Source organism: Helianthus annuus, chromosome 2 (genome assembly GCF_002127325.2).
Source record: "Helianthus annuus cultivar XRQ/B chromosome 2, HanXRQr2.0-SUNRISE, whole genome shotgun sequence".
NCBI classification, from domain to species: domain Eukaryota; kingdom Viridiplantae; phylum Streptophyta; class Magnoliopsida; order Asterales; family Asteraceae; genus Helianthus; species Helianthus annuus.
The window spans coordinates 162876382-162946782 of record NC_035434.2 but is presented as its reverse complement, the minus strand read 5'-3'; the positions used below and the strand labels follow the sequence as shown (position 1 = coordinate 162946782).

Sequence of the window (70401 nt, the reverse complement as noted above, 5' to 3'; positions counted from 1 at the left end):
ACACACACCCCATCAGGTTATGCCACGTCAACTCCCCTCTTAAACTCCCCTCACACCCTCAATTTGATGGCGGCACTACCCTTCTAGGGTACTTGTTTTTTTATTCAAAATAAATAAATAAATAAAGAAAGAAAAATAATTGATTGGTTGTTACAAGCTATGGGCCCACCATCTCCTCTCTTCTTGTGCGGTGACTCCTCCCCCAACCCCCTCCCCGATTTGGGTCCCCGCAGGGATGCCGGCGGTGTTCCCGCTCGGGGAATGGGGTCACCGATCCGCCCCCGCTGGTGCCCCGCTCACCCTAATATACTGGATATCCATGTTTTCCGCTACAATTGCATGACATTTATCAATTTAAGAACCATATCTTGATGATTTAACCCAACTATGGTTTTCCGGGTTTTGGGCCTTACATGGCACTTCAAACATCCACAAACACCCATTTCTCTTCCAAGGTTACACCATTTTCAAACATCATTTTAAGTATTTAAATAATATTATTAGTGGCGAATCCAAAAATTTTTTTAATGGAGTGTGGAATATTTTTAAAGATTTTAGGCACTTATAATGACAAAAAATTCGGTTTATATCGGGCCGTATTGGGTCGGTTCGGGTCGGGTCATGTAAAACAAAAGATTTTCAAGGTAAAATTTATATAATCATAAAAACACATCAAACGTCGTTACAAACATATTTAAAATGTCACCCAATGGGTTTTTATCTTTTAAAATCTATACAAACATCATTTAGAGCTACTTTTCTAAGCAAACATTTCTCTATATAACATATACAACTAATTTTTAACACTAAACACTTAAACAATCATCATCAGACTTCATAATTTTTAATTTTAAAATCAAGCCCTAGTTTTAATTGCTGATTCCTTGTAACTAACCATTTAAACACACCAAACTTTAACTAAAACAACAAAATCAACCAACTAAAGTTTCAAAAAACAACAAAACAACTAAAATATCAAACATTTTTAACAATTTTATTTCTTCTAAAAATCCAAATAAAACAAGAAAACAACAAAATAATCGAACCATACCCAGAAAGAGTGATGAAGATGTTGTTTTCGTGAGTTGGTGGCCATAATTTACTAATCTTCGGCGGAATCCGAAGTTGTTGATGCTGCCTGATGAAGACCTATTGTGCGCTGTTGTTGGTGTCATGGGCCTGGGATCACAAAACAAAGAGAGGGACGAGAGAAGGGGAAATGACAGTGGGTTGGGTTATTATATTTTAGTTCAAATTATATTATTAGTTGGGTTGGGCTTGAGTTATGGAGTGTTTATTAGGCTAAGGGTATGTTTGGCAAAACTAGCTGGTGGCTGGTAGCTGAAAGCTGGAAGCTGGTAGCTGTAGCTGGTAGCTAATAGCTGTAGCTTTTTAGATATATTTGGTGTTTGGTAGAGTAGCTGGAGCTTTTAATAAAATGTATAAAATTACCAAAATGGACATAACTAAAAATTTAGAAAGTTGGTGCATTAAAAAGTTTCTTATTTTGAGAGGTTAAAATAGTCATTTTTCCCTAAAAGCTTGTAGCTCCTTCTAAACGCTATTAGTAGTAGCGTTCAACCAAAAGCTTCAAGTTTCTAACCTAAAAGCTTAAAGCTACTTCAAACAAACAAAACTTTTTATTAAGTAGGAGCTTTTTCTTAAAAGATTAAAGCTAGAAGCTCCTAAAAGCTTCTAAAAGCTCCTAAAAGCTCCATGCCAAACATACCCTAAAGGTTAAGAGAAAGTTAATTGGGTTAAGTAAAAGTTATTTAGGTTGTATTTAAAAAAAAAAAATTCATGGGTGCGGTCGAGATTTTCTAAGGGGTGCGGACAAAAATTTTCAAGAGGTGCTGTCGAGATTTTAACAAAAAATTAGCACTTAATCTTTGTTTTTTTAAAGGATATGCCCGCCCACCTTGGCCATAAGGTGGGTACGCCTCGGAATATTATATAGTTATATACGTGTTTGTCTTGTTTGAAATTCCAGACAAAACCCGTTAAAAAATCAGATAGCATTTACATCGTGGTGTCCGGATTGTTTGCTACCATCTTAGCTGTCTGACATAATTAAGATGCTGCGATGCATATGCTCTAAAGGTTGTTGGGTACTTTTGGAGGGGAAGTTGATAACAAGAAATAGTGGATAACGAGGGATTAAACTAACAAATATTATACAAGTTAATTGTATTGTATTTGGTAAAAGACCAACATATACAACAAAGATATCTTCAAACAAAAGAGTCCGGACGAATTAGTATTACCCATGTTAATTATATATAACCCTTTAATATTTTAATGGATTAGAATCAAATACAAATGCTTCTTAAAATAAGAAGTGTACAAACGCTCCTTAAAAATAAACTCATTACACACACAAAAAAAAACCCACCTACTACCACCCAAAAACCTAACCCCACCCTCACCCACCTCACAAAAAAAAAAAAAAAAAAAAAAAAAAAAAATTCCCGAGGGGAGGGGGGTGTGGTTTACGTTTTTGGGTGGTGGTGGGGTGGGGATTAGGTTTTTTTAGGTTTTTGGGGGTGAGGGTGGAGGGGTGTGGTGGGGGTTAGGTTTGAGGTATTTTTTTTTTTGAGTTAATTGCCAAAATCGTCCCTGATGTTTGGGCAGATTTGTCATTTTCGTCCAAAATGACACTTTTGTACCAAATTGCCCCTAACGTTTGTAAGTTTTTGTCATTTTCATCCAAACCACTAACTTAGTTTATTTTTTCTGTTGAGTTGAGGATATTTGGATGAAACTAGCAAATATAAAACCATAGGGACGATTTTGGCAATTTACTCGAACTCTTTTAAATTTCTTTTATTTAATTAATTTTATTGCATATATAATAAAAAGAATATACATGCATATTTTATATGAAAATAATAATAGCTTTGTCACATAATTCTTATAAATTTTCATTCAACCACTAACTACGTTAATTTTTCTATTTAGGCGAAGGATGTTTATAAACTAAGACAGAAATTAATTTCTAATTTTTTATATAGATCAATTTATAAAAATAAAATCTACTTAAACCTCTAAATTTTATAAAACTAAAATGCTGGTGACCTTATTGAAAAAGGTCAAATAAAAAAAATCTTATCATATGTACCAATTTTGTAATTCATCTTTACTCTTTTAAATTCACTCCTAAAGAAAAACAGAAGCCAGTGCCCCCCACCCCCTCTATCAAACAACGTGTTACCAAACCTTAAAATTACCTACTGAAGGGGTATGGTCCCAAAAGGCCGCGCAATTCTTCCTCCAGATCACGCGCTGGACCATACTCCTTAATCAACTACATTCTGATCTCAACCTCGCGCGGGTAGAGCAATACTAGACAGCGTCGCGCGGGGTCTAAAGAGACCAAATCAACAACTTAGCATCCTGAAGTCAAGCCTCCAAGCGCTTGCGCAGGCCAATACCATGCGCAGCAACACTCACGCAAGGATGTGGCGTAAAGGCATCTTAAAAGTACAAAAGGTACAAATGGCAGACCAAAAGAGCCAATTCGCATCCTCCAGGCCCTGCTCAATCGTGCTCCACGATCATCCGACGTGCAGGGGACAAAAAGTACCCAAAGATACCTGCCCCACGACCCCCACTAGTACCATGTAATATTCACCGCTCCATTATCTTTACTCACAGCGAAAGACAGACGCAACAAGCATGGCCAACAACTCTCCCGCACCCGGGCGACAGGTAAGCCTAAAACTCAATCTTTACTTTCGAGCACTCCTAACAAGTCTAGTACTCCTACCACGCTCGCGCGCGGAGCAGCACTAGACTGGGGGACTTGATGGGGTACGGTAAACCCGACCCGAGCGGTCGGACTTCCCGTTACTTATTGCTTTTATATTAATTATTTATTATTGTTGCTACTAACCCAACCGCGAGGCCCAACGCGTTGTAGTTTACACTACTTTGGGTCGGGGCTTGTAGAGATAACCCCTAACTGGGCCTGGCCCATTGAGGTTAGGGGAGGCCCATATCCCCCTATATAAAGAGGTCTTCACCTCTTGATTAGGGCATGGCATATGGAGCCGCCACACTTTGGTTACTGGAAACAGGGGATTCTTTCCCCTACCAGTCATCTCTACAGCTCCACTTTCTTCCCTTCTCCATTGCAGATCTAGGTTCAAGAGGAAGAACAAGGTGTGATTCTTCACCCTCATGTAGAGCGCGGTCAAGTCATCCCGGCGGTGAACCCGTGTTTCTTCATTGGCGCCCACCGAGTATATGCTATACATTTGTTGATCACATCTTGTTCTATCCTCAGATCTTCAGATCTGTGTTCTTAGAGTCACACACCCGATCTTGTTCTTCACATGTTTTTACGAAATCTGTTCCCAGATCTGTTCGATGGGGGCTCAAAAGAAGGTTTGTGGATAAAAGGATTAGTGGTCCCTGCAGTTCATAAGCTTTTTACTTACAGGACCCATATGGGCTTTCTATCTTCAACAGCCAGATGAGCTTCTATCCAAGTTCGATGAGCAAATTTTGGAAAAAAAAAAGAGCCTTCAAATCTGGTACACAATATTTTTACTATTATAATAATAATGAAAAGAAGACACAATCGTTTCACAATCTTGTGTCCACATTATGAGGTGTCCATGCTACATTACATGAAGCAAAACTCACAAACACATTTTTCAAAAACAAAAAAAGAAAAAAAAAAGGGAAAAGAAAAGAGGAATATGCTTCTTTACAGCTGTAAACAACTAGAGAAATGTCTGACATGTAGGGTACACATTTTTGTCTTCATACGGAAAATGAGAGCATCATCTCTCTCTTCTCCATTACAAAGCATGAGCATCACATTTTTGTCCTTACCCTAAAAACACCTCTAAAGCAACCATATTTTCATGAATGGTTTTGGTTGAGTATCAGAATTATTTTACATACAATCCGTAGCTGCGCGAATAAGCCAAGCCTGCAGGTCCCGCTCCACCGCCGCACGAGTGCACTCCGTCTGCCGGACACAACTCGCCGTTGCGCGAGTGCACCCCGTGCTGCCGGTCCCACTCCGTCGTTGCGCGAGTGCATTCTGTCTGCCGGACACAACCCACCGCCGCGCGAGTACACCCCCACTAGCGGGTCACGCTCTGTCGCCGCGCTGGTTAGCTCCGCCGCGGACACGCTACTCACCCTGCGCATGGTAAACAAGCTCAACTGACATGCCTTACACACCGCGCGCGGTAAACAAGCTCCGCCACGGAGACGCTACTCACCCCGCGCACGCTGAACAAGCGCCACCAACACGCCTGGCACCTCGCGCGCAGTGAGCATGCTCCGCCATCTCATGCGCTGCAGACATGCTATCAACCCATGTTCTGGGAGAGGGTCTTACAAACTATTTACGTACTTCACTCATAATTTTAACGTGTACATAGAAGATTTTTATAAAACATTATCTTCAGTTTATTTATATATATTCAATTTTGATATTGACAATCTTTTTTAAGTCGTCAGCCATGACCTCAACTCCTGCGCGACCTATTAGCGCATGGGCTTAGTTCACCATAACGTACTCCGCGTGCAACCACCGGAGTGTTTGACCATCGCCGCGCAGCCTATTTCGAGGTTGGTATGTCGCATGTGGAAGTTGATAATTGCAAAGGAAGATTACAGCTTTAAGACTACTAACTACCTTATTCGAATGAGACAGATGATTACTTTTCATATTTGAAACCTTTTTGCCTACACAATTTCATATTTTTCAAGTTTGGTCCTTGACCTTTGAGTTAACTGCAACTTTCGGTTGACCCTATAGTGTTTAACACAACATCCACATTCCACAGTAGCCATGCTTGTGTTTTAAAAGCTATGCATGTCACTTAGAACCACACTTTTCTAGTGAACTAATTGACTTTTGGCACTAGATTTTTTTTTTTTTTTTAAATTGAATAAAGTATACATTACATCACGGATTTTTTTTTAAGCCACATACTTATAAGTGGGTTTAAAAAAAAAAGAGGCATGAACACAAGACTTCATCGCATATCACACATGCGTACGACCGTCATGATCAAGCAACCATGAGACTTACGTATCATGTACGAGATACTCTATATAGTTGTCATATTCGTTGCTAAACGGCATATACCTTTTAGTGCATTACGACTAGCATTATTTAACACGCCTTACTTCCTCCTTAAAAGGGGTGATTAAGAAAACCGTCGCGCACAACCGACAAACAACAACTCCTGCGTGGCAGCATCTCCGACGCACGAATCAGCTCTACCATTCGTTTGTGGGGGTTTAAAAGGGATAATTTGAACTTGTCTTTATTTAGCCCACATGTTTGCCTTTTAATATAAATCTTGCACCATAACTTCCAATTTATGGCTCAAACACATTATTACAAGCTACAACAGTTAGTGTACGACTTTCAAATATGCATTTGGGCACATATCATTTTAGCTAATATGAGGACAAGGTTCATACGTACTTTACTCTGAACACTTCAATCACTTAGCAAGGCATTGTTACACGCTTACCCCGATAAAACAAACCGGCTAATGTCTAGCAAGGGAAATTATTCAACAACACGGTTAGTAGTTCATCACCTTAACAACTACTAATCTTGCGATATTTGCGACGCATACTAGTATCATTGCTTAGTATTATTATTCAAGTTTAATGTTACTAATATTTTATTTAATAGCAATAAATTGAGAGACTAACATGGTGCAACACCATTTCGGGGGTCAAAATTGCTTTCACATTTTGCGAAATACGGATGCACGGAACAAACACCTCCTAAGGATGAAGTTTTGGTATAACGTTTTCCACATCACTCTTTATTGCAATTTACCATGTCAACTTATTTGCAGGATAAGCATTACATTCAATCGGTGAAACGCAGCGAGCGATCCTCACGCACACCGATGAGCACGTAAGTCGCCGGCTGGCGCATGCTCTTTTACTTATGAGCACGTAAGTTGCCGGCTGGCGCATGCTCTTTTACTTATGAGCACGTAAGTCGCCGGCTGGCGCATGCTCCATTACTTATGAGCACGTAAGTCGCCGGCTGGCGCATGCTCTTTTACTTATGAGCACGTAAGTCGCCGGCTGGCGCATGCTCCATTACTTATGAGCACGTAAGTCGCCGGCTGGCGCATGCTCTTTTACTTATGAGCACGTAAGTCGCCGGCTGGCGCATGCTCTTTTACTTATGAGCACGTAAGTCGCCGGCTGGCGCATGCTCCATTACTTATGAGCACGTAAGTCGCCGGCTGGCGCATGCTCTTTTACTTATGAGCACGTAAGTCGCCGGCTGGCGCATGCTCCATTACTTATGAGCACGTAAGTCGCCGGCTGGCGCATGCTCTTTTACTTATGAGCACGTAAGTCGCCGGCTGGCGCATGCTCCATTACTTATGAGCACGTAAGTCGCCGGCTGGCGCATGCTCTTTTACTTATGAGCACGTAAGTCGCCGGCTGGCGCATGCCCCTTTACATTGAGCACGTTAGTCGCCTCGCGCGCATACTCCTTTACTTACGAGCGTGTGTGTCGTCCGCACGCGCATGCTTAGCCATATATGAAAACGCTTACAAAACGTAAACTGTGCTACAAATGCACGCACCACTTTGGGTATACGCGAAAACGCGTTGGCTGAAATAAAGTTTCGTTTACTCTTTACAATCTTCAAGACAAGCCACGTCTCCTTGCTTCATGCCACATGGTTGTTATGTCACCCCAGAGTATTAACGCAGGCTCGGGTCTCCACTTCATTATTTATAACACAACTTTATGCCAATTCTCATTCGCGATAACCTGTTCAAAGTGGGTTAACACGTGCAACTATTGTAGACAGCAGTTTACAAAAGATTCAAACTCTATAAATATATACGCTTCACGGCTTAAGACACGCGCGCACCTTGCGCTAACCAACAGAAGTCACCCCATAGGGTGATTATTTTACAATAGCCACACGACTGTGTGCGCACCGCTAAAGCTGGGCCACACTCACCTGACAAAGGCAAACCGTCAGTCACAACATAATGATCGCCGTGTCAGCAGCCAACTCAAGGGTCACCATCAACGACAGTTGCACCAACCTGTCAGAATTTAAAATTCGAGAAATTTCTCGCCTAAATTTGCAGCGAAACTGCAAGTTGAAGCTAGCAAGGGTTGCGCCGCATGATTCAACAACCAATGATCATGCGCGCCAACTCTCAAAAGCGACAGGTATCAATTAACAAGCCTGGTAGCCGCGCCGTAGTAATCGACAAACACTTACACGCGCGCCGGCTACCATGACCGAACAAATGCTTTAAAGACCAACACATTTTCTTTTTTTCTGAGTCCAGAGCTCCAACCATTTACTTCACGCATGGAAGCAGCACTGGACTGGGGGGACTTGAAGGGGTATGGTCCCAAAAGGCCGCGCAATTCTTCCTCCAGATCACGCGCTGGACCATACTCCTTAATCAACTACATTCTGATCTCAACCTCGCGCGGGTAGAGCAATACTAGACAGCGTCGCGCGGGGTCTAAAGAGACCAAATCAACAACTTAGCATCCTGAAGTCAAGCCTCCAAGCGCTTGCGCAGGCCAATACCATGCGCAGCAACACTCACGCAAGGATGTGGCGTAAAGGCATCTTAAAAGTACAAAGGGTACAAATGGCAGACCAAAAGAGCCAATCCGCATCCTCCAGGCCCTGCTCAATCGTGCTCCACGATCATCCGACGTGCAGGGGACAAAAAGTACCCAAAGATACCTGCCCCACGACCCCCACTAGTACCATGTAATATTCACCGCTCCATTATCTTTACTCACAGCGAAAGACAGACGCAACAAGCATGGCCAACAACTCTCCCGCACCCGGGCGACAGGTAAGCCTAAAACTCAATCTTTACTTTCGAGCACTCCTAACAAGTCTAGTACTCCTACCACGCTCGCGCGCGGAGCAGCACTAGACTGGGGGACTTGATGGGGTACGGTAAACCCGACCCGAGCGGTCGGACTTCCCGTTACTTATTGCTTTTATATTAATTATTTATTATTGTTGCTACTAACCCAACCGCGAGGCCCAACGCGTTGTAGTTTACACTACTTTGGGTCGGGGCTTGTAGAGATAACCCCTAACTGGGCCTGGCCCATTGAGGTTAGGGGAGGCCCATATCCCCCTATATAAAGAGGTCTTCACCTCTTGATTAGGGCATGGCATATGGAGCCGCCACACTTTGGTTACTGGAAACAGGGGATTCTTTCCCCTACCAGTCATCTCTACAGCTCCACTTTCTTCCCTTCTCCATTGCAGATCTAGGTTCAAGAGGAAGAACAAGGTGTGATTCTTCACCCTCATGTAGAGCGCGGTCAAGTCATCCCGGCGGTGAACCCGTGTTTCTTCACCTACCAAATTATAATTATAATGCTATGAACCAAAAGTTTCTTTACTCAAGCCACTCAGAATAAGTATTAGTTAGTTACCCTCGTAATCTTAATTAAATAAATATTTTATTTCTACCAACATGTTTCCTAGGTGCTCAACACATATAAAAAATATGTAACATTTTACAATTTTTTTCTATCTCTACAACTGAAAAATACTAAAAGTTATAATCGATTGTTATGTGTTGCACATCAATGACGTTTTTGTTTTATAAAACCGATTTATATAAAGAAGCTGTAAATTAATTTCTGTTTTAATTTATAAAATTTAAAACAACCTTCACCTTAACAGAAAAAATAAACCGAGTTAGTGATTTGAATGAAAATTTATAAAAATTATGTGACAAAACTATTAATTTTTTTTTTCTGAAAAACTCCATGTATATTCTTTTTTATTATATATGTAACAAAAAATAATTAAATAAAAGAAATTAAAAAGGGTTTGAGTAAATTGCCAAAATCGTCCCTGTGGTTTTATATTTGCCAGTTTCATCCAAATATCATCAACTTAACAGAAAAATAAACTAAGTTAGTGGTTTGGATGAAAATGGCAAAAAGTTACAAACGTTAGGGGCAATTTGGTACAAAAGTGTCATTTTGGACGAAAATGGCAAACGTGCCGAAACCTCAGGGACGATTTTGGCAATTAACTCTTTTTTTTTTTTTTGCGGAGTGGGGGGTTTTGGTTTTTGGGTGGTGGTGGGGTGGGGTGGGGTGGGGGTGGGTGTTTAGGTTTTGGTGGTGGTGTAGTGGGTTTAGGTTTTAGGTTATTGGACACTTGTCACTCTATAAAGCCTTCTTACACTTCTTACTAGGGGTGTGCATGGGTCGGTTTTGACCAAAAACCATAACCATAGCCACGATGTCGGTTATTGGATAACCACAACGATAACCGATCGGTTATGGTGGTTATGGTTATTTGGTTTTGATGGTTGTGGCGGGTCGGTTATGGGTGGTTAACCGTGTATTTAGCTTAGCTAAAAATAGCTTTTTTTTTAACATGGAATAAATTGTTATTTCATATTTGTATATATTAGTATATTACATAGTACTAACGAATACATATAATCTATAATATTAATACCAATTTTTATCGAATATTCAAATAAAGTGATATGATACATTCCATAAATTCAAATAAACATTCAAACAAAACCACAAAATGATATGATAAAAATCTTCAGTCAAAAACATCTGATATTAAAAATAAGGTGGAAAGTCCTAAATCCTACAAAGATTTATTACATGTCGGTTCGGTTTGGTTATGGTGGGTATGAAAAAAATGATAACCATAACCAACACGCTACTTTCGGTTTTCAAAAAAATCATTAACCGACCCACCGGTATTTTATTTAGTTCGGTTTTGTCGGTTAATTCGGTTATGGTTCGGTTAATTCGGTTTTTTGCACACCCTACTTCTTACAATTAGGAGTCTTTGTATAATAACTTAACCCATATTTTAATATATCAGAAAGCAATGGCATTTCAAATGAAGAGGGTCAGTTTTTATTAAAAAAAAACTAAACACTATCCACTTGAGTAAAGACTCATTAAATTAGACCGCTTTACTAGGGATAAAAACTGATGTGCACAAATGCAACATATAAATTACATCAATTGTGGCATAAAATTAACCATTTTTTAGTACTAATGTTGGAAAAAGTGTGCTTTTGTCTTCCTTTTGCATTTTCAGGATTAAATGAGCTCAAATGATCAAAAGAAGCAAAAAGACAGTCAAATCTAACATAAATACAAGAAAAGGAACAAACGTGGCATGCCCGACCTCCCGACAGCATCTTCCCAAAGCAAAACAAGAAGACAGAAGACTGAACACGCCCCGTGCCCAGTGAGCACGGGGGCGTGCCCAAGTGTCAGCAGAAAAGACAAAGTGGTAGAAGCTTCTATTGCCCACCACGGGGACGTGCTCAGCGGACACGGGGGCGTGGTCAACTGTTGCAGACGCATTTAATGAAATTGCGAATTGCAATTAATGAAGAGAGAGAGTCGGATGGACACGGGGCCGTGCCCGAGCTTCTATTCAGCCTATAAATAGGAGTGCTTGGAGCTCTTGCAACTCATCCCTTGGCACACCACCTCTCTCACACTTCACCCACCACTCACCACCATCACAACACCATCATCCATCATCCACCACCATCATCCATTGTCCATCATAGAGTGTGTGAGTCGTCTCGGGATCCAAGATTGATCGTAAGAGTTCTTGACAATCAAAGGCCATGTTTGCCTAAGTCTCTTACATCACTTGGTGAAGACAAGTGTTTAGTGTAATACTTTTTATTTTTAATCTATTGCACTTTTTAATTGGTTTTGTATTAATGACTTTAATTACTAGTTTCTTATGTTGAAGGTGGTTCTTCCTTATCGTTTGTCCGTGGTGTCTTGGCTTTGTTTTACTGTCTATATAAAATAAAAGATTTTCACCATTCATATCTCCACGGTCTATATGGAGGTATGTTGGCTACCTGGTCGGGGGTTAAGGGAACGGTTTGATAAGAGTCTTGCCATTGTTCAGTGTATAAATCCTGCAAAGGACCTGGGTCAAATTTAGTAGGACCTCATTCAATACCCAACGGTATTGGATGGCGGGGGTCCAAACTCTTTGATCCCCTCATAAGTTAAACTACTATTAAAACTTTAACCCGGCTACTTAGGACTGTATCCCTGCTGACTCAGACTACTTAGCCGAGGGTAACGTCACCTTCAAAAGAGGGGCCTACCACATTATGCATTAATAACTTAATTAATTATCTTTTAATAATCCGACCCTTTAGGATTGTATCCTTGCTGACTCAAACTACTAGGTTGAGGGTAACGTCACCTTCAAAAGAGGGGCCTACTACAATAACTAAGATAATCTCTTAAACAAGTGCAAAAGTGCGAAAATAATCAAAGGTTACACTACACACGAGTCGGATCCAAGTGATTCATCTTGTCTGTCTGTTTTTATTTTTATTTTATTTTTCAGCATTTTAGTTAGTTTTAGTTTTCTAGTTTAAAAATCTTTTTCTAACATTTTGATTTGATTAGACGTTGAGGATAAACTGGTACTAAAAACTCTTGTGTCCTTGGACGACCTCGGTATCTTACCAACACTATACTACGTCCACGATGGGTGCACTTGCCCATATGTGTGTTTAGTGTTAGTGAATATCGTGTTTATAAATTTAAAACTTGGCTAAAAAGTGTAAAAATGGCTTAAAATATATACCTAAAACATATACACACTGACACGCATCAAAAACCAAACCCGAATTTGACTGTAAACCCAAAATCTAAAACATATATATCAGAAAGCATGGACATTTCAAATGAAGAGGGTTAGTTTTTATTTAAAAAAAAAAAACTAAACACTATCCACTTGAATAAAGACTCATTAAATTAGACTACTTTACTTGGGATGAAAACCAAACTCGAATTTGAGTGTAAACCCAAAATCTAAAACATAGGACAAGTATCCGGGAATAAGACCGGTATTGCAATAGTTTGGGAGTATAGGACGTATATTGTATTAGGTAATACCTAAACCAATTAGTTGATCACTCGAAACATACATTCCCGTTTTATTTTTCTTTTCTTAATTTGTTCTTAGGTTATAAAATAATCTACTAATTCACTAACTTTTAGTTTTTATTTTTCTAAATTTCTTAAGTAGAAAAATCATATAGAAACTAAAATAGTAAGAAATGTATTTAGAAAATTCAACGGATAATTTAAACAAACTAACATGTATAATCAACTAGTATTAAGCACTCACACGTTGCGGCGGGGCCAACACCAATGCGACACTACTGTCAGCGACCACCAACATTAAAGTTGCGGTGTGTTGATGCGAAGAAACTAAACCAAAACGTAAAACATATAAAAAATAACTAAGTCGATTTAGAACCTGCGCTTTAGGATGAACCTGTCAAACGGGAAAAAAATAAACGATGTAGAAACGTTTAACCAGAAACGCACGTTGCACTTTGTTAACTCGCTAATTTAGAACGGAACGTAAAATGAAAATTTTGCGAAAAAAGAAAAGCATAGAGGACCAAATTGAAAGTAAAAATGTTATGAGGTTAAATTGCAAAAAGATGAAAAGTTTTGGGGTTAAAAGTAAAAAAGTGTAATAGTTTTGGGTTAAAAGTAAAGATGAAAAGTTTTGAGGTTAAACTAAAAAAATTCAAATAGTTTTGGATTAAAAGTAATGGATCAAATAGTTTTCGGAGTTAAATTCTTGGTTGGTCCCTGTGGTTTGCAAAAATATCATACTTGGTCCTAGTGGTTTACTAATTACACGCTTGGTCCTAAAAGTTGTCAAAAAATGAACTCGGTTGGTCCCTTGACCTAACCTCTGTTAAATTTCTCAGTTAACTATGTGTGAAATGACTTTTGGGACCACGCGTGTAATTAGTAAACCACTAGGACCAAGTATGAAATATTTGCAAACTACAGGGACCAACCAAGCACTTAACTCTAGTTTTCGGATAAAAGTAAAAAAAAATAATTTAAAAAAAAACCCCATAAAGCATAAGCTAAAACACCTTTAGGCCATGTTTAGTCATAAAGCCCCTTGTAGGGCGTTATGCGACAAATGGCGGATTGTGTAAGAGAGGGGCTTTATATAACTTGAGTGTGTAGTGGGGTTGTATATGTATGAGCTTATATATATATATATATATATATATATATATATATATACATATATATATATGTATGTATGTATATATATATATAGGGTAAGGTTCATGCGAGAACCACCCTTATTGTGAGAACCGCGAGAACCAATGTGAACACAAAATAAAATCTAAAAAAAATAAAAAAAGCACTCAAATTTTTTTTTTATTTTTTTAATATTTTTTAAGCAAAAATCGGTATATTTAGTTACCACAAAAAAAACCCTTTTTTTTCGAGTAATAGTTATCCATGCACATGTGCATATGTATCATTACTTCAACAAATTCCGTAATACGTTATTAGTTATAGACAATTGCACTTTAATTTACAATACCATCTGTAATACACTACTTTTTACATTACCAATATTCAAAATGCACATGTGCATCATTAGGTATAAACATGAAATAACATGTTTTGGTACAAAAAGTTTGTGATTTTGAATGGAGAAGTAGGCCCATATACATGTTTTTTGGTTAGTTATATCTAGTCGTTGATGGTTTGGCTATAGTTGTTACTTTATGATGTAATATGATGATTGGATGGTATAAATGGTGTTGATATACATGTAATAAAGTGAAAATATTGGTAATGGTATTGTATTATTGATGGTAGGAGGTAATGATATTGTATTATGGATGTTAGGAGATAATAATAGTGTATTATGGATGGAATGATAGATGAAAGGGAAAGTGTATTCAAAGTAGTGTAACAAAACAACTTTACTGACTTTTTTTTAAATATTAATTTTTAAATTTTTATTTAACTCATATTTTTTAAAAGTTTTCATATATTGTTTATAAAGACACTTTCTCAAATAGTATTTTGATTATATTTTTTTATTGTACATCTTTACAAATAAATAATAACATTTTTTCTTATAAAAAATAATAAAAAAAGTTTTGAACTTTCTTTTTGAAAAAAAGTCTATATTATGTTTTTTCTTCGTCTAGTTTGTATTTTTAAGGTCTTACTTTTATATTTTTTAATAATGACGTGTTTATAAAATAATTAACATTTTTTATTTATCAAAAAGTAAAAAAAAAATTCCTTTAAAATAGCGTTTACAGCCCATCTATGTAAGTGAACAAATAAACAATACATACTAAAATTATTTTATCAAACTATAAATTAACAATCTATATAAATTCAAATTTAATTAGTGTAAAGAATATGTTATAAATTAACAATCTATATAAATTCAAATTTAATTAGTGTAAAGAATATATTATAAACAAGTTAAAACCAGTTTAAGACTTGGATCGAAGTGAACACTTTTCTAAAGCAAAACAAATGGATAGGGTTGATTCACAAATATTTTTCTCTTCTTCATTTAAAAAATATATCAAACTGGTTGATTTCAAAAATATATGTGGATTTTTTTGTAATCAAAAGTAGGTCATTTGAAACCAAAAGTCACGTAAAAGCATAAACTTAATTACGAATAATCATCGGTTTTCGACCACGCATCAGATACCCACTTCAAGTAGTTCCAAAATAAAAAAACATTTTAAAATATTTAAAATAATAAATATAAGACATTTAAAATACAAGCTTGACGATGAAAAAAAATATAATGTTGATGACTTTTTTCAAAAATAAAATTCAAAACTTTTTTATTATTGTTTTTATACGAAAAACGTTATTAGTAATTTGTAAAGATGTTCAATAAAAGAAAACATAATCAAAATACTATTTGAGAAAGTGTAAGAGATATCTGAAAACCTTTTAAAAAATATGGTTTTTTAAATAAACATAAAAATAAACATTTTTTTAAAAAAACGTCTATAATATATTTTTACACTTTTGAATTTGTTTTGTAACAAAAAAGAATACTTTAAAAAATATGACTTGTTTAGGGGGTAAATATGACAAGTTTAAATGTGATTTTATGGAAAGGGGGTATAAAAAGTAACAAGTGGGGGTACGTTTAGTAGCCCCCTAGTGTAAATGAAAGTGTAATTGACTAATATTTGTAATGAATTACGGAATTTGTCAAACAAATGGTACATATGCACATGTGCATGGATAACTGTTACTCGATTTTTTTTTATTTTTTTCTTAACAAAATATAGCGATTTTTCCAAAAAAAATAATAAAAAAAATTTTTTGGGTGTTTTTTAGATTTTTTTAGGAATTACTGTTTGTGTTCACACTAGTTCTCGCGGTTCTCGCAATAAAGGGTGGTTCCTAACGGATCATTCTCCTATATATATATATATATGTATATATATGTATATGTGTGTGAGTGGGGAATGAACGATCACGCCGTAAAATGCATCGCGAGAGGGAAAAAATTACTCCATAGCGCCCGCCGTAATGGTGTTGGCGTTGCTATGAGGGCGCTATGCCCTATTTTACCTTGTGATGACACCCCACTACCAAACTACGAAGAGTCTTATGCCAAAACATGTTAAAAACTATAGTATTAGGTAATGCTTACCCAATGCCCAACGGATAATCAATAGACAAATGCTCCACACGTATAAAACACGGGTTACAATCAAGTATGGAACTTAGGTTACTTGTAGTTAATTATCTCAGTGTTATCCATATCCCTGTGTGTGCTGTTCTTTCGCATTATACTCGTACTATTCTTCCAGTCCACTAGAAAAATACATAAAAAACCAAAAAAAGTCCACTAGAAAAATACATAAAAAAACCAAAAAAAAAAGTGAGTAGAAATGCCGGCCCTCAATATATAATTAGGGAAAACAATGAAATAATCAGGGAATCTTTTAGAAACAAAATAAATAATTAGGGAAAACAATGAAATAATCAGGGAATCTTTTAGAAACAAAATATGTACAATAAATTTGGCACAATGCATGTAAGCTTTTTCATGTATAAATTCAGCCTAAGATGTGCATTTAATCAAAACCATCAATAAAAAAAAATGTTCGGAACCTTATCAGAAGAGGCAGAAGTAAAGGTGCCGGCAAGCAAAGCTTGGGCTCTCTTTGGCACTCTCGAGCTCGCAAAGCTTGTCGACGGGAAAATCTTTGAAGCGGTTGACGTTATTGAAGGTGACGGTGGAGCCGGTACCATTCTCAAGCTTACCTTCAAGCCTGGTATGTCTCATCATATACAAAAATATATAAATTTTAGCCAAATAAATGAAAAATAAGATGGTATATATGGTTTTACATGTTCAGGGTTAGGATTCTCGTATTGCAAAGAGAAGTTCACAAAGGTCGATCATGCAAGTATGGTTAAAGAAAGCCAAGTAGTGGAAGGTGGGATTCTTGATATCGGATTAAACTTATATCGGATGAGGGTTGAGATCAAAGAGAACCCAAAAGATGGGTTGGGCTCAACATGTGTTATGAAACTAACAATCGAATATGACATTAAGGAAGAGTTTGCTGCCAATGCTTCTCTTGTCACCACCGAGCCTCTACTTGCCATCATGAGCGTTGCAAACGAGCATCTTTTGAAATCTAATTAGCACGGGAAATGTTTATTATCATATTATTATTATGATAGTGTTATTAATTATTATTAAGAATAAACTTGTATTACCGAATTGAAAAATAAGTTGTATTAATCTTTGTTGAGATTAACTAATAGAAACTCTTTTTGAAACTAACTACTAGTATAGTTAACAACTCTCAACAACTCAAACTTGGGAGACCTCAGAGTTATTTATGGAATCCAAACATATAAAACAAAGATATCTTCAAAGAAAAGAGTTGAGGCGAATTAGAATAGTGTGATTAATTGTGAGTTGTTTTTTAATTGGTTTGTTTAAAAAGTCTTATACGAGTAACATGTTTATACTGAATGTTAAATATATTTAAAATCCTTTAATATAATAGAAAGCAATGTCATTATAATGAAGAGGCTTAAGTTTTGTTAAAAAAAGAGTAAATTGTCATTTTAGTCCCTGAAATTTGGTCTAAATTGCAATTTTAGTCCAAATAGTTTTTTTCTCCTATGTGTCTTTTACTTTTCTATTTTCTTGCCATTTTGATCAAATTGACTGAGTCAGTCTAAAAATCTGGTTATAAACAGGGGTATTTTTGGCATAACTGTTGTGTAGTGATAATCAAGGGTAGTTTACCACATTATTTATAAATCTCATAATAATTTAATGCCAAAAATACCCCTGGTTATAATCTTATTTTTAGACTAAGTTAGGCAATGTGATCAAAATGACAAAAAAAAAAAAAAAAAAAGTCAGGGACTTAGAGGAGAAAAAAACTATTTGGACTAAAATAACAATTTAGACAAAAATCCAGGAACTAAAATAGCAATTTACTCTTAAAAAAAATAAGAAACATTGTTCACTTTAATAAAGACTCATTAGACTACATCACATCTATTATATAACATTTTTAAGAATAGGAATTCTTCCTAAGGATGAAAACCAAACTCGAATTTGACACTAAACTCGAAATCTGAGAAATATGAGACGGGTATTCGGGAATGGGATCGGACGCGTTAGTTTAGTAGTGTAGGACGGATAATCTATTAGGTGATATGTTGACCTGATTAGTTGATTACCTAAAACATACATTCCCGATTTATTTTTCTTTATTTAATTTGTTCTTGGGTAACTAAATAATCTACTAATTCACTACTTTTTAGTGTTTACATTTTTTAATGCCTTAAGTAATAAAACTATATGAAAATTAAAATAGTAAGAAATGTATTTAGAAAACCTAACGAATAATTTAAACAAACTAACGAGTATAACCAATGTTTACCCAATGCTAAACGAATAATCAACTGAGAAATACTGGACATATGTAAAAACACATATTACAATCAGGTATATAAAACCAAGATTATTAATACTTATCTAAGTGTAACAGTGTTATCCATATCCCTGTATGTTTTATTCGCATTGAACTCGTACTATTCTCCAAGTCCACTAGAAAAATACATGAAAAATAAAATAAAAGGCCGGCCCTCAATAAATAATTAGGGAAAATATAATGAAATAATCTGGGAATCTCTTAGAGCGTGTTTGGGATTTGCTTATTCAACTCCAAATAAAAACAAAATACGTACAATAAATTTGGCACATTACATGAAACTTTTTTTTTCATGTATAAAATCAGCCTAAGATGTGCATTCAATCAAAACCATCAATAAAAAAAATGTTCGGAACCTTATCAGAAGAGGCAGAAGTGAAGGTGCCGGCAAGCAAAGCTTGGGCTCTCTTTAGCTCTCTTGAGCTTGGAAACCTTCCCATCGGAAAAATCTTTGAAGGAATTGACATCGTTGAAGGTGATGGAGGGCCGGGTACCATTCTTAAGCTTACCTTCAAGCCCGGTACGTCTCATCATTCACAAATAGAGCTGCAAACGAACCGAACGAACACGGACAGGACCTTGTTCGTGTTCATTTGTTAAGAATTGTATGTGTTCACGAACTATTCATGAACACTTACCGAACGAGATTTTATGTTCGTGTTGGTTTGTTAAGGAAATGAATTTGTTCGTGTCCGTTTGTGTTTGTTTGTTAATTTTAGGCAATGAACGGAAACGAACGTTGATGAACACAAATGAACACAAACTAATGTTCATGAACACAAATGGAAATAAACGAACACCAACAAGCGTTCATGAACATGATATATAATACACTCACACTTATTAAATATTTAATTTATCGGAATTTTGAAATATTTAGATAAAATATACAAAACAAAAAAACACTAATGAACTATTGAACACAATTGAACGTGTTACCAAACGTCCACAAACATAAATGAACGAACACGGCATCTGTTCATGTTCGTTCATTTAACTAAACGAACGAAATTTCTTGATTGTGTTCGTTTGTTTAATAAACAAACAAACAGACTTCCCACCGAACGGTTCACAAATTGTTCGCCGAATGTTTGGTTCGTTTGCAGCCCTATTCACAAAAGATAAATTTTAGCGAAATAAAAGAAAAATAAGATGGTATATATGGTTTTACATGTTTAGGGTTAGGATTCTCATATTGCAAAGAGAAGTTCACAAAGGTTGATCATGCAAATATGGTTAAAGAAAGCCAAGTAGTTGAAGGAGGGATTCTTGATTTCGGATTAAATTTATATCGGATAAGGGTTGAGATCAAAGAGAACCCAAAAGACGGGTCGGGCTCAACAAGTGTTATGAAACTAACAATCGAATATGACATTAAGGAAGACTTTGCTGCTAATGCTTCTTTTATCACCACCGAGCCACTCCTTGCCATCATGAACGTTGCAAAGGAGCATCTTTTGAAATCTAATTAACACGGGAAATGTTTATTATCATATTATTATTATGATAGTGTTATTAATAAGAATAAACTCGTATTACTTTTATGTACTTTTCTGAACACTTTTTTTTTTTGGTCTTGAATTGCTAATAATTTCCACAGAAGGATACACTTAATTGAATAACACCATGAGTCTCGCTAGAAGGAGAGGTTGTGGATTCTTCTTGTAACCACCATCCAGCGTGAGAATAAGTATTTTTTTTTTGAGAGAGTGATTCCTAATTGAGAGTAGTGAGTATGGAATGATGTCACCTTGATGAAGTGTAGCATTAATAAACGGAATGGTGGGAGATGATTTGGGAGAGATGCCACTATCATAATATCTATTTGGACCCCCACTCTGTTGACCGTTAGCGGTGACAGAGGAGGGTGCGCGTCCGCGGTCTGCTATTGGCCACATGTCGCTTCCAGGATGTCCTTCTGGTCTCTTCTGTGTTAACCACTAATGGAGGTTGAGAGGAGTGTGAGTCTGCAGGACGTGATTGGTTGGATGTCGCTATCGAATGTACTTCTTGTCTCCCCTGGGATAATCGCTAGTGGAGATCCATAGTACAATGGCTCGAAGGACATCGTTGGCCACACGTCGCTTTCATAATCTCCTTTTTTATCCTCAGTGATGGCGCATCCGACGTGACAGGTGGGCCCCGTGGATGATTTGTCTTGGTCAGTTGTCCGGGCTGTGGTTTGAGTTTGGGCCTTCCCCGGACCTGCGGGAGATCCGGGCCCATCTCTCTTCACATACATAAGAGTATTAAATAACTATAACATGTGAAGAGTAGTGGCAGCCAAATAACTTTGGTTTGGTGTTGAGACTATAAGCTATAAGCTTCCTTCAAAAGGTATCTATACCAAGCAATGAGTTCAAGAAAGGTGCCAGCCAAAACCCAAAAACCCTTTGTTGGATAAACTGGTAGAAAAATAACTCTTTTTGAAATTAACCACTAGTATATTTATGATGGAAGCATGCTTAACAACTCTCAAGAACTCAAACTGCCCCAACTAATTAGAGTTATTAGAATTTAACATTTAATAGGTGTTTTCAGTTAACTAATTCAAAAATGATGATCATCTCTCTTTTGGAAGCTAGTTCATGGCCATGAGTGAAAAAAAATAGACCAGGTGCTAAGTGTAAAATGAAATTTTGCAAAACCTAAACAGAAGAAGACATCCATGCATGTCTAAAAAAAGGCATCACCAATTCACAATGACAAAATGGGAGAAACTCATTTCCTAATCTGTTCAAGCTACAAGTTTCACCCGTGCAGTGTCGCGGGGAAAATGTGGTTATAATAATATTGTTTGATCGGGTATCGGTTCGTTAGTGGTACAACCCAAAAGGATATCGACAGATCTTTTACATTGATCGACAACCACAAAAAGGTATAGCGATACCTGTTTCGACGATACCACTACCTGGTATTGGTTTAGTTTGTAGCGGTACTCATCAAAAACCATATTAAAGAATACCGATACTGATACTACATGTACAAGTACCGATGTTGTTTAATTGATATCGGTTAGGTTTGTTACCACACTAGTATTCGGTGTAGTTACTATACCAGAAAAATATTTTAGTTCGGATATAACTCCGTTTTCAATAAAGTTTATACAAGAACGTTGAGAAACAAATATAATCATTAAATGGACTATTGGTGTATATTATATATACAATAACGTAGGGGTGTACATGGGTTGGTTTTTATTCAAAACCATAACCATAACGAAAATATCGGTTAAAGAGATAAAAAAAACTCTTTGCTTAGGTCTATTAGCTAATTGGCCATAAAATGATTAAAATCAAGTTAAAGATTTACTTGTTTAGGTCTATTAGCTAATGGGCCATAAATAAAATGATTCATATCAAGTTACAGATTTACTTCTTTAGGTCGATTTGCGAATGGGCCATACAATGATTAAAATCATGTTATAGATTTACTTGAAAGGTCTATAGCTAATGGGCCACTTAAGTCTTGGACAAGTTTTGGTTTAATATCCCACTAACACCTGCATAAACCTTATATCAACAACAAATCCACATAAAAGTTTGACCAAATTTTGTTACCTTTTTATTCTCTAGCATATTGTGAATCAAACATGCATTGTTGCTTGAAAGTTTCTATTTCAAGCTTTTTCAAGAACTTAGATGTTTATTCTTGTAAGAAGTATATGTGCAATGCAATCCTTAGGACTCATGTTATCATATTTAATCTACGGTTACAAAGTCCTTACAAGTTACAATGTTTAGCTTTTTTGCATTTTGCCATATTCTCTTGGCATAAAACATGTTTTATATAGCATTTTGAAGAAATTCGAATACACGCGTGTGTGTATTATATGGTTAAGTTATGTCAAACACTAAAATCATAATCGAACCATAATTTTTAGTTAATCGGTTATGGCTTAACCGAATTGTTGATTAACTGTTCGGTTCGATTAAGTAACTGTTCGTGTGTGGCAGCGTTTTTTACAAGGGACTCAAGAAGCAAAAAAAGACTTTAGGGACTCAAGATGCCTCCGGCTAGGACGATCAAGAACGCAAATTGCATTTAACTCTTGTCATAAAATATTTTTTACTATTATTTTATTTAAATAAGAGATTTTATTATTGACTTATTTTGCAAACAGTTATATAAAATAGATCCAAGGAAGTGTGTGAGCGAGAGAATTGGGGGACAATGAAGACTCTAGCGGCACCTTCATCTCTACGATGCTAAATTCCATCAATAACCTCACGTAACGTATCGCACTCGATTCTTCATAAATAATAATAATAATAATAATAATAATAATAATAATAATAATAATAATAATAATAATAATAATAATGCCCAAATCACTATCAATCTTCACCTTAGGGATCCAGATAAAAAAGTTTATTTTTTAGACTGAAGTGGCAAAAATGAACTAAAAGGTCGACTACTCGACCGTCGTCAGCCCCTTTGCTCTCCCCAGATGCGCGAAAACCTGACCTCCACCTGCCCGAAGGTGGAATAATCGGTAAAAGTCGAACCGACGCCACCCGTATTCGCTCTTCAGCTGGATGCCGCAGAAAGTAACGAGAAGAGTATGAATTGAACCTATGTCACAAAAAACTCAATTCTTTCTCCAACCACTCCACCACTAACTCATTATCAACTATTATTTTAGATAACATATATTATTTAGGGCTGACAAATTGTGTCTTATCGGGTTTAACAGATCTCTGACGACGCATATAACACAAATATTAAATATGAATACAACTCATTTAACTACTTGATATCTCATGTTTATAACACAGTTTTATGTTACATGTACAAAAAAATGATGGATCATAAACTCATAATTGACCTATATATTAAAAACAGTAAGGAATGAACAGTAATAAAATATATTAAAAACAGAATGGAATTAATAATAATAAAAATAGAACTGAATGAATGGTATCGGGTACCGGTGCCGGTATTGAATTTACCAAACCAGGCGTATTTTCAGTACCGGTTCGGCACCGGTATTTATCGGTTTTAACCCTCAAATACCGGTGCCGTAATAGTACCGACCGGTACCGTACAAGGTATATTCGGTACCGGTACCCACTTTTGGGGATCTCGATTACGGTATTTTCGGTACCGGTTGGTACCGAGCTCATCAAATCCTGTAGCAACATAGCAATGCAAGTAATTGCACCGTTTAGATCACTTTTCATACACACAGTAAGTAAAATGTATTTCATTTGAATGAGGTTTTATATACACAAAAACTTATTTTGCTTTATTTTTTATCCTTTTCTGTAATGAATACATTGTAGCATATAAAATTAACTTGGATATTTAGATTATTGATGAGCAATTGTATCAAATCCTGTAATCAAACCGGTATCGTATCGGTACCAAATTTATTATACCAAATTATTTTCGGTATTGTACCGAGCATTTTCGGTACTGGTACCTAATTTCGATGATTTTCTGGATCGGTACTTTCGTTGCCGTTATCGGTACTAAGCTCATCCATATTTTAACGTGTCAGCACCGTAATAACTGAACTGAAAACAACCGAATTTCCAACGTGTAGGACGTGTGGGTCCTATTATTATATATTAGATTATTTAAAATCGTTTTTTAAGACGGAGTGACTATCCTTTTCACGACATTTTTATTTATGTTTTGAGATTCGGTATCTGCTTGCCGTTACTGACACGAGTTTTGCAGTTATTGGGTCCCCGCCGCAACGCGCGGGCGGAAAATCAACTAGTTTTATTTATTTCTAAAATAGTAAAAAAAAATTCAATAAAAGTGTTTTTTCCCTAATATTATTGTTGACTTTATGTAACAACTAGGTTTGCGACCCGTCGCAATGCGACGGGGATTCCTTAATTATTACTAAGTAAATCTAGGATCCACACGTTATGTTAAATCTGTCAAACGGGGAAAACATAGACGATGTAAAAACGTTCACCCACACACGCACATTGCATCGTGTTAACTCGTAAAATTTATAACGAAACGTAAAAACGTTAAACCAAAGACGCACATTGCGATGTGTTAAGTCACAAAATTTAGAACCAAGCATAAAGCGAAAAATTTGTGGAAAATGAAAACTATAAAGGATCAAAGTTGAAAGTAAAAAAAGTTATGAGAATATATTACAAAAGATAAAAAGTTTTGGGTTAAAAGTAAAAAAACAAATAGTTTTGGGTTAAAAGTAATTTATGAAATACTTTTGGGTGAAAAGTTAAAAAAATAAATGTTTTTTGGAAAACCCCCAAAACCAACGTTACGACAACCATATGCATAACCATTTTTTCTTTGAAACCCCCCCAAAGCACACCCCACGTTGCGGCGGGGCGTAAAACAGTGTGTCAAATAGTACTAATGTCACACAACCGTCATCGACCACCAACATTGACTCGACTTGGAATATGCGTGTTGCGACGAACCTGGCAAACATGGAAAAATAGAGGGAAAAACGTTAAACCACACATGCACGTTGCGTTATATTAACTCAAAAAATTTAGAAATATACGTAAAACGAAAATTTACGAAAGGTGAAAAGTATAAGTGACAAAAGTTGCGAAGTTAAATTGAAAATAATGAAAAGTTTTGTGTTAAAGTTAAAAAACAAATTATGTAGGGTTAAAATTGAAAAAGGTAAAAAACTTTTGGTTAAAAGTAAGAATTCAACTTTTATTTTTTAGAAAACTCCCATAATGTACAAATTGCTATGCACAAAAAACTTGCAAACTTATATATGGAATAATTACACCTATAAATTATTAAAAGAAAATATCCATCAAAGTGTGAGCGAGAGAATTGGGGAAGATGAAGACTCTAGCAGCACCTCTACGATGCTCAATTCCATCAATAACCTCACGTATTCGATTCTTCATCAACAATAATAATGGCCGAATCACCACCACTTGCACAACCAATCGCCACCTCCTTTCTCTCTCCAAATCCTCCTCCACCAATCGCCGCCCCATGGCTTCATCCACTCAATCTCCTTCACAGGTACCTCTTCATACACTTCTTAACTAGCCTTTTAATTTCCTTTTCTCGCTCATTTAGATCATTAATTTGACTTCCACATGATTAATTCAACTACCTATATAACTAAATCTCATACTGTGTGATAGATACGTATGTTATACTATAGCTCTCGTTTGTTTCTACAGGAATAAATGTGTTCGCCAACTGTTCATGAACACTAACTGAAGTAGATTTTCTCTTCGTGCTAGTTCATTTAGGAAATCTAACTAGATATTCTGTTCGTGTTAATTCATTAAGGAAATGAATGTGTTCCTTTTCTTTTGTGTTTGTTGGTCCAGTACAGTCGCTTTACTATAAAAAATACGACTGTTAAATTATTTAACAGTTTATATTAAATTTTGAACACAAACAAATTAACACAATCAGGCGTTAATGAACAAACACAAACAAGTATATATATTAAATTTTGAATAAAAGACGGTGGTCCTCGAGAAGACAACGTTGACTATGTAGGTGGCATGGTTGTAAAACAAGGTTTCCAAGGCCGAGTACTCCCCGAGTAGTCGCTACAAGGAAGGTTGCCGAGACGACTTTCTTCAACTCCGACTAATTACTCGGAATCGATCAAATGCGGTCAACATCGGCCAAAATCGGATCTAGTAGGTCAACTCGTGCCGAGTTTGACTTAAAATAAAATAAAATAAAACATAATTTATATGCCTATCATATTAAAGAATGAATATCAATTTCACGTATTTTGTTATAAATCTTAGTAAATTTATGTTATTTGACATATATTTAATTTCCGAAAACTAATTTCTTTATAATTTGGCATGTCCGAGTACTCCCCATGTACTCTCCGCCTAGGCCGAGTACTCTCAACTCCCTGGTCGACCGACTAGGGAGCGCCTAGCGACTTTTGCAACCATGGTAGGTGGCGATGAGAAACTTCTCAAGGCTGAAATTTGAGAATGTTGTGAACCCTAAATTGTTACAAGGCATGTAATGTATATAAGAAGAATCCCATATTAGTTAAGAAAACTATGAAACCCAAATGAATGGACCTCCTTTTACCACGTGTTACACTTTTTGCAGACGTGTTACGTGTAACCCCCCAGAGACAGCCACATGTTACGTGTAACAGCTTTTGCAGACTTTCAACGTTTTCTGAAAAAAACAAAAAGTGTAACACGACCAATTTCAACTTTGTAACTCACATGGATTTTCTTTCTATCCCCCCCCCCCCCCCTATATATATTATATGTTGTTGGTGGGAATTTTGATGTATTTAAATAAGATATAAAAATTAAAAACTCTGATGAACTATCAAACACAAACGAACACGTTACTGAACGCTCACGAATATAAAGAATTAACGCGGTCTCTATTTATGTTCGTTCATTTAGCTAAAAGAACGAATTTTTTTGTTCGTGTGCGTTCATTTATTAAACAAATGAACACAAATGAACTTCCCACCGAACAATTCATGAGCTGTTCGCTGAACGTTCAGTTCGTTTGCAGCCCTGTAGCCCTGTAACTGAATATATAAGGCTCTAATAGAAAGTTGTTTCAGTTTTAATCTCCTTTAGCTAAGTTTGTGGATATGATTAAGAAGTGCACCTTTTATACCTAAATACAAGGTTGGAGAACTCGCTAGTCGCTAGCGGGTCGGTGAGGTAGGGACTAGCGACTACTCGGGATTACTCGGGATTAATCGGATCGGATTTTTTATGTATAACTTTAAGTTTTTATACATATATACATATATTTTTATATGTAATTTTTTTAAGTGGACAAGTTTTGACCGGAATCTGGGAGGTTTTGGCCGGAATATGTGTTTTTTTCCGATTTTTTCCTATTTTTTCCGATTTTTTTTGTTTTTTCCCGATTTTTTCCGATTTTTCCCGACCGACTAGTCGCGATTAGGGCCGACTAGGCCGACTAGCGATTTTTTTACTGACTAGCTGAAAATTACTCAGTTGATGGGCGACTAGCGACTAGTCAGCGATTAATCGCCGACTAGTCGCGATTTTTGCAACCATGCCTAAATATGATTGTATATGTTCGCTTTTAATAGAGTGCTTCATTTGAGGATGCTGCTACTGATGTGTTTCAAATCATTAAAGATCATCAGGTACTCCTATGACACAATGTACCGCGTGTACGAGTTTTGTTTGTATCAATTCATTGAAATACATACAAATACGTATGTCTGCGTGTTTGAAATAATGACATGTGTTCTATTTGTTACTGTAGGAGAAGGCTGCTAGACTGCCGCCCGTCGAAGAAGTCAAAACTATCCTTCATTACGGCGTTCGTGGCATTCTTTCCACTTTTTCTCAGGTTGTTTACAGTTTCCGTTATTAGTCATAAACGTCGCATAACTTATAGAATAGGGTCTTTTGCATACTTATGACATTTGAGTTCACTTTGCAGAAGTATGATGGTTACCCGTCAGGATCAATGGTTGACTTTGCATGCGACGCCTCCGGATCTCCCATATTAGCAGTCAGCAGTTTGGCAGTTCATACCAAGGTTTTCAAGCACGAGTTTGTATCGTCATATAAACGTTTAACCAAGAGATGTTATCTTATAGAGTAAAATGCGATTTCGTCCTTCAGGTTTGGCCGGTTTTGCGACTTTCGTCCAAAGGTTTGTTTATCTCCATCCGGATCCAAAAGGTTTGAAATCTTGCCATTTTCATCCGGCTCGTTAACTCCATCCATTTTTCTCAGTTAAGTCAGGGGTGTTTTCGTTTTTTATGTTAACTTAAAGGGCAGTTTGGTCCTTTTCACTTTGTGTACAAGCATTTAGCATAATGTATAGATATTCAAAATACCCTTACTAAATAAAAAAGACGAAAATACCCCTAACTTAACGGAGAAAAATGGAGGGAATTAACGATCCGGATGAAAATGGCATGATTTCAAACCTTTTGGATCCAGATGCGAAAAAACAAACTTTTTAGACGAAAGTCGCAAAACTGGCCAAACCTCAGGGACGAAAAGCGCACTTTACTCTATCTTATAAGATACTTCAGCTTAATATTCTCCCTTTATAGGACCTTCTTGCTAATTCTAAATGCTCATTGCTTCTGGCAAAAGACCCGGAGGATAGAACCGATTTGGTCATAACTGTACATGGTGATGCGGTCCCTGTAAGCAAGCTTAGTTTTTGTTATATTTTCTTTGACTCACATATTATAATGGTCAATGATTCATGTGTTTTGATCATTTTCAAAAGGTTCCTATGGAGGATAGAGATGCTATACGTACTGCATATTTGGCTAGACATCCTGAGGCATTCTGGGTAAAATATTTAATAATTTGATGGCGGTTATAACCCATTTACTTGTAACGGGGTTGATTCTCTTTATGTTTTATCTCTAGAAGACCTGTAAAATATTAAAAGAGTAAATTGTCATTTTCGTCCCTGAGGCTTGGTCACTTTTGCGACTTTCATCCAAAGGTTTGCTTTTCCGCATCTGGGTCCTCGTAGTTTTAAAATCTTGACATTTTCGTCTCAGAGGTTTGGCAATTTATTGCAACTTGAGGTTTGGCCCTTGAGGGACGAAAATGAGAAGATTTTAAAACCACGAGGACCCAGATGCTAAAAAAACAAACCTTTGGATGAAAGTTGCAAAAATGGCCAAACCTCATGGACGAAAATGACAATTTACACAAGGAATGATAAATGGCAAAGTTATCTTACCGAGTTGAAACATAATGTTTTTTTTTTTTTAATTTTTTATATTTGTTTGTAGTTGGTTGATTACGAACATGTATCTTTATAATGATGCAATTCTTTAAAAGAAAAACACTACGGTTTATAATTTATTATTTAATTATTTCTATGTGACATTTATAATGATGCCAAAGGGTTGGTTATGGTGAAGGTTGACTTTGGTGACTTCCAATTTCTTCGCATTGAGCCAAAGGTTGTGCGATTCGTCTCTGGTGTTGCTACTGCTTTGTTAGGGTCAGGAGGTTGGTCTATTTAAAATTCACCGTTCATTTTTTTTCATATCAATAGGGATATGTTTCATCTGAGAGTGTGTGTTTTGCAGCAACTTATCGTCAACGAGCAAACGAGCTGTTTCTAATTGCTAAACGTTAAATGTTTCCAATTTTTTGCCCTAGTTTCTAATTAAAACAATTTATGATTTTTATATACTTACTCTTGAATTGTCATTTTTTTTCTCGTTAGAGTTCACGAAGGAGGAGTTTGCAGCAGCAAAGGTGGATCCGATCTATCAATTCTCCAAGCCTGTAACGGTATGACTCCACTATTGATGTCTTAATTTTCTTTATTTTTTATACTAGTTTCATTTGCGTTTAATTAACGTATTATGTAACACTGTAGTCTCACATGAATAAAGACCACCAAGAAGATACAAAACTCATGGTTCAAGGCTCCACGTCAGTTCCGGTAAGGCATTATCTTGACTTTCCGTCTTTACTAAAAGGAAAACCGAAGTGTATCTTATTACCGTCGTTTGCTTTTACTGTTTTACAGGTGGACTTTGCATATATGGTGGATCTTGATAGCCTTGGGTTCAATGTAAAGGTGATGTTGATTATTTTCGTTCACATGGAATTCAGTCAAGTAGTCAATTTAAACTTAAGAAAAAATCACGTGAGTTCGGTAGATGCTAATTGTGATTCTTAACGTTTTCGTTTACGTTTTTATTTCAGGCTGGCTATCAAGGGACAAACTTTAAGCTTCGGATTCCGTTCCCTAAGCGCGCAGAAAATAGAAAGTGAGTAAAGGGGGCCAGATGGGCGGGTCGGGTAACATGTTGCCAATGGGTTTTTTCCGCTCTAAAACTTGTAAATAATTAACAAACTTGATATGATTATAACAATATAATAAAAATTACTAACCTAAATCTTTGGAAACGGTTCAAGAGGTTGTTTCCTTTAAAAATATAAGAGTTAATTACTGTTTTCGTCCCTGTGGTTTGTCAAAAATCACTATTTCAGTCCATTAGTTTAAAAATTGCGATTTCAGTCCCTGTGGTTTCACTTTCGTAATCATTTCAGTCCACCTCGTAACCATTTCAGTCCCTGTACTTAACAGAATAATGGATTGAAATGGTTACGAAAGTGAAACCACAGGGACTGAAATCGCAATTTTTAAACTAATGGACTGAAATAGTGATTTTTGACAAACCACACGGACGAAAACAGTAATTAACTCAAAATATAAAATTTGAACAACTTCTAACCAGTTATTCCTTTTCACTGTATGTCTAAATTTTTTAATCTGGTCCATTAAGATCAAACACAAAACGGGTCGAAATTGTCACCGCTAAAATTGAGTCTCAAAATTTGTTCTGACATGTGGCGTTTCATGTTGTTATCCAACTTTTGTAGGGACGTGAAGACACTTATAGTTGAAATGCTTCAAGCTGCCAAGTCTCGAGTTAATTAACGAGTTTCGACTAGAAGACACGTTTCTTAAACCATATGCGTCAAGTTAAACGTTAATCCACTAATACATCATGTTCATTTGTCACTTGCAATGTTCATCTTATGATCTCGTTTGATATGATTATGGGTCCATAGATGCATGAATATAGGACCTATAATGTACATATTACAGAAAATGATTCAAAATCGTTGGTGTCTTTTATTATCGTGTCAATTAAGATCCGTGTCATCCTTTTTAGATTTGTCCTCTGGGAAATAAAAGGTGTATATTTAGTTAAATTTGGTTGTTTGCTAACCTTTACCTGAATGTATAGCTGTCGGTTTGGGTTTTGTTTTATCTCAAATAGGCAAGTGAAACAGGCCAAACGGGCTGAAAATCAAGCGTTGATCCGACCTGGCCTGGGTGGTGATATAAAATGTTTTTTTTAACCCAGACCGTATGACAAGACTTGTTGTGTAACGGGCTGGCTCGGATTTATTATAAGCATCTTTAATGAACTGATTCGATAGTGGTTGTGAAAGTTGCAGGATCATAGGAAGGATCAGAAACTGTCTTTTCTTGGAATATGTGAATGCGTACGAGCTAATGAATGCGATTGTGAATGTGTAACAGACGAGTAGAGAAATTGCACTTGAAAAACATTTATGTTGCTGTCGTACACCTTTGAGCCTGTCTACTCCCTTTAATAAAAAATAAATAAATAATTAAACGAATGGAAAATTTTGTCATTGACTTTACAGATTAGAAAATGTAATCTTATCACTTTGATATACAAATTCTAGTGAAAATGTTTGGAAATGGGTTTGGAATGATGGATTTCACATTACACAACGTTCACAGCACAAGAAGACAAGAAAAAACAATTCGGGCGATCCAAGGTTTAGGTCGCTGGATCAACGTTGGATTGGCTTGTGAGCTATTTCCTTGTTTTTAGTGTTGTGTTTATAAATTAAGGCATTTCTCAATCATTTTCACTACCCCTTTCACCTTAAACACTCTCATATACATATCTAATAGTTATTTCTCTAATTCCCTTGATATTAGGAACGGGAAACTTTGTACCGAATACCGGTACCATACCAGTATTGACCGGACATATACAGTACGGTATTCAGTATTGAATTTAACTCAGTTTTGGTATGGGTACGGTACCAAATACTGGTACCATACCAGTATTAACTGAACATATACATTACATCTTATCTTGAGATTAGTGAAACGAAAAAATGTGATCACTATCTTGATATATGGAGACGTTGTAGATTAGTGCTACAACTTCCAATCTTTCCATTCTTGTGTTATAATTGTTTAGTGAACACTACCATTAAATTAATGAGAAGTTGTGGTTACGATTATTACATCTTATCTTGAGATTAGTCAAACGAAGAATGTGATCACTATCTTAATATAAGGAGACGTATAAGATGATCACTACCTTTGTCTAGTGAAACGCTTAGTGTATCAATGATCTCTTCCTTTAAAGAGAAACTAGTAAAGCACTTCTCGATAGGAGAATCTAAGAGAGAAAATAGAATGGATTAATTAAAATCTTACTTAACCTCTATAATATAATACTTTTATTAATTTATAGGTTAATGAATTATTAAACGGTCATTGTTTATACATCATACCATCCAATATGATATAATTTGACAATATTTAAAGCAAAAAAGAAATGAAATTCTATTTGAAAATAATAATTAACATAGAAAATAGAGAAAAATGCAATTTACGTCCCTGTGGTATATCTCAAACATCAACTTGAGCCCCTAAAAATAAATTTTTGCATTTTGAGCCCCTGTGGTATTAATTTCATAACAGTATGAGTCCCTGCCGTCAGTCTTCCGTCAGTTTGACCGTTTGCCAGTTGTGAAAAGTCCATAATACCCCCCACCCTTTAATATCTACACTTAAAGCAGACCAGTTTCATGATCATCATCAACAGTCGCTCCCAACTCCCAATATCATCATCATCAACAGCTCTCCTCTCCCAACTCCCCAGATCATCATCATCATCTTCATCGAAGAGATCAACTTCATCTTCATTGAACAGATCAGTTCATCTTCATCATCTTCATCGAACATCGAACGGATCATCTTCATCTTCATCGAACAGATCAGGTTCATCTTCATCCTCATATTGGTCATTCGATGTGTTTATGTGTTTATATTGTGAAAAAACAGAGGGTTGATTCTGGGTTTGATTTTGGGTTGATTTTGGGTTGATTTTGGGTTACATTCGATGAAAAACAGAGGGTAAAAAACAGATTTTGGGTTTGATTTTGGGTTGATTTTGGTTTGATTCTGGGTTTGATTTTGGGTTTGATTTTGAATGTGTTTATATTGTGAAAAAACAGAGGGTTGATTCTGGGTTGATTTTGGGTCACATTCGATGAAAAACAGAGGGTGAAAAACAAAGGGTGAAAAACAGATTTTGGGTTTGATTTTGGGTTGATTCTGGGTTTGAATGTTGGGTTTGATTTTGAATGTGTTTATATTGTAGAAAACAGAGGGTGAAAAACATAGGGTTGATTTTCGGTGAAAAACAGAGGGTTTGATTCGATGATTTGGGTTCCTCATATTAAGAACTGATCGGATCAGTTTCGGATTGAATGTGTTCCTTATTTTGATTTTTGTTTTTTGTTTGATTCGATGATAACAGTTATTTGGGTATTTTGGTTTTGATTTGATGATTTGAATGTGTTATTTGGGGGTTTGAATGTGTTTTTGTTTTGATTCTTGTGGGTTTTGATTCTTGTGGGTTTAGGGTATCCTCATCTGAATGTGTTTTGGTTTTTGATGCTGGTTTGAATGTTTTTGTTGTATCGAATCAGTTTCGGATTGAATGTGTTCCTCGTTTGAATGTGTTTTGGTTTTGATGCTGGTTTGAATGTTTTTGTTGTATCGGATCAGTTTCGGATTGAATGTGTTCCTCGTTTGAATGTGTTCCTCGTTTGAATGTGTTTTGGTTTTGATTCTGGTTTGAATGTTTTTGTTGTATCAGATTAGTTTTGGATTGAATGTGTTCCTCATTTGAATGTGTTTTGTTGTACAGAATGGCTGCGGACGTAAAGATACTATGCAAAACAGCAACTACGAAGGCGAGAACACTTGACAACCTCCTAGAAGATGGCGCGGTGCACATAAGGAAGTGATTGATATGAATGAATACAACCCCAGTGGCAGATACATAATTAGCGAGCTCTGGAATTTCATATCTACTACTTGGGTTATATTCATTCATATGAATGAATATAACCCCAGTGGCAGATATGTAATTAGCGAGCTCTGGAATTACATATCTACCACTTGGGTTATATTCATTCATATGAATGAATATAACCCCAGTGGCAGATATGTAATTAGCGAGCTCTGGAATTTCATATCTGCCACTGGGGTTATATTCATTCATATCTGCTACATTCCGAAGTGCACCCGTCAGTAAAGATCCACAATTGCTTGTGGATCTTTGACGTTTTGTCTCTGTATTGTATGTTTCGGTCTTTTGTTATCGAGTCTGTACGTTACGGTCTTTTGTTGTCGAGAATTTTATTATGAATGAATATAACCCAATTGCTTGTGGATCTTTGATATATATAGGATACATTTAATTATTATATTGCATTTATTTAAAAAGAGTTAATTATTAGATTGCATTTTTTTTAAAAATAAAAGAGTTAATTTAATTTGAATTATTAGATTTCTTAAGAAAAAAGCAAAAAATGAATTTAGGGGCTCAGGTTGATATTTAACTCATACCATAGGGACGCAAAGTGTTATTAATATATGTCAAAAGACGGTCTTACCCCTGCCTCAAACAGTCAAACTGACGGCAGGGACTCAAAGTGTTATGAATTTATAAGGTCAGGGGCTCAAACATCCAAAAATTTAATTTAGGGGCTCAGGTTGATGTTTAGGACATACCACAGGGACGCAAATTGCATTTTTCTCTAGAAAATATACAAAAGTGGTTCAATGTACTTAGTATACCTTTAATGCTTTATTCAAAGTACCAAACCTTTTCGTTCCTCTCAATAAACAATTTTTATGTAAATATGATTTTTATACTATCCTTAAAACTTCCCCTGTAAACTACCCCACTTTCCAACAAAATACAAACCGTTTGTCAAAATCTTCCTTCTTAATATGTCCCATTTTTAATACATCTCCAATTTAAGTTATCCAAACTTGTTTAGACTCACTTTACATATATACGCACCTACACGTTTTCAACTATGTTTGATACCTCAAATTATTTTAGACAACGAACTCCCTTGCAAATTTACCTTGTCGTTCTCCAAAGTTTCGTACTTTTCAAACCGTTTCAAAATTTCCAAGTCTCAATTTTGCCAAAACTTTTTCAAATCTTCCTCTTGAATAAATTTTGGGACGAAATTTTCTAAAGGAGGGGAGACTGTAACGCCCTGCGTTTTCATACTTTCCATATTTAGAAACCATTGCTTGAAATTCTATTTTTTTGGAAATCTTGTATTCCTTGTAATCGTATTTCGTTGTATCGTTGTAAAATCCGAGACTATGACCCTAATGAAATGAATCTTTTATGCATCGTTTATACATGTTTATACATTAATACGTGCACTCGTTTGATACATGGTTCGTAATTCGTATAAACGTAAGCTTAACTCGTAAACAATGATCATGTATTCGTAATCCTTAAATCTTCATACATTTAAACACTTAGTTATTCGATTATAAGATTAAGTTGTATGTTTTTTTTCACTTGATCATACCAAACTATAAACCATACATAGTTGTTACATTTCATGTGTTATACACACCTATGTTTCCATGGGTTTTCCCTGAAAAACCAGAGCCTGGAATGTTGCCAAAATGGCTCCAAAGTGGACTGATTTTTCTGTTCTTATTTCAAACTTTGATAAACTTGTTTAAACTTGAGGAAACTCATCTCAAACCTATGTCCTTATGCTTATAACCACTTCTATGGTTAGTTAGGCTTAAAAACAAAGTTGAGACATTCAAAATCAGAGGTATAAACCTCACAAACTTTCTGTTTTGTTTAAGGGTTTTAACCCACAAGTGATGCTCAAGTTCAAGACTTGATGATTGTGTGATTTAGGATTAGCTTGGGCTAACCTACTTAAATATCCGCACATTGCTTGATGTTTTCTCATAGATTAGTTGTTCATATTCTATTGTTTCTTGTAAGTTCATGACCCTCCTTGTTGTTCATAACAACAAGTGTAGTGGTGAACAATAGAGGTACCTAAATGGAAGCTTTGTTCTTCCTACCTCATGTATCAATTTCATGATACTTAGAGGTGCCTAAATGAAGACTTTAATCTTCTACCTCATGCTTGACCTATATAACTATATGAACATTATATAATACTATTATATTATCCAAATAATCGAACATTTGATGATGAATTAGTGTTCATATGTCAAGGTACTAGGTTATATCATCTTAAACCTTGATAAGTTGTCACGATTCTAATGGAACCTTGTTCCATGAAAACATTTAAACTCCTTGGAGTTTCCTAGTGTCAAGAACAAGTATCATATGTGCTAGATGACTATTTTCATATGCTTACTTTCATGTCCTTAAGCTTCGAATCCCTAAACCATATGTAAACCCCTCTTAAACTCCAAATCGAACATACTCAACACTCTAATCTCAACAACTCCGTCACATTGGATAATCGGAAAGCATATGCAACTTTGTGAGTATACTCGAATTCCCCTCTTTACGTTTACCACTTTTTGGGGTGTAACATGTTTACTTACCAAAACTTACACATGAACATTTTGCTTAAATGCATAAACATTCCTATAACATGCTTGTATACGTGATTGCTTGATACTTTAAACTTGGGTTAATTACATCTTGTGTTAGACTTATCATTAACTTCGTACGAGCCTATCCATGACATATATAGCGCTATAGGATTAACGCACCGCCCGTAGACTTGTGGTTATGTCATGAGCATATTACGTTTCATCATTGGTTTGATATGTTAGACACATGCCGAATTTAAGGTTTATCTTGTATCACTTGCTTGCTATGAGGAATTGTTTAATCATCTTTTTATGCTATGTACCTATCAAAATTGTATACTCGCCATTTCTAATCTGTAAATAATTAACACACCTGATATGATATAAAAAAATTACCAACCTAAATCTTTGGAAACGGTTCAAGAAGTTTTTTTTTACTTTAAAAATATAAAATTTGAACAACTTCTAACCAGTTATTCCTTTTCACTCTATGTCTAAATTTTTTAATCTAGTCCGTTAAGATCAAACACAAAACGGGTCGACATTGTCACCGCTAAAATTGAGTCTCAAAATTTGTTCTGACATGTGGCGTTTCATGTTGTTATCCAACTTTTGTAGGGACGTGAAGACACTTATAGTTGAAATGCTTCAAGCTGCCAAGTCTCGAGTCAATTAACGAGTTTCGACTAGAAGACACGTTTCTTAAACCATATGCATCAAGTTAAACGTTAATCCACTAATACATCATGTTCATTTGTCACTTGCAATGTTCATCTTATGATCTGGTTTGAGATGATTATGGGTCCATAGATGCATGAATATAGGACCTATGATGTACATATTACAAAATGATTCAAAATCGTTGGTGTCTTTTATTATCGTGTCAACTAAGATCCGTGTCATCCTTTTTAGACTTGTCTTGTTGGAAATAAAAGGTGTCTATTTAGTTAAATTTGGTTGTTTGCTAACCTTTACCTGTATGTATAGCTGTCGGTTTGGGTTTTGTTTTATCTCAAATAGGCAAGTGAAACAGGCCAAACGGGCTGAAAATCATGCGTTGATCCAACCTGGCCTGGGCGGTGATAGAAAATGTTTTTTTTAACCCAGACCGTTTGACAAAACTTGTTGTGTAACGGGCTGGCTCGGATTCATTATAAGCATCTTTAATGAACTGATTCGATAGTGGTTATGAAAGTTGCAGGATCATAGGAAGGATCAGAAGCTGTCTTTTCTGGGAATATGTGAATGCGTACGAGCTAATGAATGCGATTTTGAATGTGTAACAGACGAGTAAAGAAATTGAATTCAATAAACATTTATGTTGCTTTCGTACACCTTTGAGCCTGTCTACTCCATTTAATAAAAAATAAGTAAATAACTATACGAATGGAAAATTTTGTCATTGACTTTACAGATTAGAAAAGGTAATCATATCACTTTAATATACAAATTCTAGTGAAAATGTATGGAAATGGGTTTGGAATGATGGATTTCACATTACACAACGTTCACAACACAAGAAGACAAGAAAAAACAATTCGGGCGATCCAAGGTTTAGGTCGCTGGATCAACGTTGGATTGGCTTGTGAGCTATTTCCTTGTTTTTAGTGTTGTGTTTATAAATTGAGGCATTTCTCAATCATTTTCACTACCCCTTTTACCTTAAACACTCTCATATACATATCTAATAGTTATTTCTCTAATTCCTTTGATATAAGGAACGGGAAACTTCGTATCGAATACCGGTACCATACCAGTATTGACCAGACATATACAGTACGGTATTCAGTATTGAACTTAACTCAGTTTTGGTATGGGTACGGTACCAAATACTGACCAGTATTGACTGAACATATACATTACATCTTATCTTATGTTGAGATTAGTGAAACGAAAAATGTGATCACTATCTTGATATTGGGAGACGTTGTAGATTAGTGCTACAACTTCCAATCTTTCCATTCTTGTGTTATAATTGTTTGGTGAACACTACCATTAAATTAATGAGAAGTTGTGGTTACGATTATTACATCTTATCTTGAGATTAGTCAAACGAAGATTGTGATCACTATCTTGATATAAGGAGATGTATAAGATGATTTGTCTAGTGAAACGCTTAGTGTACCAGTGATCTCTTCCTTTAAAGAGAAACTAGTAAAGCACTTCTCGATTGGAGAATTTAGGAGAGAAGATAGAATGGATTAATTAAAAATCTTACTATTCCCCCCCCCCCCCCTACTTAACCTCTATAATATAATACTTTTATTAATTTATAGGTTAATGAATTATTAAAGAGTCATTGTTTATACATCATACCATATATAATTTGACAATATTTAAAGCAAAAAAGAAATGAAATTCCATTTGAAATTAATAATTAACATAGAAAATATACAAAAGTGGTTCAAAAAGCATGACAAGATTATACAGAACATCAATCTGAATCACTCTCCATGCTTCCCATGGCCTTCAATCCTGTTGGTCTCTGCATTCAATTCACAATTAAATCATAAATTATATTTATAAAAAAAAATTTCTTGATTCAAGTACAAGTGAATTCGATCCCACCAACATCAACTCGGACTTAAGCCAATGATAATACAAGTTGAGCTGACTCAAGCTAACAGGCAGCGGCGGATATACCTTAGAACAAGGGGTAGCTAACGCTCCGGCAGTAGCGTAATTCTTTTTAATTTGACGTTTTTTTAATTTTGCTACTCATATATATATATGTGTGTGTGTGTGTGTGTTGAGAATCATGTGCATTAATCCAGAAGTGTGAGAAGTGTATTATAACACTATATAACAAATATAACACTATAGTTTGTATGATAGCATTTCTATGATAGATGTATAGTGTTATATATTGTTACATAGTGTCATATAGTGTAACATAGTGTTAGTGTTATATGGTGTTACATAGTGTTATACGGTGTTTATATGGTGTTATATAGTGTTATATATAGTGTTATAATACAATTCTCACACTTCTGAATTAATGTACACTATCACTACCCTATATATATATTTGAAATCATTGCTCCTATAATTATTTTCTAGATCTGTCACTACAAAGAGGTCAAATTCGAGATGCAAGACACGAGTTATTTGCACCCAACCCTAGGAATAAGCTCTTTCGACAACGTTTGGCCCTTGACTTTGATGGATTACTAGCCAAAATTTTAAAGTTGCTTATTCAAACGGGATAAATTAAAAAGATTAGTCCTTAAGTCCAGTTGAAAATAAAGTTAAATCAGAGAAAATACCTTCTTGGTGTTCTTCTTTTCTCTGACTTCATATCTCTCTTGACACATATCGGACAACCATGCCCCTGGACTCACCAACTGCTCCATCAACCCATGACAATAATAATGGGACAAATTAGTAAAATTACAAAGGATGTAGACATATCAAATTAAAAAAGAAAACCCGGAATATTCTTTTTCCACAAATGGCCAAAATTCCCGACAATTATTAACTACCAACTTGTATCACTTGCAACAAAAGTTTCAATTTATGCTTAGTTGGAAATTTAACAATAATCACGAAGATAATCATTTTTAATTATATTTATATGCATCTCCGTCTCAGACAAAAAATTGCATCAAAATATCTTAAATTATACAAGACTTGAAAGCTTTTGGTGAAAAGTGGATATACAAAAAAAAAAAAAATTTAATGCTCAGAAAAAGAAAACATTTTACCTATAAATAAAAGAAGTAAAAATTGGATAGAGTTTTTTTTTTTTTTTTTTTTTTCTAAAATTAACTTATAAATTTATACTATTGTCATGATTTTGCATTGTTAGATTTATAGATTTAATTAGAAAGTAAGATCCTTTTCCAAAAATGATAATAATTCACACAATAAAATATTCGAAAGTAGCTTGTACCGATTAACAGTTGTAATTTGTGACCAAACATAAACAAATCATGGGGACAAATTTACAAAAAAGGAGATAATGTACCGGAATTGGTCAAACAAAAGCTTCCAAAATCGACGCTAAAGAATATATAAACTATTTATATGAAAGAATATTTTTCCACAAAGAGTTAAAATTTCACATAATTGCGGTCTAACTTGTACCACTTGCATTAAAATAGTAATTTGTGCTAATTTTGTCATATGCCCAAAGATTTTTATAAAACTCAAGGAAAAATATCAAAGATAAATCGTTGATAAAAAAATCATGTGACATAATATACTTTACCTTCGTCACAAATATCTTGAATGTAAAAAAATGATCCATTTTTTTATTAAATAAAGCATATAGCAAAAATCAAGTGGTAAAACTTGTGTTTAATGCTTATAAATATTTACAAAAAATCTATTTTAATATTTTTCTCAAAAAATAAACCCAATTTCACTAATTTTAGGGTAAAAGCTTTTTCAAAAACAGGCTAAAAATCATGTGACATTATATACTTTACCTATCGTCACAAACATCTTGAATGTACAAAATTGATCCATTTTTTTAAATAAAACACACAGCAAAAATCACGTGGCAAAACTTATATTTAACACTTATAAATATGAAGAAAAAAACAATATTTTCATAATTTTCTCATAAAGTAAAACCCATCTTCAGGGTAAAATCTTCTTCAAAAGATCAACAAAATATACATTAATCACTTGTACTTTTTTTTTTTTGTTATTTTTAAATTTAGACATGCAAACGATGCATTATACATTTATACTTGTAAAAAAAGATAAAAACTAAACAAAAAAAATTAAGAAAATAAACCTATTCGAAAAGTAAAATCTTTTTCTTTTCAACAAAATATGTAGAAAAAAAATCACCATAAGAATGCATTAATCACTCGTACATCTTTCATCAAAAGTTGTACCTTTTTTTATACTTGTAAAACACATACTTAAAAATAAGCTATAAGTTAATTCAAACATTTAAAAAGAGCTTATTAAATGATAGAAAATAAGCTATAAATTAATTTAAAATGTAAAAATAAGCCAAAAAATAAAAGTCAGGCCAAACACCCCCTTGAAGTGAGATTAGTGCGTGTTATATGCATATGCATGAACAAATATAAATTGATACATAAATTGATTACTTACAAGTATAGTTCTTTGGATCATCTTAGCCCTCTTCTTAGGCCTATGGGAAGGCTTACAACCTTTCATTGCCATAAAATCTTCTTCTTTCTCCTTACTTGTTAATGTTATATACAATTTTGGCCACACATGCTTACTTTTCCCGCCACTTTCTTCCACCACAAGCCCTCCGCCACCTCCGGCCACCGTACACCCTTTCGCCGTATAAAATCTATCCTCTTTCTCCGATGAGGCTTTCCGGTTACTTTCCGATCTTGAATTCGTCGCTAACTCAGCGTTCCTGCAACATATTTGTGAAATTAAGCATTAAAAGTGTGAATCTTGATCCAAATTCGCGTCTAATTTCGATTCATTTCACCCAATTTTGCCGATTTTGGGGATTTGTTTTTCAATTTTTGTAGGGTTTTGTGTTTCAATCGTGATGATGTATCAAATTCGCATCTGATCTTCATGAAATCGGTTTCAAATTTCCGGTTTCTAGCGTCTAAAACGTCATATCCAAGTCCAATTTAAAGAAATTTAATGTAACTTTCTACAATTATTATGAAATTTTGTCGGAATTTACGGTTTTTTTTTGTAGCTTAGTCAAATTAAGGCAAAATTTCCATGAAATTAATTAGTTACAATTTACGGTTTTTTTGTACAATTTTATGACAGTTTGTCGGAATTTAGGGTTTTTTTTTTTTTTTTTTTTTTTTTTTTTTTTTTTGTAGCTCAAGTAAATTAGGGCAAATTTTCATCAAATTCACGTCTAATTTCATGAAATTTTCTGTAATTTCATACAATCTTATGAAATTTTGTCAGAATTTAGGGTTTGTTGAGGTGCAATTAAATCAGGGTTAATTGTTTTACCTTGTGACACGAGCAGAAGGTAGAGTAACAGAAGGTTCTCTGCTATCATTATCAGAACTAAAAGTAACAAAATGAGAGTTAACTTTCCGGCGAACTCTCCGGCGGCCTGAAGCCGCAACCGACGGTCCCGTTGGATCATCGGAGTCGTTAACTCTCACACATCTGAGTCTCTTTTTATTCCCCCATTTTAAAAACAAATCTGTTGTACTCTCTGTTTGTTGTTTACACACGCCTCTTTTGTCTATTTTCTCCATTGATTGAAGCAGAGGGTTTGAAAAAAGGTCAAATTAAGAGGAATTTGAGGTTTCTGGTGGAATTTGTGAGAAATTATGGAGAAATTGTGGTGTAGATGAACGTAAACCTGCTTAAAATTTTAAGATAAAGTCCAAATTAAGAGGAATCTGAGCTATCTGTTTGAATTTGTGAGAAATTATGGAGAAATTGTGGTGGAGATGAACATAAACCTAAGATATAGTTCAAATTAAGAGGAATTTGAGGTTTATATTAGAAATTTGCTCAGGAAAAACAGAGATCTGGTTGATATTGTGAGAAATTGTGATGTAGATGAACATAAACCTACCGAAATTGTTGAAAAAAAGTTCTAATTCAGAGGAATTTGAGGTTTAGGTTAGAAATTTGTTGACGAAAATAGAGATCTGGTTGAAATTGTGGTCCAGATGAACGTAACCATGCTCAAAATTTTAAAATAAAGTTCGAATTCAGAGGAATTTTGAGCTTTAGGTTAGAAATTCATCGACAAAAAACAGAGATCTGGATGAAATTGTGAGAAACTGAGAAGAAATTATGCTCTAGATGAACATAAACCTGCTCAAACTCAGAGGAATTTGAGCTTTAGGTTAGAAATTGTTGACAAAAAACAGAGATCTGGTTGAAATTGTGAGAAATTGTGAACAAATTAAGCTCTAGAAGAACATAAACCTGCAAAATTAGCAACAAAATTAGTCAAAACCATGACAGATCTGATTAATTAGAAGAAAACTTGCATAATTTGAAACAAATTTGCAACTGTTACCTTCAAAATTCACATAAGCTGAAGTGATCTGTTCAAGTAGTGTTGATGGATGATGAATTTGGGTGATTAATTTGTGAAGAAGAAGAAGAATAAGAAATGAAATTGTTTGGTTACTCTGTTCTTGTTTGCTATTTATATATGGTGTGGTCTGTTTTGAGATAAGTTTAGAGGAGTGGTGGCCGTTGGATATGAATCAACGGTGGATGATGATTTGGAGGTCTATGGTTTGAAATAAAGTAGATCCATTGTATCATATCTTTCCACTTTTCTGTTTGGGCTTTTTTTGTTTGGATATTAAGCTACTTAAAGCCCACAAAGCGATATTCTAAGCCTAGTAATATTTACTTAGTGTCTTAGTGGATCTATGAGCCCAATCGGAACAACTTTCCCGTTTTAGAGAAAAACATGTTTGAGCCCACCAAACGAGTTCATAACCCAACCCTGCCTAGGTGTGTAAACAAGCCCAGAGGTTCGAGAGCTACTTGTTATCTGCTCGGTTAAAAGCTCGAACGACCGGAGCTATAATGAGGCTGAGCTCGAGCTTGTAATAGAGCTCGTTTAGTTATCGAGCCCGAGCTTGAGCCTGAAATACAATGCTCGTTTAGGCTCGCGAGCCTAAACGGGCCCAAACAAAATTTTACTTTTTGTATATATAATATAATAATAATAATGATAATAATAACATTGGCAAGTCGAGCTCAAGCCGAGCTTTGGCTTGTTTAATCGATATTAAAGTGAGCTCGAGCCGAGCTTTTAGCTTGTTTGAGGTTGTTCTCAAAATAGCTCCAGCCGAGTTCGAGCTTTGGGTTTAATTCACGAGCTGAGCTTGAGCTCAAATAAGCAGGCTCGAACCGATCCGAGCTCAAGCTCGAGCTTTATAAAAACATGACGAGTAGTCGGGCTCGGGCTCAGCCCGACTCGTTTACACCCCTAAGTCTGCCCACAAAAAATGGTCTGGGGCAAACTGGGTTGGGCCTTACCTAGCCTGACGGTTTACAAGTAGTTTATGATTTCATCCAGTTTACGATTTCACATTAACAACCCGGTTTGATCCCGAACCGTTTCAACGAGCTGTAAAAAAACGGTTTGGCAGGGAACCCAACCCAAACCGATTATAGTGGGTTTGGATTTTCAACCCATAAATTGATTTCTAAACCAAAGCGATTTGGACCAAACAACTTTGAGCCCACAATGAAGAAAATCGATCTGGTTCATAAACTGAACCAGGTAGCCTAAAAAAACCGATTTGTACATCACTATGCATAAATAAATTAACCCTTTTTGGTCATATACAGTTGGAGAGAAAAAAAATTGGTTGGAAAATCGTTAACAGATCACATTTAAAGCAATAGTTATGAATATGGTTGTTATATGATGATCAAAACTCAAGGGGCCATTGCATTTTGATGTAATAAACTCAAATTTGCAAACTAACATGTATGACACTCATTTGTTAAAAACATAAATTGACGGTTCATACATTATTCCTCCCGTCGGTACATTCATATCCATCGATAATGAATTGGGTCGAGTGAACATTCAATAATCGTGTCATATCATCATTACAACTCTGGGTCTCGACTTTAAGAAAACAAGCTACTATATTTAGTCCGATGTTGAGCAGATTAATAGAACTTCACTTTATAGTATGGAAGTACCAATCTATTACATAAAGAGTATTTTTAGAAAACAATGTAAATAATTTTTAGAAAACAATGTAAATATATTGGATTTTTTTTTTTTTTTGCCAATCATTCGGGCTCTGTTACATCTTACTTTTTATTTTTTAAATATGTAATAATATGTAATGCAACCTGTTTTCTACTAGACAACCGGGTTCTATTACCATATTATAACGATTAGCGAATTTTTTATAACTCCTTGTTTTAGTTAAAAAAGTTTTATTATAAAAAAAACCTAAATGAGTAACAAAATTGAAAAAACATCAAATTTTTCCAAAATTTACACTACCATCGGAGCTTAAGAGGCAAAGGGGGTTACCCCTTGTTATACTCTATATCCGCCCCCGAATAAAATGGCCGTTTGTACGAGTGTGGGTTACGATTCTACTTCAGGAATTTTGGAGAAATAAGTTACGATTCTGCTTTAGCTTAAAGCCACGAAAATCAACATGCCTTGAGAAGGCTGATCTTATGTTTGTGTTTTTTTTCGAGCTTTATACGACTAGCAATCAATGTATAAAGATTAAAGATATTATCTTTCATTTCATCGCTAAAGAGTTTATTTTCTCATAATCTTTATCATTAGACATTCGACACTAAGGTTAATGAAGTACGTTAAACTAAGCTTCAACTCGTAGGTACTACCTATGTTCTTTTGAATCTCTTAACTCTTAAGACATTTAGATCTTCATTTCCAATACAAATTAGTTTTGTAAAAAAAAACGAAAAAAATAAAATAAATAAACATATAGGATTTGAAACATCATATGAAAAAACCAGTTGTAGAAGTTTTGAAATAGAGTTTTGTTACTAGTGAAAATAAGGTTATTATAGCCTGATAGGTTATCATATATAATAACCGGGATTAGTTTAGTTGTCAAATAGGCCCTTTTTGAGAGAATAGAGTCTGGTCGCTTTTCTAACTAAAATTCGTTAATATATTGGAGTGATTCATCTCATCATCGAGAAATTAAACAATACAAGTACATGTACACATATAATTTACTATATAAGATTTCACAAACATTACTTCTTTAAAATACATACATATATATATATATATATATATATATATATATATCAAGATATTAGGATACCAAGTTGGTCTCTAGAGACTTTCATAGTGTCCACCATGAGTGATTTGAGCATTGACTAAAGGAACCCCTCTCACTGCTGACATTGCTTCATTTGCTTTTTGCACCACTTGATTTATCCTCTGGCCAAACAAGCATCTTAAAGTCAAAATACATAGATCCAAGTTGATCAAGGATATTTAAAAAATTATGCATCTTTTTGGGTCCGAGGACAGCGCCCCCGAGAGCAGGATCCAAGTTGATCAACGATATTTAAAAAATATGCATCACACGCCTCTCTGATTATCCGTGTTTACAAAATTCCCCAACATTAGGTTGGTGGGTCGTATAGATGAACCCGAACACGGCCCACATATTTATTCATGCCAAAGATATCAACGCTAACACATACACACCTGCTATTGTCTAACCCAAACACGATCCTTCTAACTTTATTTAAAGAAGTCATACAAGCTGACGGGTTCTAGTCAAGTTTTAAAGGGGTTAACCAGGTTAAAGTTGTAATAAATTGGTTAAATCGCTTTTCAGTTGACCTTAACAAAAAACAAATTTTTAATCTTTAATAATTTCAAGCATATTGGTGGGTTGATGATCTTTTTAATTAAAAAAGGTTCAAACAGTCAACTTTAACACGATCCATTTAATTAAACGTGTTATGCCGTTCAACTTAATCGTAACATGTACATTTAAACATGTTAGAAAATATTTTTTTACCATAAAAAATATACTGACAGTGACATGTATGTATACCGGTAAGAAAAGTTCCAAAACAAAAAAAAAAAAAAAAAAAGTGACCAAACCTTGTTATCTGGGTAATTCTGAAATTTAAGCTTCTTTTTTTGTTTGTGCCTTTTGCCATTGACATACATGATGATACAAATGGTAGCAGCAGTCATGCCAAGAGAACAAAAGCCACCAATCCCATTTAAACCCCACTTCCAAAGGTTCATTAATCTTTCATTACTTTCTTTCCAAATAACCACTTCTTTCTTGATCATGTTTGGTGAACAATTATCTTTCTTTTCCTCGTACTGAAATGGGCCCGTTTCAGTACGAGACAGTTCAAATTCTTGAGAATTCGGGGAACCCATTTTCATTTCGACGTACTTGTTTTCTTTCTTTGAGAAAACTTGAAAGATCTGATCTTGATTTAACTCGGGATCAGGCTTAGGTTCAGACTCAGGCTCAAGCAGATGCTCAAGTGAAGTATCTTTACGCCCCGTGATCAAAATTGGGAGTTTGATGATTTCTTTGACCTCTTCTTTGTCATCAAATTGCTTTTCAAGTACGGGTTCATCTTCGGCGTAATCTTGGGACGCGTGTGAGGCGTCGAAGTAATTTTGTTTGTAAACTTTTGTGGGACTCTTGACATATTTTCTTGAGAAGATCTTCTCATCTCCATCATCATGGACTTCAAGAAGCCCATCATAAGGAACACTCACCCACCCTTCATCTTCAAGATCCATCTTTTTTGCATCAATGATAAAGTTTTCTTGGATTCAACAAGATTCTAAACAAAAAGTAGAAAGATTGATGAATTGGTTGAATTAGTGAAGATGGTTTAGTTTAGTAGGGAACATTTACTTGGATCATAGCAACCTCAAATGGGTCCTATAGCTATTGGATTGAAAAATTGAAATGTTGAATTCAAGCATAAGTCACTTCTACATATATATGATGAATTGATGATGGTGTGGATGATACATAGCATTGGGACATTATTATCTTCTTTCATAACTTGACAAATTTGTGGTGGTCCATGGGACCTACATGATGTGAATCTAATTCATTTCAAAATGGTTTAATATTCTATCTTTTGATATTTTATTGGAAATGTTCTAAGTATGGTTATTTTACAGTTCTTTGTCAGCATCATCTTTTAATGGGTATTTAGTGTCACTTTGGATACCTAAAATGCAAGTTTGGGTGATTAGAAACCTAGCTTTAAAATCTATATTCACTCCCATAGGCCCATTGGTAAATTCCAAGTTATGCAACATTAGGCATAGCAAAACGCATGGTCAATTTAGTTAAACTTTTTAAAAATATTAACTTTGTTCGGGTTAAAACAGGTTGATCAGACCTAAAAAGGTATCAAATATCTAAAAATAACATATTGTAGTAGTTGTAACTAAAATAAATAAATTTTTGGTTGAGTGGTAGCATATGACAAGAAAAAATAACAACGATGTTATTGTTTTTCTACTTCTGTTTACGCTTATTATGACTCGTTCTATTCTTCTTCTTTTTTAAGTTATGTCCTATTAAACGTGTTTTAGATAACAACGTAACCTAAAGCGGCTCACGGTTTTATATTGTATGTACAAACCAGCCTCAATTCAAATTTCCATATCAAAATTTCTGGAATTAGTATATTCACACATATTTTAGTGTAGGTGTAAATGAGAGTGATTGGGCTTGATAAAACTTATTGGATATTTATAGATGGAGTTAATTGTCCGGATGGTCCCTGTGGTTTCACGTTTTTTTATGTTTAGTCCCCACCTTTTAAAAATAACATGTATGCTCCCAATGGTTTGTCATTTTGTTACTCGGATAGTCCCCCAACATTTACTCTGGGGACTATCCGAGTAACAAAATGACAAACCATAGGGAGCATACATGCAATTTCCAAACTAACTGACATCTACTCAGGGACTATCCGAGTAACAAAATGACAAACCATAGGGAGCATACCTGCTATTTTCAAAAGGTAGGGACTAAACATGAAAAAACGTGAAACCACAGGGACCATCCGGGCAATTAACTCTTATAGATGTGTTGAGTATGATAGATGCCTATGTTAAGTTGAACACTAAATGGTTCCAAGGATTGAAGATGATTGATACGTGTATTTGTGTAATTTGGATTTAATTAAAAAGTACAATATTTATATATTTTGTGGTAGTGAATGTTCTTTGATTTTATTTATTATTGTGGTAGTGAATGTTCTTTGATCTTTTTTTCATTATTGTTATATGTCGAAAATTTAGAGCGTGTATATTTTATGATTATATAAAGTCTAATATGAAATAGAAACATGTAAAACTCAAGTTATTGACCAAATGGGTAATGGTTATAACTTATAACTTCATTTCAAGAGGTTTTATTCAAAATTAGAAGTGTTTTTAATGTTTTAGCTATCATATCTTATATCAGAAGTTGTTTTAAACATTACAAATGACTTATATCCTACTTTACTACATGTCAATTAAGTATGTCAAAATAACCAACATGTAGAATATTATAAAAAATAACAAGTATATTAAATTCGATTATAATAACGTTATTGAAAATGTTTTACTTAATTATTTTTTACGAGTTATAAAGTGTTTTTTTCACTCTTCTTCCTCGTTACCATCGGTCCACATACAACTCATCCGTCAGTTCAAGTTATAAGTCCCCATCGTTAGTCATTGTAGGAAAACTTTTAAGTTAACAAAATCAAATAAAAACAACTATTTTTTTTTGTTTACAAAAACATGTAATATAATTAAATAAAATGTTAGATATTATGATTATCCAATTAAACAGAAAAAGAAAGCTTGAGAGGGGTGGAAGGCTCATCTCTATACATGGAAGATATTATCCATACTTTATTGTTTAACATTGCAACTAAGCTAAATATATATAAACTTAACTTTAATTAAAGGGGGACAATGCTTTGGCAACAAGGAACACACATATGCATATGCTCCTTCCACATATATGAATGGAAAACTTTATCATATACCACCACTTTAACTTTATATTCATAGTTATTTCTATTTAGTATAGTTGTAGTTTTTAAATAGTTATATTATTAAAAGAGTTATTCATTAAACTAAAAACATACCCAAATTAAAATATTTTGAAGTCTTGCATTTTTTTCACAATAAAATACATTAACCAAATCTTTAAAACTATTTTACATTCTGATATTTTTTATTATCTTTTTCAATATTAACTAATTATTATAGGACCATTCCTAGTTCGATTCTCAAAAGAGGGGTTTCCCATATTTTTTTGAACGGCAAGGAACGATGTGCCAACCACCATAACATCGGGCACTGTGGCCAAGGTCGACTACTCGACCGCCGCAGCCCCTTGGCTTTCCTAGATGCGTGAAAACCCAACCTCCACCCACCCGAAGGCACGACAGTGGAATAATCGCTAAAACCTCGTCTCCCATCCAAGACGAACCGGCGCCACCCTTATTCATAAAATTCATTTTAACTTATAAACATGGCCGGCCCTGAAGGTGGGCGGGGAGGACCACCGGCCAGGGTCCGATATTTCGAAGGGCACGTTATTTTTTAAAAAACTCCGATATGTATATGTAAAAATAAATAAATTAATAGGGTATACCCATACAAACACCAACATAGGTCCACTTACAAAACTATTTATATGGTTTAGATTAGTTATTAGCTCCTTGGCTTTACGCTTAGACCTTTAGTGAGCCCAATACCCAATTTCATTAAGACCTAAGGACACATTTTTCGAACTCAAACAAAGTACATGAATTCTCAGGACCGGCCCTATTTATAAATATACCAAAATTCATTGTTTCTTATCAAACAAAAATTATATTACCTCCTTTTTTATCATTTACCAAACTAGAAGGACCAAGTATAAACATTATCATAACTACCAGGTAAAATACATCCGGATCAAATAACTTTGACCCACCCGATCCATACAAAACCGGTAACTTAACATTTCATCAATCTTCTTCAATCGCTCCCAAAACAGGCGAATTAGGGTTTTGCTCGAAGCTTACCGGAAAACTCATCGAAGATGGATGCTTCAACGGACAAGATCAACTCTCAGTCAGAGTACGATTCATCTGAAGATCGCGAACGACATTCGCGCGAACTTAAAGCCGGTTTACATCCTCTCAAGGTATCATTTCTCGGTAATTGATATTATTACGTGCATTTGCGTTCAATTATCGATTCGATTTTGCGTCTAGTATCTGATCTAGGAACAGAGCTGTAGTTTGATTATTAATTAGGTCATTTGCGATTGAACGCTGTTCGGTTATCGTTTGTTAGTTTCTGAGAAGAATTTTACGTCAGATTTGATTATTAATTAGGTTAGTTGCAATCGAAAGATGTTTAACTATCGTTTGCTAGGTTCCGAGAAGAATTTCACGTTAGATTTGTTAAAAAGTGTGAGGAAGTTATGTTAGTGAAAAGTTTGCAGCAGAATTTGTGCTGTATGAGCTTCAATTTTGTGATGGAAAAGTTGAAGCAGGTTAGTTTGGATTAAGTTGCTATGATTTTTGTGATTTATTTGTTTAGAATTTTAGTTGAATTGGATATGTTAAATTTGGTTATATTAATATTATATAAAAATTTACATCGAGATAGTTGGTAAACAGGCAACAAGTTGCGCCGCTACCCCTTTTTGAATAGCAAAACTAAGCCTTTTAAAAACTACGTCCATAGATCTCGGGGTCATAACATTACTATGCATGACCTTTTGAACTCGACTAAGTAGGTCCACAGCCTCTGGCGCCAGGAAAGCAAAAGTATCAAAAGCAAATGGGATAAACACGTGCTGGTTGTCAATGCACGCTTTCTCATGCTTGATCACTTTACCCGAAGCAGCCTTTAAGGCAGCCTGACCCACTGTGAAAACACTACTCCCTAAGCCCACAAGCGGGGAAACCCCTGTTAGATCCACACAGGCGTGTTTTCCTCCTACCCATCCAAAGACCAGAATGTCGGCTGGTCGAAGGGTAGATCTCCCTTCCAACGGGTCTGTTAAGAAATTAACGGGTGCCTCTTTCTTAGCAGAAATACCAGCGCACCTGAATATGTCAAAAAGGACATCCCTAACCAAATCATGTCGGTATCTGAACCCCGGGAGCTCTCTACAATGAACCGCATGCTCACCAAAAGAATCCAAACACGCCTTATGACAAATTGGGCATACCTCATCAAACTGGGAATAAAGGAATCATGAGGCGATACTTAAGGATAGTACGGTACTCCACCGGCAACATATGCTGGCCTAGCCCATCTATAGGTATAGCAAGAAGAAAATCTTGTGCATGTGGTGCTCGGAGATACTAAAAAACGGCTTTTTATCTAACGGTCAAGTCAAACTGCACTTCGATTTCGTGGACAATTTTACTAAAAAGAGCACTCGCCAATGATGTGAAGGATAAATGATGTGATGCAATGGTTTGGTTTGCAGGATTTTTCTCCATTTGGTTTGTTAGTACTTAGATTTACCTGCTGTTGTTGTTGTCAGCTGAGCATTGTCTTCGAAAATGTCTTAGTATTGTTATCTATAGGAGTAACTCAACTTTCGTATCCGTTTGTATTGTTTGATGACAGATGCTAGACATTCTCGCTCGTTCACTATGTCATTGTAGTTGTTTTAATTGTTGAGAAAAAGTATGGCTTACTTAAAACTTTTACTCCACAAGTTCCTTTGGATCTTCAGTTTGGATTCAATGTGTTAAGTGCTACAGATTTTGTTGGCATCTTTCAGTGATTGTATTACACTTTAATCATGCTTATTGTTTTATTCATGCAGAACAAATTTGTATTCTGGTACACTCGGCGCACACCTGGAGTTCGTACACAGACATCATATGAAGACAATATGAAGCAGATAATGGACTTTAGCACTGTAATAATTCATCATCTACTTCTTTTTAGGTTTACAATTACCTGTCACGTTCAATATCTAGCTATTATTTATGTTGACAACTATGTCTTGCATTACCTACAGGTTGAAGGTTTTTGGGTGTGTTATTGTCATTTGGCTCGCCCATCATCCTTGCCAAGCCCGACTGATTTGCATCTTTTCAAACAGGGGATTCGTCCTCTTTGGGAGGTATACAACATATCTGAACACTTACTGCTTTAATCAGTTCCCCCTTATCCTAGTTTGAATTGAAGTATAATCATTGGTTTTGTAGGATTCTGCTAATTGCAATGGTGGTAAATGGATCATACGGTTCAAAAAGGCTGTCTCAGGGCGTTTCTGGGAGGATTTGGTAAGGAAAGTGGGCCATATCTGACTTTTTTTAGGAGGATTTGGAAACCTTTATTAGTTAACCTGATTATCAATAGCATGATTTTCAGTTATAAATTATATGTTAAGAAATAGTTATCCAGTTTCTAAGTTGACCATATGTCATCTCTCATCTGTAACCTATTCATATATTTATATTCTGATTATAGTCTATTAAGATGTCTGTTGTTGGTAAAATCTTTTCCAGGTTTTAGCATTGGTAGGTGATCAACTTGATTACAGTGATAATATATGTGGGGTTGTGTTGAGCATCCGCTTCAATGAGGATATATTGAGCGTTTGGAACCGCAATGCATCTGACAATCAGGTAAAGGTTACCATATCATCTGCATGTTTATTAGAGGGCATGATAACAAACCATATATTTACATGTTTTGAATTAGTTGACTTGAGATGTGTTTGATCCCGAACTGAACCAAAATCTAATTTGTAACTCATACAACCTTCCATGTAGTTTCCAAAAGTTAAAGATTATTTTTGTAAATAATTGTTTTTTAGTTTTATAAGTATCGCATTAGTTTCTTTACTTTATATGCACAAAAAATGTGCTTGTGGGTCAAGTCATCAACAATACGTCACCTTACCTGTTTTGACCCGTTATTGAAATTTGTTTTGATGATCAGGTGGTGATGGCTTTAAGAGATAAGATAAAACGACACTTGAAGCTTCCGCATGGATATGTTATGGAATACAAGCCACATGATGCTTCCCTGCGTGATAATTCATCATATCGGAACACTTGGTTGAGAGGATAGAGAAGAAGCCGGGATGCGGTGGGGCGGCCTGTTGTTGGGATGCTTATGATGGTCAATATTTCGGGTCTTTGTTATGTTTGACTAGCCTACCTTGAATATCAAAGAAAGAAGCAACATTTGTCATGTGGACATGATTTTGGATATTTTATGCATTAACTTAAAACTCTAAATCACTTCATGATCATCTTTATTGTTACCAATCTCTAGAATATGTAATCAACGTTTAATGGCATTTAAAATATAGATATAGCCAACAGAAACCGGTTGATTCTTATGGTTGAAGGTGCTCATCTGAGTATTCTTTGTTAACGTCGACTTACATACTCTAGCATATAAGAGAATTTTAACAGGGATGATAATTGTGTTGGGTTGAAAGTTCAATCGGTTGAATTGATGAATTTGAACATGACCTATGTATTATCATCATATAAACCGAATATTACCCGTGTAACCATACATCTAAATGTGTCAAACAAGTTGGTGGCTTGTTCATGAATTGTAAAAGTTGTAAATGGGTTAAAGTAGGTCATATAATATGTTGTAAATGAGTTGAACACGGCATTTTTAATGAAATGTATTTTCTTAACATCATTTTAATTCTGTACACAATAAGTTCACAAGTTAATATAAAGTGAACATGACATATTTATATAAAGAGTTAATAAAGTAAATAAATATATATATATAAAGAGTTAGATAATGAAAATAGTAGACCTAATTATTCATGTGTTGTGTTTAAGATCATACTGTTAAACATCTAATTTTTTTTTTTTTTTTGAACAGCAGCGACTATATTTATATATAGCAGAAAACCAGCAAGAAGCTGGGAAACAAAAAGGAAGAAACAGAAAAAAGTTCAAACAACCATAGAAATATCAAAATCTATCCAATGGTTCCAGTTCAAAGATACGCCCCTAGCCCTGTTATTAAACCACATGAAAGTTTCTTCCTTGATTGACTCCACGATTCGCTTAACCGGCACCATTTTCCCATTAAATTCTTTGTCGTTCCTGGCCAACCAAATCCGCCACAAGCATCCCAACGCTACCATGTGAACTGCCTTTTTCCACCTCTTCGAACCCACCTGTGCCATGATATGATTTAAAATGTCGCCAACCGTAACTGCTTGACATAAAACCGGGATCCTGATCCATCTATAAACATTCCACCAAACACATTTCGCCCAAAGACAATCTGTGAAAATATGATCACTAGTTTCTTCGCGCAACCCGCACCTGCTACAGAAAACGTCTGGCATGTATAATCCCTTCTCCGCAAGCTTGACTTTAGCCGCTAGCCTGCCTAATTCAGCTCGCCACCCTAGGTAGTTAACCTTTGGCGGGGCCCATGAGTTCCACTTGAACTTCCCTCCATCGCTGAAAACCGACGACTTAACCTCTATCTCTTTTCGGATACACCTTGTGGAGAAGCTCTCCCCCGCATCATTCGGCCAGACCCACTTGTCACCATGACCCGACATCTCCACCTGTTGCAAAAGCCGCATCATATGCCCCAATTCAGCCCATTCACCAGCCGAAGCAGGATCTTTAGCCCACCCCCAACTCCAAAGACAATTCGTACCCGGAAACTCGTAACAAGAGGACACCAACGCATTTTTGTCAGCCACCAACTTGAAAACATTTGGAAATTGAAATTTTAATGGACCATGCCCCACCCAATCATCATGCCAGAATCTTATTTTTTCGCCGTTTCCGAGTTCCACCTTCAGAGCGTCTTTGATGCTAATACCCTTCTTACCTAGGCTGCCATCCACATTTGCTATGTCTTTCCACCAACCGATAATTGTCTTATTAACCGGTACGCGTTTTGCTCCTTTGTCCGGGCCATGAATAGCGGCGATAGCACGCGCCCAAAGTTGATTCGGAGCATCTCGAAACCGCCACCACCATTTGGCCAACATGGCCAAATTAAAAGACTCTAAACCTCCTAACCCGAGACCCCCTTGCTGTTTAGGTCTTAGCAATTTTACCCACCGAATCCAGCTAATTTTATTTCTATTTCCGACTTGCCCCCAAACGAAAGACCTTCTAATCCCCTCAAGCTTATTAAGAACAACCTTAGGAGCTTTAAAAATTCCAAGAAAATAAGAAGAAAGACTACCCAATACAGATTTGGCGAGCGTCACCCGCCCAGCAAATGAGAGAGTCTTAGCTTTCCACCCGTTGAGGCGTTTCTGAAATCTTTTGATTACCGGCTCCCAATGTTTTTTCCGTTTCATATTTGCCCCTATTGGAAGCCCCAAATACAGGAACGGGAACTCACCGATGCCACACTTTAAAATTCCCGCAACCTCTTCAATTTCAACATCTGAAGTCCCAACCCCAAAAACTTTGCTTTTCTGAAGGTTCACGTTTAACCCGGTCAGAAGGCTAAAACACCGCAACAGTCTATTAATGTTCTCAGCGTTTTTGACGGACCACTCACAAAGGAACATAACGTCGTCTGCATAGCTCAGATGCGTGAGAACCGGGCCCCCATTCGGAAGCTTAATACCCGAGATTAAACCTAATGCCTCTGCCCGTTTCATTATCATGTCAAGCACTTCCAACGCGATAATGAATAATGAAGGAGAGAGGGGGTCACCTTGCCGAAGGCCCCTTTTATACACAAATTCGCCGGTGGGAGACCCATTTAAAATGACCGAACCCTTCCCAGATTTCAAACACGACGACACCCATTTTATCCATTTAGCCGGAAATTTCATATAGCCCAAAACTCTTATCAAAAACTTCCAATTAAGAGTATCATAGGCTTTCGCGAAATCGACTTTGAATATTAGCACTTTGGTTTTATACTTTTTAGCCCATGACACAACCTCACTAACAATAAGAGGACCATCAAGTATGTTCCTACTCCCCACAAACGCTGATTGGGTATGGGAAATTAACTTACCTAAGATTGGTTTTAAGCGATTCGCTAGCACTTTAGCGATGATCTTGTAAAGCAGGCCGATCAAAGAAATCGGTCGGAAGTCTCCTAACTCGGTTGGGTCTTCCACTTTAGGCAGCAAAACTATGAAGGACGGATTGCTCCCCGCATTAATTTCGGCTCTAGTGTAAAAATCTTCCATAAGCGACATAACAAACGGTTTCAGTTTCGCCCAAAATTTTCTTAAGAAACGAGTCGTAAAACCATCCGGGCCTGGTGCCTTGCTCCCGTCGCAACTCCATATGGCATCTCTAACTTCAGATTCTGAAAAGGATTGCACCAGTGAGGCTGCTTGAACATCATTTAAAAAATTAAGGCCCAAATTTTGAAACGAAGGTCTTCTACGGATAGGCTCGGCAAATAATTTCTTGAAATGGTTTTTTATCGCCTCCTTCAACACATCTGATTCTTTGACCCATACCCCTCCGATATGCAAACCGTTTAAACGACTCCTCCCTTTATTGATATTACACACCGCATGGAAGTATGACGAATTTTCGTCGCCATCACGAATCCACCTCTCCCTAGCTTTCTGTTGTAAGTCTCTTGCCATATTGACATGAAACTTTTTGATCTGTACCCTCATATTAGCCCTAAGTTCCCTTTCTTGATTCGATAAATTTCTCACCTCGGCCTCTTGTTCTAAATATTCAACCGCCTCCACCCAGCCCCTAACAACCTCCTCCTCCTTATCCTTCATTGTGATCCTCCACTCCTTAATGCCATTTTTAAGAGCCTTAAGTAAGCTGGAAAACCCACGTACTCCACCCCCTGAGGCTGCAGACGAAACGACCATGTCTACGCACTCAACGAGACCCTCCTTCCCGATCCAAGAATCATAAAATTTAAAAGGAGACGGACCGAAGTCTAACCCGTCACACTTGAGAACCAAAGGGCAATGATCGGACAGACCCCTAGGCAGAGTTATCAACGAGGCATGAGGCCATTTCGACATAAACTGAACATTGACAAGCGCCCTATCCAGTTTGCTTAGGTTGAAACCACTGTCGGACATATAGGTGAATTTTTTTCCTTGCATACTTACTTCGTTATATCAAAAGATTATAATGATTTACATTATAAGTTTAAGCACCATATTTAAGCTATTAACGAGTTAGATGTTCAATTGGTTGCTTATATCAAAAGATTATAAGTTAAAACATCTAATGATTTAGATTATAAGTTTAAGCACCATATTTAAGCTATTAATGGGTCAAATATAATTTCTTCTTTTGTTCTTTACCGAGACGAACCGAACCGATACTACCCAAACAAGTTTAGTAGTGGTAGTCTTATGGTTTCTATATAGATTTGTAATTTATGATATAATTTAATAATAGTTACTTTGAATCAATCTTTGCTTCATTGAGAACATTTCACTTTACGACTAGATCAATTAGAAGGAAGGTGTATCATGTAGGTATGTATGAGTAATTTATGCTTTAGTTAAAGAACAATATTCTTTCCCCTAGTTGCAAGTAACTTTAGTTAAAGAAGCATAAAGCTTGATTGCTCTGACTTACTATTTAACTATAATCTTTTTTTTTTCTTGTTTTGTTCTCTGGTGGTGTGTATGAGTTGCCAAAGAATAAGCAAATGTACAAATAACAAAAGTAGATCCACTCGATTTCAAGGATATATTTCCAAGAATAATATCTGCTTTTTCCTTTTCCTTGCTATAAATAAGTAACATAGGAGTACGTCTAGCATTGTATCTTTATCTTAACCACATTAATATATATATATAAAAAAAATCTATGATGAAGGTAATTGAGCACGAGCATCCATTGAAGCTCGTTGATTTGCAGGTGAATGTTGAAGATGTAGACGACAAATCTGATGATGAAGAGGAGAAGGAGAAGGAGGAGGATTTGGTTCCACAAGATGAGTTTTCGTGTACTTGTAAGCGGTGCGACGAAGATATCAACGGGTATTACAGGTACTACTATAAATGTATACATGATTCATGTGATTTCGCTCTTCATAAATTCTGTGCAGAGCTTCCAGAAACATTAAAACACGCAACACATCCACATCCTTTTATCCTCCGTACTATTGACGAAGATTGGACGTGCGTTAATTGTCTAAGAGGCCACAAGCCAGGTGCATGCTATGAGTGTATATGTTGTTATTGGTTGAGGAAGGATGTAAATTGTGTTGTGGAAGTAGACAAAAGGAGGATCTACCACCCTAGCCACCCACACCCACTAGTGTCTCTGTGTTACAAACCCATTTTATGTCAGTGTAATGCTTGTGGGAAGGAACACAAAGGCGTCTTCTTTCAATGTACCGCATGTCCTAACTTCGCCATACACAACGATTGTGCTTTCCTGCCAAAACGTTTGTTAATCCAACATGCTACAAATGCTATTTTCAGCCATACCCATCCACTCACCCTTTCTTATTCCTTCCCACCAGAAGAGATAAGAGCTAAACATAATCCTAGATGCAGAGTATGTGATGGCAACTTTTATTACGATCTGGATGTTTGGATATACAAATGCGAGAAATGTATATACTATGTCCATCTAGATTGTGCAACATCAAGAAGAGAGTCATTCATGTCCATCTTGTCTATTGGTACTATAATTACTACTATTTCTTTTTATATATAAGATTCATTCCATTTGATTAGTTATTAACTTCTTATTCTTATTTATGCCTCTGTTATTATCTATTTGATAAATAATAACCAGTTTATTTTTTTTTTTCCGCAATTAAGTTTTTTAACTAATTTTATTTCCAATCTTTTAGGTTGAGGTCCAACCGTTAAAAACTTTAAAGATGTTGACTATCCTAATCTTCTCCGTTTACCATTTCCTGATGAAACCTGTAGCATACCCAAACATTTATTTTTCAAAAAACTTGGGCCTGGTGATTATGGTAATCATGAGGTAAGCGTACAACATATGAATCGTCAACATGAGTTAATTTTAGTTGACACAGCTGGAAGCATTGGGTCAACCTCCTCCTCCTCAAAGATCAATGATATGATCATGTGTCACAACCCAATGAAAAAGATAGAACTATTATGCAGCGGATGTGTGAGACCAATCACGGAGATGCCGTTCTACAAGTGTCGGGCCAAAGAAGACGAGAGCTGCAACTTTGCTCTTCATGAATGGTGTACTCGGCGGCTGCCAACAAAAGTAGACAACCACCCAGGTCACCCACGACATCCCCTCCTTCTAATGACAAACATCCCCAATATGTTTAACATATTTCGTTGTGGAGTTTGCCTCTTAGATTGCAATGGCTTTGCTTATGGTTGTGTCGAATGTGAATTTTACGTTGACGTTACCTGTGGGTTTATGCCTGAAAGAATCACACATGAATCTCACCCAAATCATCTTCTATCAATAGTTAAGGAGGGTCAGCCCAGTGGAAGCTGTCTTATGTGTCGCTTATATGTTTCACCATATACGTTGAATTTCAGTTGCAGCTTTTGTGATGTGTATATACATCCGTGGTGTGCTTTGTTATTGCCTAAGACAATTAGGCACCCTTATGACAAACATCCAATGCACATCAGCTACCTCCCGATTGAGAATCACAAGAGTGAATATTTTTGTGAAATTTGTGAGGAAGAATTGGATCCTCATAAATGTTTCTATCATTGTGATGAGTGTAGTCAATCGGTGCATTCTGATTGTGCTCCTTTAATACTTCAGTCTGAAACAGAAACCCATTCCAGATATAGACTAGAAAGAGGTGTCTATAGGTTTTTAAATATGAAGTTTGGGAGCATTCATAAGAAGACTGATGGTCACCCACATCCGCTAACATTTGCCCAAGGGATTGAGAGTGATGGTGGTTGCAGTGTGTGTCATTGGAGATTGCGGTTCGAGATGATACTTAGGTGTTCCGAGTGTGAGTTTGCAGTTCATCACGATTGTTTGGAAAACTGGAACAAGTCATGAAGGTGTGTACGTATGTTTCATCTTCAAACCATGTGCGTGCTTTGAAGACAGACAGACAGACAACCTATCTACTTAATTCCCACTATCAAACAAAGTTAATAATATCTTGTATAATAAGTATTGTCGCTACTTTTTATTGTATATCTTTTGTGTGTGCAATGAAAAAATATATGGCATTTGTGTGTTCATTGTTAATCTTATGATACTTATACTCTTTGATTGTGGCTTTAATTAATTTAATAAAAGAATAAATATAAAATATAAAAGAAAGAATAAGAACATGATAAAAGCACAAATTACAACATTTCCTGTTTTATTAACTTCTTTTATTTTACCCATTGACCCGTTAAGAGTACAGACACGACACAACACAATTCGGTCCATTCTACAGGTTAACCAATGTTTTACTAACTTCTGAGCAACTTTCATGCGACCATTCACCAAAATCATGAAACCCTAACACAATAATTGTAGAAACATCACAACAATTTATTAATGAAACTTGACCTTTTATCATAGTTGTCACTATCTACTGAACGCAGCCCTATTATTCACTAAACCGACCGCATCACAAAACGGTCAAGGCCCAAACCGGTTCGCATCACAAAACGGTCAAGGCCCAAACCGGTTCGCCTCTACTCAATGGCCCAATCCGATTTGTATACATACATACATACATTTTAAAATTTATATACACGCAAACTAGTTTTCAAACCGAAACCTAACCAAACTGAACCAAACCAGTCCCATAGGTTTGTGTTTCAAACACCCCAAAACCCAAAGTTACAGATTATTTTTGTAAATAATTGTTTTTTAGTTTTATCATAAGTATCCCATTAGTTTCTTTACTTCATATGCACAAAAAATGTGCTTGTGGGTCAAGTCATCAACAGTACCTCACCTGAACTGTTTTGACCCGTTATTGAAATTGGTTTTGATGGTCAGGTTAATTAAGAAGTTAATATCTTGTGTATTAAGTATTGTCACTACTTTTTCCTGTATTATCTTTTATGTTTGGCATTTGTGTGTTCATTCTTAAATGCAAATCCACTTCATCCTTTCATCACATGTGATACTTATATGCGACCTGATGCACGAAAATTACATGGCATATCGCCTCAGGTGTACATGTACGATAATAATATTGCTCAAAAACCGTCAACACAAATGACTCATTTGTCCCTGGATACGAGGAATCGGTACAACATGGCTTAGTTTCCATGTACGATAATAAGATTGGGTTTGGGACGAGGCCCTCGACCTTTTAGAAGACGTGTTGCTTTCGCTACCACTGGGGATATTCGCCCACTTTGGATGAAACTTACAAATCTCCCAACAATGCATGAAACGGAAGTCGGTCCCCACATTTGTCTTGAATTGAACCAATGCATTCGTCACAATGTCGGCTTCGGTTTCACCACTTTTTGGGTTTTGTTTTGCTTTATTTAAAAAACCACTATATTTTGTAAGTTGGCCGCTTATCTCGGTCCACTTCGAGGATAAGCTATCGTTTTCACGATAAACCTTTTTTCCCAATTCTTGATGGAATATTCTACTAACCCCTTGCCACAAGTAGGTTCGATGTTGAGAATTTCCTGTTTTTATAAAAACAAAATTTAATATATTACAAAGTTATATAAAAAAACATTAATAAAAACAAAGTTTAAGAATACCTAAAGTTGAATGTTGAGATTGTTGAAACCAACCCCTCGCCAATGCAAGTTCTTCAGGAACGGTCCATTTTAGTTGTTTTCGCTTGATGGTTTCAAGTGCTTTATCCGCCTCGGTTTTTTTCTTATGGCTTCTCTTTTTTATGGGTTGGGGTGCGGAAGGACCATCGTTGGGTGGTTGAGTTTCGGGGACGGTTTCGTTTTGTGAAAGGTCGATGGAGGTTGGTGAAAGGTTGATGGACGTTTGTGTAAACGGTGTAGGTATCGCATCATCGGAGTGTGGGAAGTTAGTAAACAAACAATTCCCGAGATACGATGCATAACTCGCTTCTTGGGGCATAGAAGAGTGTATCATAAATGGACGAGGCATTGGACGAATGGGTGGTGGGCTTCTTGGAGTGCATACGGGTGGGTCGGGTCAAAAGAACGGTTATGAGGATGCATTTTTTCGTTTTGTAGATGGAGAATTGAAGATGAATGTGGTAAAAAAAATGGAAGAAATTGTGAGGTTTATAGTGGAAAAATGAATTTTTTTTTTTTTAGATAGCCGTTGGCCAACGGCTAGCCCAACGGCTTCTTTGGTTTGTCCAATTAGAGCTCGCCATGTCAGCTTGGCCAGACCGCCCCACGTCCGGCTTGAAACCCATGCCCCAAGGGCCACGCCGAAACCCATGCCCACCCGGGGTGGTGGCGTGAGCGTTTTCTCCCTACCCACACCCAAACTCTCGCCCCATACCCCGCAGTCTTAATGAATCAATCAAAAACAATACATTTGGTTGGCTAATTCAGCCCCAAACTGACAAGTTATTCATTCACCATGGTAAAATTATTTGATACTAGCCTAACTATGTCACAATCTTTTATAAGTGTAAATACTTTTTAAACAAGTAGTTAAGATTTCAAGCACGACCACAAAGCCAATAAAGAATAAGATTGGATGTCGTCACACAGTGGCCAACTTAGCCACATTTTGTGGGTTCGTAGGAACCCAATCATTTTGGAAAAAAAATAGTGAGAATAAATGAAAACCTTGTATGATTTAGAAAAAATAGTAATAGTCTATTAAAATGAACCCATTAGAAAAAAAATTCTAGATCCGCCACTGTCGTCAGAAGCCTGATTATGACTTTGGCCATCTGAGCGGTTCAGGGATTTCGAGAATCAGGTCCTGTCATTGTGAAGCTAACCCAGGGCCGGCCCGAAGGGTGTGCGGGATGGGCGACGGCTCAGGGTCCAAACCCATTGAGGGCCCAATTTTTTTTGTTTTTGTATTAGTTTTACACTGTAAAGTTAGGGTGAGCGGGGCGTTCACGGTGAATGCATGCGGGGAGTGTTTGCCGCATGAGGGAAGGGTGCCGCCATCTCTTTTCACCGCATGAAGGGGATTAAAATCGGTGGATGTTCACCGATTGTGGGAAGAGAGGAAGAGGGTGGCCCACTAACTTTTCAACCAATAATATGTTTTTCTTTTTTAAATGGTTTTCCCTCACCTCATAGGGGTGCACCCCGTACGTTTTTAGACAAGAGGGAAGTTATAGAGGGGAAATGACATCGCAACGTATGATTGGGTTAAAAAAAGTTTCCTCTCATCTCATTAGGGGGGTGCCCCCTTCACCCTTAGAATATATACGTAATGAATTGGAAAAATGTCATTCTAAAGTACTTGATTTGGTGGTTTGAAAGTCACTTTAAAAATAAGAAGACACGGGTTTTAATCCCGATGTCCTTAGTTTTGTTTTTCTTTTTGTTTCTTATCTACTTATTAAATGTAAGTGACATTATTGCCTAATTTTGTCAAGTTACATTAAATAATTATTGTTGATTCGAATGGCATTCACTTATTTTTATATATTTAATTTTTTTATATTCTTTTTAAAAATTTGTATTTAAGGTTCCGTATTTTCTGTTCGCACAGTGTCTAAAGATTTTCGGAGACGGCCCTGAGCTAACCCACCCGAATTTGGTCCGTTTTCCTTGGGGCAATGAGCTGCCTGTTATCTATGACTATGTTCCTTATGTCAGTTTAGCTAATGCACGAGTTTTCTGTTTTTTCTCTTGACTTTTAGATCAATGTTAAAAAAAAATACCAGTCTTTCTCTTTTATCCTGTTTTATTATTATATTTCTGATAAAATAAATCACAAAGTATAGTGTTAATACAAAAGTAATTATATAAGTGATGACAAATTATAAATAAAAATACTTATATGTTAAGTACTAAACTGTATAGGTGATACTTTTCCCTTGTCATTCTGAATTTTTTAGTATCAATATTTGATGGATAAAAAATTACATGATCTAAAGTTATACAAACATCAAAAAGCATATTACGTAGTTAGACGTGTGAAAGACTAATGTGTCAAAATGGGTTATTTTAGTGAAAATGCTATTTTTTTTTTTTGGGTGGAATTCGAAGGTAGAAAGTGCTATAAACTAATCAGAAACTTCATATTACAAAATATAAAACAAGCCTCCGACTGAACAATTGTTATCAAATTTATAACTATAGGATTTATGTATCAATAATGTCGTCTATCATCTCTTATATTGTTGTTTTTTATGTCGATTCTTTGCTTTATACTCAAATGCACTTTGTGAATTGATATATTCGTTGTTTTAGCAAATTGGTATTAAAAAAAATTGGTCAAACCCACCACGCAATGTGCGCCAAAAAACATAAATACCCGCGACAATGCACAGGCATTTCCACTAGTTGATTCGTAAAATAAACTTGGCTAAACATTATTCTATCTCTTTCTTTTCCATCTTCCAATGCAAATGACATCTTTTCTCAAAGAGGGAGTTCTATTTAAACTTGGCTAAACATGATTCATCTCTTTCTTATCTCTTTCTTTTCCATCTTTTCGTAAAATAAACTTGGCTAAACATTATTCTGTTTCACTTTACGACTAGATCTATTAGATTAGAAGGATGGTATCATCCAGGTATGAGTAATTTATGCTTTAGTTAAAGAACAATATTCTTTCCCCTAGTTGCAAGTAACTTTAGTTAAAGAACCTTAAAGCTTGATTGCTCACTTACTATTTAACTATAATATTTTAAATGTACAAATATCAAAAGTAGATTCACTCGATTTCGAGGATTTCCAAGAATAATATCATATACGTGCTTTTTCTTTTTCCTTGCTATAAATAAGTGACATAGGAGTGTAGCATTGTATCTTAATCTTAACAAGATTAATAATAATAAAAAAAAAACTATGATGAAGGTAATTGAGCACGAGCATCCACTGATGCTCATTGACTTGCAGGTGAAAGTTGAAGATGTAGACGACGAATCTGATGATGAAGAGGAGAAGGAAGAGGATCTGGTTCCACAGGTTGAGTTTTCGTGTACTTGTAAGCGGTGTGAAGAAGATATCAACGAGTATTACAGGTACTACTATAAATGTATACATGATTCATGTGATTTCTCTCTTCATAAATTCTGTGCAGAGCTCCCAAAAACATTCAAAAACGCAACACACCCACATCCTTTTATCCTCCGTGAGGCTGGCTACAATTGAACATGCTATAGCTGTAAAAGTGATCACGAGGCCGGTGCATTCTATGTGTGTACATCTTGTTATTGGTTAAGGAAGGATGTAAATTGTGTTGTGGAAGTAGATAAAAGGAGGATCTACCACCCTAGCCATCCACACCCACTAGTGTCTCTCTGCTACAAACGCATTTTATGTCAGTGTCACGCTTGTGGGAAGGAACATAGAGGGGTCTTCTTTCACTGTACCACATGTCCTAACTTCACCATACACATCGATTGTGCTTTCCTGCCAAAATGTTTGTTAATCCAACATACTACAAATGCCGTTTTCAGCCACACCCATCCACTCACCCTTTCTTATTCTTTCCCAATAGAAGAGCAAGCAGCTAAATATTTTCCTCGTTGCAGAGTATGTGAAGGTGATTTTGACTACGATGGGGATCTTTGGATATACAAATGTGAGAAATGTATATACTATGTCCATCTAGATTGTGCAACATCAAGAAGAGAGGCATTCATGTCCATCTTGTCTATCGGTAATTACTACTATTTCTTTTTAGTTAAGACACATTCCATTTGATTAGTTACTAACTTCTTATTCTTATTTATGCCTCTGTTATTATCTATCTATTTGATAAATAATAACCAGGTTAATTATATTTATTTCCAATCTTTCAGATGGAGGTCAAACCATTAAAAACTATAAAGATGCTGACTATCCTAATCTTCTCCATTTACCATTTCCTGATCAAAGTTACAGCATACCCAAACATTTATTTTCAAAAGAACTTGGACTTGCCGATTATGGTAATCATGAGGTAAGCCTACGACATACGAATCATCAACATGAGTTAATTTTAGTTGACGCAGGAAGCATTGGGTCAACCTCCTCAAAGATCAATGATATGATCATGTGTCACAACCCAATGAAAAAGATAGAATTATTATGCAGCGGATGTGTGAGACCAATCATGGAGATGCCGTTCTACAAGTGTCGGGCCAAAGAAGATGAGAACTGCAACTTTGCTCTTCATGAATGGTGTACTCGGCTGCCAACAAAAGTAGACAACCACCCAGGTCACCCACAACATCCCCTCCTTCTAATGCCAAACATCCCCAATATGTTTAACATATTTCATTGTGGAGTTTGCCTCTTAGATTGCAATGGCTTTGCTTATGGTTGTGTCGAATGTCGATTTTACGTTGATGTTACCTGTGGGTTTATGCCGGAAAGAATTACACATGAATCTCACCCAAATCATCTTCTTTCAATAGTTGAGGATCAGCCCAGTGGATATTGTCTTATGTGTTGCAGCTTTTCCAATCAGAGCTTCAGTTTCAGTTGCAGCTATTGTGATGTGTATATTCATCTGCGGTGTGCTTTGTTCTTGCCAAAGACAATTAGGCACCCTAATGACAAACATCCAATGCACATCAGTTACCTCCCAATTGAAAACCACAAGGGTGAATACTTTTGTGAAATTTGTGAGGAAGAATTGAATCCTCATAAATGTTTCTATCATTGTGATGTGTGTAGCCAATCAGTGCATTCTGACTGTGCTCCTTTAATACTTCAGTGTGAAACAGAAACCTATTCCGAAGATGGAGGAAGAGGTGTCTGTTTGTTTTTAAATATGAAGTTCGGGAGCATTCATAAGAAGACTGATGGTCACCCACATCCTCTAACATTTGCCCAAGGGATTGAGAGTGATGGTGGATGTAGCGTGTGTGCTGGGAGATTGCGGTTCGAGATGATACTTAGGTGTTCCGAGTGTGAGTTTGCAGTTCATCACGATTGTTTGGGAAACTTGAACAACTCATGAAGGTGTGTGTGTATGTTTCATCTTCCATGTGCTTTGAAGGCAGACAGACAACCTATCTACTTAATTCCCACTATCAAAATCAAAGTTAATAATATCTTGTATAATAAGTATTGTCGATACTTTTTCTTGTATATCTTTTGTGTGTGCAATGAAAAAATACATGGCATTTGTGTGTTCATTGTTATTCTTATGATACTTTTATTCTTTGATTGTGGCTTTAATTTAATAAAAGAATAGATATAAAATATAAAAGAAAGAATAAGAACATGATAAAAGCATAAATTACAACATTTCCAGTTTTATTAACTTCTTTTATTTTACCCATTGACCCGTTAAGAGTAAAGATACTCCATTCATAGAAATTCTACAGGTTAACCAATGTGTTACTACCAACTTTCATAGCGGCCATTCAGCAAAATCATGAAACCCTAAAACAATAATTGTAGAAACAGCACAACAATTTTTTAATGAAACTTGACCTTTTATCATAGTTATCACTATCTACTGAGCGCAGCCCTATTGTTCACTAAACCGACTGCATCACAAAACAGTCAAGGCCCAAACCGGTTCGCCTCTACTCAGTGGCCCAATCCGATTTGTATAAATACATACCTACATTTTAAAATATCTATATACGCAAACTGATTTTCAAACCGAAACCTAACCAAACTGAAACGGAACTGAACCAAACCAGTCCCATAGGTTTGTGTTTCAAACACCCCAAAACCAGTTCAAAACCAACCCGGTTCCTCCATCGAACCGGCTTCATCACAAACTGGTCAAATCCAAAACTGGTTCAGTTCAACTTGACGGCTCAATACGATCAGCGCATCTCTATCCAGAGGGGAGTATAAATTGATTTCAAACAATCATGGATGAAGTTAAAATAGAGAGTTAAAACTTGAAAGTAAACACTTAAATCACAACCAATTCATTTCTAGCATTTTGACTTTGCTTTAGCGTCAATCATTAATTGATGCCACGATCATTGTGGTCGTGTAGAAACAATAACCAACACATGTAAATGTAATTATTTGCAAGCGTTTTATTTAATTTTCACTCTGTGATGGGGGCACAGGCTGGGGTTTAATGTCTATTGATTTTAAAACACTCGTCCATTGAGCATGAAAGATTGTCGCACTCTTTCTATCCTGAAAAGGTGTCAATTGGAGTTGTAGAGCCTTACAATGTTTGTTGACAACTAACTTGTTGAGCAAAGACACAGACGTCATGGTACAATATGGCGAGTTTTCATGATATGTTGAGCAGTGATGCGTGTGTAGTGTAATATAATTTAGATATATAATTAAGCCCTTTTTACACCTTTAGCCAAGTTTTAAATTTTTAAAACACGATATTTACTAACACTAAACACACATATGGGCAAGTGCACCCATCGTGGACGTAGTATAGTGTTGGTAAGATACCAAGGTCGTCCAAGGACACAAGAGCTTTTAATACCGGTTTATCCTCAACGTCTAATCAAATCAAAAAGTTAGAAAAATGTTTTTAAACTAAGAATGTAAAAACTAACTAAATGCTGAAAAATAAAAATAAAACAAAAACAGATAGACAAGATGAATCACTTGGTTCCGACTCGTGTATTAGTATAACCTTTGATTATTTTCGCACTTTTGCACTTGTTTAAGAGATTATCTTAGTTATTGTAGTAGGCCCCTCTTTTGAAGGCGACGTTACCCTCAACCCAGTAGTTTGAGTCAGCAAGGATACAATCCTAAAGGGTTGGATTATTGGAAGATAATGAATTAAGTTATTAATGCAAATTATGGTAGGCCCCGCTTTTGGCGGTGACGTTACCCTCGGCTAAGTAGTCTGAGTCAGCAGGGATACAGTCCTAAATAGCCGGGTTATAGTATTAATAGTAGTTAACTTATGAGGGGGTCAAAGAGTTTGGATCACCGCCATCCAATACCTATGGGCATTGAAGGAGATCCTACTAAATTTGACCCAGGTCCCTTGCAGGACCTCTAAACGCTGAACAAGGGCAAGACCCTT

At 35.9% G+C, this 70401-nt stretch overlaps 8 protein-coding genes and 1 non-coding gene across 13 annotated transcripts; 6 read left to right on the top strand and 3 right to left on the bottom strand.

Annotated features, from left to right (window-relative positions):
• The first annotated feature begins 16970 nt into the window (after nt 1-16970).
• Nucleotides 16971-17678, top strand: LOC110907368 (S-norcoclaurine synthase 2). The gene is made up of 2 exons (XM_022152363.2): nt 16971-17160; nt 17245-17678. The coding sequence occupies exons 1-2, from the start codon at nt 16986-16988 to the stop codon at nt 17535-17537; spliced, it is 468 nt and encodes a 155-aa protein (XP_022008055.1). The 5' UTR covers nt 16971-16985; the 3' UTR covers nt 17538-17678.
• Nucleotides 17679-19214: 1536 nt separating this feature from the next.
• On the top strand, nt 19215-20397 carry LOC110907374. The gene is made up of 2 exons (XR_004883901.1): nt 19215-19369; nt 20029-20397. It is a non-coding gene; the product is annotated as an uncharacterized LOC110907374 (transcript).
• A 5207-nt stretch (nt 20398-25604) lies between these two features.
• On the top strand, nt 25605-31486 carry LOC110926509. The gene is made up of 12 exons (XM_022170283.2): nt 25605-25833; nt 27890-27946; nt 28069-28155; nt 28249-28347; nt 28874-28969; nt 29056-29121; nt 29708-29798; nt 30019-30086; nt 30175-30240; nt 30328-30378; nt 30507-30571; nt 31188-31486. The coding sequence occupies exons 1-12, from the start codon at nt 25645-25647 to the stop codon at nt 31243-31245; spliced, it is 993 nt and encodes a 330-aa protein (XP_022025975.1). The 5' UTR covers nt 25605-25644; the 3' UTR covers nt 31246-31486.
• A 7851-nt stretch (nt 31487-39337) lies between these two features.
• LOC110926517 lies at nt 39338-44094 on the bottom strand. The gene is made up of 5 exons (XM_022170303.2): nt 43958-44094; nt 42925-43863; nt 42076-42352; nt 40269-40346; nt 39338-39487 (listed from the first exon to the last, which is right to left on the bottom strand). Exons 2-5 carry the CDS (start codon nt 43176-43178, stop codon nt 39437-39439), a joined length of 660 nt encoding a protein of 219 aa, XP_022025995.1. The 5' UTR covers nt 43179-43863; nt 43958-44094; the 3' UTR covers nt 39338-39436.
• Nucleotides 44095-46572: 2478 nt separating this feature from the next.
• LOC110926526 lies at nt 46573-48398 on the bottom strand. The gene is made up of 2 exons (XM_022170313.2): nt 47534-48398; nt 46573-46855 (listed from the first exon to the last, which is right to left on the bottom strand). Exons 1-2 carry the CDS (start codon nt 48197-48199, stop codon nt 46748-46750), a joined length of 774 nt encoding a protein of 257 aa, XP_022026005.1. The 5' UTR covers nt 48200-48398; the 3' UTR covers nt 46573-46747.
• Nucleotides 48399-51411: 3013 nt separating this feature from the next.
• LOC110926539 (eukaryotic translation initiation factor NCBP) lies at nt 51412-54719 on the top strand. The gene is made up of 6 exons (XM_022170326.2): nt 51412-51617; nt 53265-53360; nt 53463-53567; nt 53653-53730; nt 53956-54075; nt 54392-54719. Exons 1-6 carry the CDS (start codon nt 51513-51515, stop codon nt 54521-54523), a joined length of 636 nt encoding a protein of 211 aa, XP_022026018.1. The 5' UTR covers nt 51412-51512; the 3' UTR covers nt 54524-54719.
• Nucleotides 54720-59203: 4484 nt separating this feature from the next.
• LOC110926549 lies at nt 59204-61568 on the top strand. 2 transcript variants are annotated; one of them, XM_022170336.2, is made up of 2 exons: nt 59204-60052; nt 60227-61568. In XM_022170336.2, the coding sequence occupies exons 1-2, from the start codon at nt 59230-59232 to the stop codon at nt 60229-60231; spliced, it is 828 nt and encodes a 275-aa protein (XP_022026028.1). In that variant the 5' UTR covers nt 59204-59229; the 3' UTR covers nt 60232-61568. The 2 variants fall into 2 exon arrangements, with proteins under 2 accessions (XP_022026028.1, XP_035841168.1); XM_035985275.1 differs by having other exon boundaries at nt 59208-60052.
• Nucleotides 61569-61777: 209 nt separating this feature from the next.
• On the bottom strand, nt 61778-63432 carry LOC118486406. Its single transcript, XM_035982836.1, has 3 exons — nt 63066-63432; nt 62847-62987; nt 61778-61848 (listed from the first exon to the last, which is right to left on the bottom strand). Exons 1-3 carry the CDS (start codon nt 63430-63432, stop codon nt 61778-61780), a joined length of 579 nt encoding a protein of 192 aa, XP_035838729.1.
• Nucleotides 63433-66132: 2700 nt separating this feature from the next.
• Nucleotides 66133-68568, top strand: LOC110926574. Of its 4 annotated transcripts, none has more exons than XM_035985273.1 (4): nt 66139-66457; nt 66971-67098; nt 67241-67380; nt 67515-68563. In XM_035985273.1, exons 1-4 carry the CDS (start codon nt 66282-66284, stop codon nt 67572-67574), a joined length of 504 nt encoding a protein of 167 aa, XP_035841166.1. In that variant the 5' UTR covers nt 66139-66281; the 3' UTR covers nt 67575-68563. The 4 variants fall into 4 exon arrangements, with proteins under 4 accessions (XP_022026029.1, XP_035841166.1, XP_035841164.1 ...); XM_035985271.1 differs by having other exon boundaries at nt 67241-68026; nt 68140-68256; XM_022170337.2 differs by having other exon boundaries at nt 66133-66457; nt 67241-68568.
• The last annotated feature ends 1833 nt before the right edge of the window (nt 68569-70401 follow it).

What these genes read in the sequence shown, in the direction of transcription:
- LOC110926509 (XM_022170283.2), top strand. Translation starts at nt 25,645, where the DNA reads ATGAAGACTCTAGCAGCACCTCTACGATGCTCAATTCCATCAATAACC. An exon ending in GTTTGGCAGTTCATACCAAG is followed by an intron (nt 28,348 to 28,873) that starts GTTTTCAAGCAC and finishes CTCCCTTTATAG; the next exon opens with GACCTTCTTGCTAATTCTAA. An exon ending in TGCTTTGTTAGGGTCAGGAG is followed by an intron (nt 29,799 to 30,018) that starts GTTGGTCTATTT and finishes TTTTCTCGTTAG; the next exon opens with AGTTCACGAAGGAGGAGTTT.
- LOC110926517 (XM_022170303.2), bottom strand. Translation starts at nt 43,178, where the DNA reads ATGGAGAAAATAGACAAAAGAGGCGTGTGTAAACAACAAACAGAGAGT. An exon ending in CCTTCTGCTCGTGTCACAAG is followed by an intron (nt 42,353 to 42,924) that starts GTAAAACAATTA and finishes AATATGTTGCAG; the next exon opens with GAACGCTGAGTTAGCGACGA. An exon ending in AAAAGAAGAACACCAAGAAG is followed by an intron (nt 39,488 to 40,268) that starts GTATTTTCTCTG and finishes AATTGAATGCAG; the next exon opens with AGACCAACAGGATTGAAGGC.
- LOC110926549 (XM_035985275.1), top strand. Translation starts at nt 60,382, where the DNA reads ATGAATCGTCAACATGAGTTAATTTTAGTTGACACAGCTGGAAGCATT.
- LOC110907368 (XM_022152363.2), top strand. Translation starts at nt 16,986, where the DNA reads ATGTTCGGAACCTTATCAGAAGAGGCAGAAGTAAAGGTGCCGGCAAGC. An exon ending in CAAGCTTACCTTCAAGCCTG is followed by an intron (nt 17,161 to 17,244) that starts GTATGTCTCATC and finishes TTACATGTTCAG; the next exon opens with GGTTAGGATTCTCGTATTGC.
- LOC110926574 (XM_022170337.2), top strand. Translation starts at nt 66,282, where the DNA reads ATGATGAAGGTAATTGAGCACGAGCATCCACTGATGCTCATTGACTTG. An exon ending in GATATCAACGAGTATTACAG is followed by an intron (nt 66,458 to 66,970) that starts GTACTACTATAA and finishes TCCTCGTTGCAG; the next exon opens with AGTATGTGAAGGTGATTTTG. An exon ending in CATGTCCATCTTGTCTATCG is followed by an intron (nt 67,099 to 67,240) that starts GTAATTACTACT and finishes CCAATCTTTCAG; the next exon opens with ATGGAGGTCAAACCATTAAA.
- LOC110926526 (XM_022170313.2), bottom strand. Translation starts at nt 48,199, where the DNA reads ATGGATCTTGAAGATGAAGGGTGGGTGAGTGTTCCTTATGATGGGCTT. An exon ending in AGAATTACCCAGATAACAAG is followed by an intron (nt 46,856 to 47,533) that starts GTTTGGTCACTT and finishes TTGTTTGGCCAG; the next exon opens with AGGATAAATCAAGTGGTGCA.
- LOC110926539 (XM_022170326.2), top strand. Translation starts at nt 51,513, where the DNA reads ATGGATGCTTCAACGGACAAGATCAACTCTCAGTCAGAGTACGATTCA. An exon ending in AGATAATGGACTTTAGCACT is followed by an intron (nt 53,361 to 53,462) that starts GTAATAATTCAT and finishes CATTACCTACAG; the next exon opens with GTTGAAGGTTTTTGGGTGTG. An exon ending in GCAATGCATCTGACAATCAG is followed by an intron (nt 54,076 to 54,391) that starts GTAAAGGTTACC and finishes TTTGATGATCAG; the next exon opens with GTGGTGATGGCTTTAAGAGA.
- LOC118486406 (XM_035982836.1), bottom strand. Translation starts at nt 63,432, where the DNA reads ATGCCTCGTCCATTTATGATACACTCTTCTATGCCCCAAGAAGCGAGT. An exon ending in ATCTCAACATTCAACTTTAG is followed by an intron (nt 62,988 to 63,065) that starts GTATTCTTAAAC and finishes TTATAAAAACAG; the next exon opens with GAAATTCTCAACATCGAACC. An exon ending in CCAACTTACAAAATATAGTG is followed by an intron (nt 61,849 to 62,846) that starts GTTTTTTAAATA and finishes TTATTGTGTTAG; the next exon opens with GGTTTCATGATTTTGGTGAA.